The sequence below is a fragment of the Phocoena phocoena genome, chromosome 2, assembly GCF_963924675.1.
Source record: "Phocoena phocoena chromosome 2, mPhoPho1.1, whole genome shotgun sequence".
Taxonomy (NCBI): Eukaryota; Metazoa; Chordata; class Mammalia; order Artiodactyla; family Phocoenidae; genus Phocoena; species Phocoena phocoena.
The window spans coordinates 83760463-83823732 of NC_089220.1; the positions used below are offsets into that span (position 1 = coordinate 83760463).

The following is a 63270-nucleotide window of genomic DNA, read 5'->3' on the forward strand; positions in this document are numbered from 1 at the left end:
GAGCTTTGCCCCCAGCCTCTTCTGTCTTCCAGCTCTGGGGTTTGCATTGCTCCATAGGGTCCCCAGGGGTTTGGTTCAGAGGAGAGTGGGGCAGCCAGTCCTTGCACAGCTGCTGGTAGCCTGACCCCACTAGACCTTTGCACTCTGGAAGGGGGTGTCCCGGGAACATCCAAGCTGGAGATGGAGTAAGTGGCCAGAGTTACTGCAGGGGATGCGGGCCAGAGTTACTGCAGGGGATGCAGGCCAGAGTTACTGCAGGGGATGCGGGATGGGCTGCAGTGGGGGAGAAAGCAGGCCAGGGCAGGCTTCTCTCATTGCCTGCCTTATGTCCTGCAGCTTGGAGGTACTCCATGACACACACTCGGAGGAAGTCTCTTTCCATGCTGAGTTCGGGCCCCACGGGCCGCCAGGAGCCCCTGCAGATGGAAGGCAGCAGTATGGAGCAGGGGGCAGAGGGTGTGGAGCCAGGTCCTCCTGAGAGCCCAGGGCACCTCACAGGGCGCCGCAAGAACTACCCACTGCGGAAGCGCCCGTTAATTCCCGAGAAGCCCAAGGCCTGCAAAGTGCTGCTGACCCGCCTGGAGAATGTGGCTGGTCCACGGAGCGCAGATGAGGCTGATGAGCTGCCCCCCGACCTGCCCAAACCCCCTAGCCCGGCCCCATCCAGTGAGGACACTGGCCTCCCCCAGCCCCGCAAGCGGCGCCTGGCCTCCCTCAACGCTGAGGCCCTCAATAACCTGCTGCTGGAGCGGGAAGAGACCAGCAGCCTGATGGGCACCCGCCGCAGCCGAGGGGGAGACCCCCACCGCAGCCGGGACCGTGACCGGGCCACTGGAGGCTGGGCCTCCTCCAAGAAGCGGCCCCGGCTGGGGGACCTCGGAGGAAGTCGGGACCTGTCCCCAGAGCCAGCACCGGATGAAGGGGCCCGCCGAGATGGCGATCCAGCTCCCAAAAGACTGGCCAGCCTGAATGCAGCTGCCTTCCTAAAGCTGAGCCAGGAGCGGGAGCTACCCCTGCGGCCACCTCGTGCCCATCCAGAAGCAGATGGGCACTCCACTGAGCCACCAGCACTGAGGGCCCCGAGGCCAAAGTGGGCCAAGGTCAATGGCAAGAACTATCCCAAGGCCCGGCAGGGGGCTGGCTCTGGGGAGGCTGCAGGCCCACCCGGCTGGCAAGGACACCCCGAGGAGCCATGGCCATCTGCCACCCCTCGTGGGCCGTCCAGCCAGCCACCTTACCAGCCCCTGAGCGAGGCTCTAGAGAGCCCCTTGGGGCTGCGCCCTCACCTGCCCCTGCTGATGGGTGGGCAAGCAGCCTTGAAGCCGGAGCCCGGGCGCCCAGGCGAGGAGTCACCTGCCCCCAAGCAGGAACTGCACCAGCCCTCTTTCCCCGCACCCCAGCTCTCCCCGCTACCGATGCCTGGCAACCCCGCCGACTACAGTGGCCTGTGTGGTGGGCCTGAGCTCACCGCGCTAGGCAGCTTCTACCTGTACTGCAGCCAGGCCGGGCTGCGGTGTGGGGGCTACCCCTCCTGCTCCGTGCTCCCCGAGGACAAGCTGTCCCCAGTGGCTGCAGCTAACGCGGGGCTCCTCTTGGCCCCGAGCTCAGTGCCCGCCGCGGGCACCCACTTCCAGCACCCTCCATGGGGTTCTCGCTACTGCTCCAGTGAGGATACTGGAGTGAATGGCTACAGCATCTGTGAAATGTTGCCCCCGTCTCTTACCCACATCGGCACTACCTGTGGCGGCTGTCCCTACAAAATGCCTTTTGCAGCAGGTATGCCTTCCTGGAGGTGGGGTACACCAGGGAGTCTCTGAGAAGCAGTGTCCCAGGAGGGTGGGGTGCACTGGCGTCTGTCTACCGTGTGGGAGAGTCGGGGGTTTTGAGAAGGGAGGATTCCTCTAGTTTTGTGCCCCCAGCCTAGGAGATTCCCAGGAAAGAGACCCGTGTTTAGCTCTTAGCAGCCCTGCTCCGTACCCACTGTCTATGGAGGTTTCTCGGCATGGCAGTTAGGTAGCTTTGTGGTGGTGAAGTGGGCAGGGTGTGTCTCTCCTCCCTCTCCACTGGGATGCCCATTCTTAGACTCTGAGTAGCAAGTTAGATGCTGAAATTAGCACTTTTGCCAAGTTGTTCCCATGTCCTTCTGCCTTCCTCGAGGAAAACTAGAATTCCTTACTTCCCAGGAACCCAGACCATCTGCATGCCAACCGAGTTCAGCATTCACGGGAGGGGTGGTGGGTACTAGGCCCCGTAGGTGGTACCAGCTGCAATAGGACAGCTTCGTCCTGGCCATACAGGCCTTGAAAGAGAAGTAATGCTCAGACTTAGAATCACCTTGCTAGGTACAGACCGGGTGGGCGCACTCTGAGAACAGACAGGCTGCCGTCAGGGCCTGGACTTTGGTGTCTACCTTCTTGGCAAGATCCAGACACCTGAGAGTCTCGTGCCGTAGTTGATGAGACACCCCTAAGTGATCTCTCTTTCCCCAGACTCAAGGAGTGTCCTCACATGCCTCTCCAGGCTCCCTTCCTGGCTCCTGGGTGGAAGTGAGGTGACCAGAGCCATGCTAGCCAGCAGGTCTGCCCTGCTGCTGGTGAAGTGAGGGGCCAGGCCTTCTCAGGGCTCTCCCCTCCCCTGCACAGCCCTTCTTGAAGGGGTCCATAAAACAACTTTATAGACCGGTTGACTCTGGCCAGACTGGTTGTTTCAGGTTCTCCCATGAGTTGGAGCTCTAAGAAATGAGAACAAGCTTCTTTTTAGGCTCTTCTTTTTCTTCCGTACCACTCTCTAAGTTTAGTCACTTAAACTGTGGGACCCAAGACCCCTAGCCCCTTGCCCTGGGACACCAGTAAGCACCATGTGCCAGGCGCTTGTTCTTAGTGCTTTATATATGGGAGGCCATATGGCATGTTAATTGAGCACAGATTCTGGAGCCAGACTGAAATGTTCTCCCCACTTCTTCAGCCATGCGACTGTGGGACAAACCAATAACCACCCTGTGTCTCAGTTTCCTTAATTGTAAAATGGGGGTAAATGGTACCTACCTCATAGGGTTGTTGTAAGGATGTGAAGAATTAATACTTTGATAGGAAAACACCTAGGACACACTATATGATACTCACAACTACTACTTCTGTTGCAAGGCACGGAAAGGTAAAGTGACTTGCCTGAAGTCACACAGCTGGTAAGTGGCAGATCTGGGACTCATATCCTGGTCTCACTCCAGATCCCCTGCTCCTAAGTACGGTGGAAACCTTAGAGAAGGAAGATTAAGTCAGAGCTTAGAGATGCCATTCCCATTACTTTCTCTTCTCTCAGGCTAGAAGAGGAGATGGAGATGTCTGTGGGCCAGTCTCCAAGGTCAAGAAAAACCCTTGGCCAGTCACTGATCATCTCCCTTAACAGCCTCTGACCCCACCTGCCACCTCAGTGGCCTTTGGGTTCACACTTAGAATTAAAAGAAGCAGGCTCTGAAAGCAGAGGGGCCGGGGGGTTCCCTGCTTATCCTTAACCTGCCCTGACCTCCCTCTCTCCTTTTCCCAGAAGGCTGCAGGTCCCTGGGCCAGCTGGAATTTCCTCTCCCGGAAGCCGGCCACCCTGCCTCACCTGCCCACCCCCTCTTGGGATGCCCTGTGCCCAGCGTGCCACCTGCAGCAGAGCCTGTCCCCCATCTTCAGACACCCACCTCGGAGCCCCAGACGGTAGCTCGCGCGTGCCCTCAGAGCGCCAAGCCTCCTAGTGGCTCCAAGTCAGGTCTGCGCACAGGCTCTAGCTGTAGGCACACTGCGCGGAGCAAGGCTGCCCGCAGGCCCAGCCACCCCAAGCAGCCTCGTGTCCAGCGCCCACGCCCCCGCCGCCGCCGCCGCCGCCGCACTAACGGCTGGGTGCCCGTTGGGGCTGCCTGTGAGAAAGCCGTCTATGTCTTGGTGAGTGCCAGCTCTCAGCTGATGGGGAGAAGGGAGGGTGGCGGTTAGGGACATAGGACCTGCAGTGAGTTGGGTCCCAGGAACCCCTGGCTCTGGCCACTCTGAGAAGTGACAAGGGGTTCAAGCTCAGTTGTACCCCAGGAGCTGATCACACTGGCCCGGCCTGCTCCCCCAACTCGTACTGATCCTGTGCCCTGTGCCTTGGGGAGTCACGGAATGCACAGTCAATCACAGCTGGTGGCTGCCATCTCTGTCACCGACTCTTAGGGAAGCCTCCTGAAGTGTCTTCACCTCTCATCCCGGATTATAAAGTGGAGGACTTCCCTGGAGGCTTTTTGGACAAGTATGTATAGGGGAAATTGGGATAGGCAGAGAAAATTGGTGATACAGGAACATCTGGGATGATGAAAAGAATGTAGACTGAAATGTATCTAGCACGTCTTAGGTGCCAGAACCGAACTAAGCACTTTACATGCATTATCCGCTTTCATCATCACCACTGCCTCGTGAGGTACGCACACACCCCGTGGTCCTAGAACTACCCTCATTTCACAGACGAGGAAACAGGCTTAGCAGTAGATTAAGTCATTTGCCTGTGATAAGGCTTTGCTGCTTATACCATTGTGGTTTAAGAGTCAAACCCAGACTGCCCATTAGGAATCTTGAGGACCTACCCGGTGCTGGGGGCTTGGAGCACGAGAGCCGGCTGTCGTGGGTGTGGTGGTCAGAGTGCAGGCCCAGAAGTTTCGAGCCACTTTCTTACCCCTGTTCCCATTTCTCTTCCTTTCTCCAACGGTGAGGATTCCCTTTCCTGCCCCTGAAAGCCAGGCTCAGGGAGGAGGGGCCAGAGTGCAAACCACTTTGGCAGTCTCCCATCCTCAACGGTTTGACTGCCCTGAGGAGAGCACAGAGAGGATGTCACTCCCTCCGCATGCTGAGTGCGGCCCCACAAGCCTTGTTTGTGTCATTGGTTTGTTGCTCAGGATGAACCAGAACCAGCCATCCGAAAGAGCTACCAGGCGGTGGAGCGGCATGGAGAGACGATCCGAGTCCGGGACACTGTCCTGCTCAAGTCAGGCCCTCGAAAGACGTCCACACCTTATGTGGCCAAGATCTCTGCCCTCTGGGAGAACCCGGAATCAGGTACCCCTTGTCTAGAGTTCGACCTGGCACTAGTGTCCTGCGTCCTTGGCAGAGTCTGCCTTCCACTAAGCCAGCGTCTGTCTGGTGCTCAGGGCTGCAGACGGCCTTGTGCTTGGGTTGGATCAGCTCATTAACCTTTCCAGCCATCGGGGCCTGAGCACCTGTCACCCTGCCTCACCTGTCAGTGCCTTTTCCTCCTCCTTCCTCCATGCCTAACAGCATTCTAGGCCACTGAATTGCCAGACTTGGCCCAAGGCAGGGGATAGGGGTGGCCGGAGCCTGCAGAATTGGCCTAGGCTTTGAAGTTGGATGAGCCTCCAGGGCAGGTGGCCAGCCCGCCTGCCTATCTAAATAACTCTGGAGCTGCCAGCTCAAGCCCTGATTGCTTCTCTTTCCCCCCTAGGAGAGCTGATGATGAGCCTCTTGTGGTATTACAGACCAGAGCACTTACAGGGAGGCCGCAGTCCCAGCATGCACGAGGTGAGCTGCCTGGCGGGGGAGAGGCTGGGGCACTGAGAACGTGGTATGGGGGCGGGGGCAGCCTGGGCATTCAAGTCCCTGGACTCATTACCTTGGACACCAGAGAACCTGGGGAAAGGCCTGAGTTTTAGCCTCTTTTCCCAACACTGCCCCAATTCATGTTTTGAAGGGAATAGTAACCTTTGTCTTGAAAGGTGGGGCAGAAAGGGAGCCCCCAAGAGCAGGGGTGCCAGAATGGGCGCAAGTAGTTGTGTCTTCCTGGCGACAGGAAAGGGGAGGTGGAGCTGCACACCTTTACTGTCTGCAGCAGGAGAGGGAGGGGAGAAAAGACTCTACTGACACCCCTTGCTATCTACCAAGCTGTGTGTGGGTTGCTTCACCCCCGATCTTGGCTCCCTTTTACTTTTTTTCCCCTCTCTGGGACTTTTCATCTAAATGGGAGAATGCACACCAATTCCCCTCTCCTCCCCTGGGCTGGGGTGGGGGTCGGGAGACTGATGTCAGTCAGAGGCTGGAGCGGGTACTTGGCTGCTCCTGAGTAGGACAGGACCTGGGAGGAATGCCTTGGGCTGCTTGATGAGGAGCAGTTAGGCTGAAATTCCAGGGAAGCTCCCTAGTTTCCTGGGCACTAGCTGGAGTTGTCTATCTCAGGTCAGGAGTACCAGCAGAGTGGTTAATGTCTGCCTTGCTCCTGGAGCTAGGTGCTTCCCACCCTGGTAGCCAACCTCCTCCTCCCTCCCCTTGAGCCTTTGCAGAATGAAGTCTTTGCATCGAGACATCAGGACCAGAATAGTGTGGCCTGCATTGAAGAGAAGTGCTACGTGCTGACCTTTGCTGAGTACTGCAGGTGGGTGGTGCCCTGTACCTCTGGCTAGCCTCTCCCCTCAGACTTCCCAGGGCTATTTGGGCGCTGCCTGTGATCCCCAAGGGGATCTGACTCACTGGGCCTGACCTCCTAGAACTTTCTTCCCACAGTCTGCTTCCATCATGTAATTTTTATGGAAAAAAAGAAAAATGGTTCCCCCTCTGAGGCAGAGTGATTGGGGCAGAGTTGCAGAGTCGGGGATAGTTACAGTACTGCTCTCAGAAAAAATCAAGGAGAATTGACAGGTGATTGGGAGGGAGGCCCTGGTAGGTGTGGTTCCCCAGTGACAGAGAAGATGGTTGGCAGAGAGGGCATAGGCCCAGGACAGGGATGGAGGCAGCACCTGCCCTTGTGGAGGTGGGAGGGGGTGTCTCCGCCCTCTGGGCAGGGTGGGGAAGGAATTGGTCTTCCTGCTATGATAGCTGTGGTAAAGACAGCGAATGGTGTGTCACTGCAGATTCTGTGCCATGGCCAAGCGTCGAGGCGAGGGTCTCCCCAGCCGAAAGACAGCACTGGTGCCCCCCTCTGCGGACTACTCCACCCCGCCACACCGCACAGTGCCCGAGGACACGGACCCTGAGCTGGTGTTTCTTTGCCGCCATGTCTATGACTTCCGCCATGGCCGCATCCTCAAGAACCCACAGTAGCCCCCTCATGCCCACACTGGGGCTGCCCACGGGCAAGTGGGGCTCAGGGCAGAGGGCACTGCTTGAAGCACAGCACTTGGTTAAGGGGCCACAGGAGCCTGAGGTGGCTGGCCTGTGGTTCTCTTGTGGGGGGAGGGCAGGGGCCCCTATGGATTTGGGCCCCATGGGAGGGAAGGGGAGGCCAGGGTATACGAAAAGCATCAGAGCCCTCAGCTTGGCCCAGGGTACCTCTCTGTGGTCCCCTGGGCAGAGGCTCCTGAAGAAGCAGTCTTCCCTGAGGCTGAGCGAAGCCTCAGGGGCATGGCCCCTGGGGGGATTGGGGGAAGGTCCTTCAGGAACCAGGCCCTTCTTTATCCTCCCCTGGGCCCTTCAGGGGGGAGTGGGAGCCAGCTTTACCTCACCCACTGTGACCCGCTGCTTCCCCATTAGCCTGGGACCAGGCTCTCCCAGATTCTAGCACAGCTCCGAGCTCATTCCTTTGAGGCCTAGGGAGCCAAAGTCTGGCTTCCAGAGCATTGACTTTCTCTTCCTGAACTTGGGGCCTTTCTCTGGCATTCCTCCTTTGCCCCTGTAGTAGCCCCTGGTGCTGGGACAAGTTACCAGCCCTCACAGTCATGGGTGTGGCCCCCTTGTGGGAGTCAGCTTGCTGTCCACCTCCTGGTGAAGGCCACCCAGCAGGTCTGGCCTCCCAGAAATTAACTGATCAACATGGGGTTTGTCATGTCTGGGAGAGCAGAAGGGAGCTGGGAGGGGGTGGGGGCAGGGGGCAAGGAAAATTGCTACCTGATTTATTGAAGACTTTTCCTCTTGCCTTACACTTAGAGGTTTAGGAAACCTCTTGCAGAACTTCACACATGACTCTTCAAGCCACACCCACCTGAAATCAAACCAAAGGAGTGCTGTGGCTCCCCTTGCCCTGCCACCTCTTACCCTAGTCTTTTGTAGATTGCACTAATTTACATCCCAGTGAGAATCAACACTGTATCAGTCCACAGACCTGCTGAGCTGCAGCCACTCACTCTAGGAGCTAAGGACCTGCATTTTCAGTTTGTTCCTGTTGTCCAGGGGCCCTGTTCTCACCTCATGCTGCTCCCCAGAGTAGATTAGGAGACTCAGCCCCCTGCTATCCTTGCCAGAACTAGGCCCTGGCCCTGGCCCTGGGGCACTCGGTGTGGCGGCTGGAGCAGTCTGGTTCTTTCCTATTTGTACCAAAGAGGAGCCTGGTAGGGAGAGGGAGTGTGGCTTGGGCCCGGCGCTGGGCACATGCTTGTGAGTGATTCCACAGGCCACAACCCTGGGGACAGGAGCCAAGGAGGGCAGCACTGGGTCCCCCTCTCCTAGGGAGGGACAGACCGACCCTGCAGGCTGGCACTGGGAGAGGACAGTTGGGCGGGAGGTGGAAGTGAATCCTGAGGGCACTCCCAGCGATCCCCCAGCCCTGTGCTGTCCCTAAGCAGATGGCTGCTCCTGATTGGTCATTGGGCTTGGGTGAGGCCTGGACCATTCAGAGGTGAATTTACACTTGGGAAACCCAACCCCAAACCTGAAGGGAAGGAACTTGGGTCCCCTTGTATTGAATAAGCTGTTTGGAGGAAGGCATCATCAGTCCAGGAGGGCGGGGCAGTAAGAGAGGTTGGCAGAGTGGCCGTGGGGTGGGGCCGTGGCGGCTCTGGAGACCCGGCCTTGGAGCCTGCTCTTTCCCAGGGCGCTGGGCCCTTGCTGCCAAGGAGCCCAGCCTCACCCAGCAGATCAGGCCCCTCGTCTCCCAGGAGGCAGGGTCCACTGCCCACAACTTAAATGCTTTTGAAATCTCTTAGATGTGGAAATATTTTTTCGAACCTGAAAATGCAGCTGGTAGAATTTCAATGGAAGCATAATTCATGTAAAATATATTTTAGTTGATATTTTGTAAAATGCACTTTTTGTGTGTGTCGACCCTGGTTTCTCAGATCTGTATTTCAGTGTTTACAAGGGAGGGAGGACCTTTCCTCGCCTCCCTTTTGACAGAGATTAGAAGTACTTCTTTAAGAAAAAAAATAATAAATTTGAGAAATTGTATTGATTTAGAAAAGGACCATTTCCTGTGTGTCGTGTCATCTTTTTGTGTGTGGGTGCAGAGGGGCTCACCACTCTTAACCACTGCAGTGCAAGGGCTCACTGAGGTCAGTAAGCAAAGAGCACAGGAATGTGTGGGGAAACTGCGGGAGGAGAGGAGACAGAGGGAATGGGAACTTGGAGGTGACTTCGCATCGTGGTGGGCTGAGTGAAATCCTTCGGAACTGGTCTCCAAGTGGTTGCGCGGTGAGGATACCGCCTCATCTCCTTGGATCATGCCCCTGGAGAACTGGCCAGCAGAAACTGTTCGAGGGCCTTGGTATCTTGCCACTGGCACTCCTTGCTGAGGAATTGAAGGCTCCATCATGAGGCCGAGGGCTCAGACGGCCTGGATGCTTGGTTCAGTCAACCTGGCCCTAGCCCCAAAGCCTCAGTGTTGACTGTGTTCAAGGTGGGGTGGACCTAAGGCTCTCGGGGTTCCTAGGAGGCAGATACGCTGCCCAACCCGCTCCTGCATTTTGTAAGGACATCTGGGCAGCTGCACTTCCATAGAGCTTGTTAGTGGCACAGGCACCATTGTGGACATACTGCAGCACGGCCATCAGTGTGCTGTCCACAAGAGTCCCATGAGATGGGCAGTATCCCATCATTTTACAGACGAGAAACTGGTGTGGAGACAAGTACTTTGTCTAAGGACTCCCCCAGAGTAAGTGGCCATTCCTGTATTCAGACTGCCTCACTGTGACTGCTAACACAGAAGACTGCTCAGAGAAACGAGCACATGTGATGCAGTTACCAAAAACTTTCTCAAAGTTGTTTTTTCCTCTCCTAGTATAGAAGACGTATTTACCGTTTAAAAGAAAAGAAAAAGATAAAAGATTTCAGTAGAAATAATCCCATGACCAGAAATCTACCTTCAGTGCTATTGGAAGCAAGGAGCAGTTCGGTGAGGGCTAAACCCTGATGCAGACTTCTAAATCAGTGAATGGTGCATCCTGAGATGCACCCCAGCATTCGGACAGAGTAGGGAGCCTGTCCTGAGGAGCTGGAAGGCCACCAGGTTTCCCATTGCGCATGTGCTGTGCTCCCACTGCTAGGATTGGGCGGGCCATGCGTGAGTCTTTTAGCTTCATCTCATGCTTCAGGAGCCCTCATCCTCTCAATTCCTCTCATCAGTGGTAACTCCATTCTCGCTAAACTCAAAGCCTGTGGCATCTTCTCCGGTTCCATCACCCCCTCAGTACAGTGTGTTCTGGGGTCAGCTGCTTTCTCCCTCCGTGTTTGTGCTCCATTCATCTCTGAAGGATCGTGATTAGGAATTTAGGATTTAGAATCAGACGAACTCACACAAAGTCTCAGCTTCCCTGAGCCTGTTTCCTCAGCTGTGCAGCAGGGATGCGCATAGTACCTACCACCCCGGGTGACTGTGACCACTAAAGAAGGTAAAGAATACAACAGATGACACCTGCCTCAATAATGTGGACACTGTTTCATAGCCTCACGGGCTCCCCGCATGTAACAGGGTGAAGTCTGGACACTTAGCTAGGTGCCCAGTTCAGATCAGTAAAGGCTGGCTACTGACTTCCGAGGTATTCCCCATGTCTGTCTCTAGTCCATGTGGCCAGCCCGGTGCCCGTGAGCACGTCTGACTCCAGGCAAGGAGGCTGCTGCTCTGTGCCCCCAGTTCCTCACCCTTCAAAATGTGTGCTGACCACACTAGTGGTCATGTGGCAGCAACTAGTCACTGGCCCGTCACCAGAGTGTCCCACCTCTTCAGGCCTGGAAGAGGGAAGAGAGAGGAGAGAAGATTCCATTTCCAGACATTTCAGCATTCCCCAGTGGATAAACACTGTAACCACTAGGTACTGTCTTAAATCTAAGGGTCACCATAGAGCTGAGCCATTGTCAGTGCCTGACCGTCTAGTTCCTCTTTATTGGAGTGGCCAGGACACGGCGGGTAGGGGGAGCACACTGGGGACTCTGCTTACAGCAGTTAAGACCTCCAGAAATTTGGGACTCAAATCTGGGAGTCGGTGGAGAGCACTGCGGAAGCCCCTTGCCTCCAGACCCGCTGTTGGAGTAAGAGCTCGGCCGGGCCAGAGTGTGCGGCAGGGCGTTGCGTGCAGGTCCTCTCCTTACAGCTCCCTGAGGGCACGCGCTGCGCGGGAGAGGAAACCGCGGCCTGGGTCTTTCCTGCCTTCGGGGCCTCGGCAGCTTTTGAACCCGAAGCGCGGTGGACAAGAACGGCCCTGGCTCAGGCGCCCTCTCCAGGGTGGGGGTCCGCACGCGCCCTCCCAGCCCCCTCGCTGCAGGGGTGCCCGCCCCTCTCCACGCCCCCGGCCTGGGCCCGCCCCCGCGCCTGTGTCACGGCGGGGCCGGGGGCGGAGAGCGGCCGGGCGGGACATCCGGCCCAGGTCCCTCGCCGCGCCCGCCGGCTGCCCGCCGCCCGCTCCGGTGCCGCAGCCCGGGAGTCGGCTACCCCCGCGCGCCCCGGGGCCTCCCGCCAGCGCTCCGCTCCCCTAACCCCATCCCGGCTCCGCGGGCCCAAGCCCTCGGGCCCGCCCCCAGCCCGAGCCCGCCTCCCGGGCAGCCCTCGGATCGGCCGGGCCCGCGCAGGCCCCCGCCCCGGGAGCACGATGTTCCCCCGCCCGCTGACCCCGCTGGCGGCCCCAAATGGCGCCGAGCCCCTGGGCCGGGCGCTGAGGCGGGCCCCACTGGGCAGGGCCCGGGCCGGGCTGGGCGGGCCGCCCCTGCTGCTGCCGTCTATGCTGATGTTCGCGGTTATCGTGGCCTCCAGCGGGCTGCTGCTCATGATCGAGCGTGGCATCCTGGCCGAGATGAAGCCCCTTCCCCTGCACCCTCCCAACCGCGAGGACGCGGTCTGGCGTGGGACGGTCCCCAGGCCTGGGAGGCTGTCCCTGGATGCGGGGGACTCGGACTTACAGGTGAGGCAGGACGTCCGTAACCGGACCTTGCGAGCAGTGTGCGGACAACCAGGCATGCCCCGGGACCCCTGGGACTTGCCGGTGGGGCAGCGGCGCACCCTGCTGCGCCACATCCTCGTGAATGACCGCTACCGCTTCCTCTACTGCTACGTGCCCAAGGTGGCCTGCTCGAACTGGAAGCGGGTGCTGAAGGTGCTGGCGGGCGTCCTGGACAACGTGGACGTCCGCCTGAAGATGGACCACCGCAGCGACCTGGTGTTCCTGGCAGACCTAAGGCCTGATGAGATTCGCTACCGCCTGCAGCACTACTTCAAGTTCCTGTTTGTGCGGGACCCCTTGGAACGCCTTCTCTCTGCTTACCGCAACAAGTTCGGCGAGATCCGAGAGTACCAGCAGCGCTATGGGGCTGAGATAGTGAGGCGGTACAGGGCTGGAGCGGGGCCCAGCCCTGCGGGGGACGACGTCACCTTCCCCGAGTTCCTGAGATACCTGGTGGATGAGGACCCTGAGCGCATGAACGAGCATTGGATGCCCGTGTACCACCTGTGCCAGCCTTGTGCCGTGCACTACGACTTTGTGGGCTCCTATGAGAGACTGGAGGCAGATGCCAACCAGGTGCTGGAGTGGGTGCGGGCACCGCCCCATGTCCGATTCCCAGCTCGCCAGGCCTGGTACCGGCCGGCCAGCCCCGAAAGCCTGCACTACCACCTGTGCAGTGCCCCACGGGCCCTGCTGCAGGACGTGCTGCCTAAGTATATCCTGGACTTCTCCCTCTTTGCCTACCCACTGCCTAACGTCACCAGGGAGGCCTGTCATAAGTGACCATGGGTGTGGGCCAGCAGTTGTTGGGGACTGGTTTTGACAATGCCACCTTCTGTGTTGCCATACAGAGAAACCCTGGCTCTGGGGCCTGGGGCTTCTCCAGATGCCTAGGTGGGAAGAATTGCCCTTGGAAGTTCCTTGTCCAGGGTGGGTGCACACAGTGGTTCAGAGGCCAGGGTTGGACAGATGGCCTGGTGCTCTCCATAGGGGGATTTCTTGGGAGCCAGTGTGATCCTTCTTGCCCTGGCAGGGCTAGATACCAGTTTGCTAGTGTAGCAACACATCTCTTCTCGAGACTGGCTCCACGGCCCTGCCTGCAGGGGTTGTGCAGTCCACTTGAGCCACCTTAACTTAACCTGTAGCCAAACCCAGAGGAGGCACCAATCAGGAGATGACCACAGCCGGGGGCCCTGTGGCTCTGATCACCCGTTCATCCACTCCATTTGCCTCAGGACTGGAGTCAGCAGTCGTGCCTTTTTTAAATGACTTTTGTATCTTTCCGCTTCAGACTAAGAATTTCCTACACTTGCCGGGTTCTTTCCCTTTTTTCCAAGGAAAGGAAAACTGAAAGGGCCCTTACAGGACCTGGCCCTGCAGCATCCAAAGACCCCTGTGCCCAGCCTCTTCTTGGGACTCTGGGCACTCTCTCCCGTCCCCCAGGATTGTGACTGTGGCCTATGTATCTGGCTGCCACTTTTCTGATGCATTTATTTAAAATTTGTACTTTTTGATAGAACCTTTGAGAAGGCTTTGTTTTCCTAATAGCTGAATTTTTAATAAAGCCATTTTGTATACAAAGTCAACATCTCTGATTCTCCCTTTGAGCTCCTGTGTGTCCACCAAGACCCCCTGATGTCTCTTTCCCCAGGTCAGGAGAGGGAGCTTGAAGGTAGAGAAGGTAAGACAAGCTGTAACTTGCTAGGGCTAGTGCAGTGGGCCATCGTCATACCATGGAGCCTTTGGGAGCTTCCCATAAGCCATACCGGATCACTGACTCAGCTTCTGGGATGCCACCAAAGGGCAAGCCCCATTAGGAATGGCTCCAGGTCTAGAGCACATCTACACGATTATTCCCTGAAGCTAAGTAAGAGATATTCCTCCTCTTAGGCAGGAATACTTCTTGACTGAGGAGGCTCTCAGATGAAAAGGGGGATCATTGTGCGAACAAGGGGAGGTTATTCCTGGCATTGAGAATTATAAGGAAGGCAAGAAGGTTGAGTGAGGGGCGGTCTTTTGCTGACTTAGATTCAGAGGAAGTTGTGGGCAATGTGGGAGGAATACAGTCAGGGTCGTAGAGGACAGACCTCAGTGTGACCCGTTCCCCACTGCTCTCCAGAGATCCCAGACCCACTAGGAGATGGAGAATAGGAGGCTGTGCCAGCCATGCCCATGGGAGAGATTCAAGGTCAGAGCTGGCTTTTCTCTGTTAGTCCTATTTCATACATCCCCAGTGGGAACTGCTGTACTTCAGGGACCTGGGGCTGTGGTGAGAAGTGGTGCCCGAGGGGGTGAGGGACGGAGGCGGGAAGAGCCTCCTTGCCAATGTCACTTATACCTAGCCTTGCTATTGGCCTGACTTTGGAGGAGTAAACCAACCATATTCCCCAAATTTGGGGGAGGGGGCTCCTATAGTCACTCATGTTTCTCTGCCATGACTCACCAGGAGGCCTTAACTGATCCCCTGTACAGGACCTGATCCTCAGGTCCTGGGATTTCACATTTGGCCCTGGGGATTTCACCTCAGATAGCACCTACCATGCGCTGCTGTATCTATCCAGTTACTTGTCACTCTCTCCCACCAAGAATGTGAATTGTGGGAAGTTGAGACCGTGTCTGTCCTGTTCACGTGACATCCCCAGAACCTAGCCCAAGGGGCTGGCAGGAGGTCGATGACCCAGCAGAACCAAAGTGTACATCTTGCTGCATTAGAGACGGCACTGTGCTTGGAGTCTTCTGGACCGATCAAGTCCCACCTCTACTCCTCACCAGCTGCCTATCTCTCGGAGCCTCCATGTGCTCCTCTGTATTGTGGGAATAATAATGCCTATCTGATGTAGATCGCTGTGAGAATGAAGACAAAATGAGTTAAAGGGCCCATCCCAGCAGCTGGCTCAATAGGTGTTCTCTGAAATGCTAGTTGAACACCTGATCCCTCAGAGACCAGTGGGGACAAGGGAGAAGCCAGGACACTGCATCCACCCAGCACTGGAGAGTGGAGCTTCCTCTGGGCAGGGCTTCTCTGACCCATGATCCACTTCCTCTGCTAACCAGTCAGATCTTCTGTGAGCTTCTGGCCCCTCGGGAGCCTCCCACCCCCACCCTGCCCCCAGCTTCTTCCTCCTTTGCTGGGAACTGCCACTCCGGACCCATAGCGGCTACTCAGTCCCCCTTCCCAAAGCCCTGCAGCCTGGAGCCCAGCTGCTGTGTCTGCTTCATCTCCTTTCAACCTCACCACAGCCCGGTTCCACAGGTGTTATCCTGTTTTACAGACGTGGAAACTGGCACAGAGAGAGTTAAGTATCCTGCCCGAAGTCCCACCCAGGTCTGTGTGCCTCCCAATTACGGGAGCAGGTGCAACCCAGGTCCGTGTGCCTCCCAAATTATGGGGATGGGGGGTTGTGTGGAGAGTGACCGAGAGAGAGAGAGAGAGAGAGAGAGAGAGAGAGAGAGGGAGTGAGAAGAGAGAGAGAGAGGGAGATATTATGGAAGGTAAGGGGAGAGAGAAGAGGGGATGGGAAGGTTAAGGAAGATGAAGGGTGAGAAGGGTGAATGGGGGTGGATTTAGGGGTGTTTGCACACATTCTCCCTCTGCAGTTCTTTCATTCCTTCATTTGCAGCGAACCCAATTCAGCTCAGCTGACATTCACCAGTCCCTGCCCTGGAGGAGTGGGAGACCGATGAAGTGCTTGATGTGGTTAGCTTCTTGGCTACTTTCTGCCAGGCGGAAAAGGGTTCCAGGCCACAAAGCATCCTGACAGCCAGAACCAGACACCTGTGGTGTGGGCAGGAAGGTCTGAGGTAAGAGGGAGAGGGCCTCCTGAGGTGAACTGCAACCTACCGTCGTTCTTCTCCCTCGAATCAGCCCCTGAGGGACTTAATTTGTCATCTACCTCTCCTTTGAGGAAAATGGGCTTCTTAAAAGAAGCTGCCACGGAGGTGGCAGAGAGTTGCGCGGGTCCAGCTAGCCCTAGTGGGGCTTGCCTTCCACTGGGCACCCAGGCCAGAGCTGGGGGTGTGTGACAGCCCCTGGGTCACCAGGAGCGGGGCAAGGGCATTCTCGGGACTAGACGCCTGGGCTGTTTCTTCTTGGGATTCTCCCTTTCACTGGGTCTGCCCTCATCCCCAGGAGCCAAGCCCTACGCTACTGCCTGGTGACTCTGAAGAAGTCCCCAGACAACTGAGTCCTCCTGGGCAAGGGGGATGAGGCTAGCAGCTTAACTTCTCTCAGCTGAGAGTGATGAACAAGGAGAGGGGAGGAGCCCAGAGGGGCCCGGCCCTCCAGGTCTGGGTCCTGACTCCACCTCCAGGCTCCACTTCTGGTCCATCTTTCGAGGCGTCTGAAGCTACCACCCAGAGACCACCTCCCCTTAGGTTCTAAGGTCCTTTCCCCTCCCCTTCCCCCTCCTACCTCTGTCCCACACCCACCGCACGGACCCTCTGCAGGAAGCAACAAGGTCCAAATGGAGTCGCTGACCTGCCCTCTGGGCAAATACAGAGCCCTCACCTTTCCCAGAGGCTGAAAGGGGACCAAGCCTGTGGGCCCCCTCCCAGGATGGATCCAGTGCTTTTATTTATGGAACCAGTCCCTGCCTGCCTTCAAATGAGAGGAAAGACATTCTTTCTCTTCCTAAAGGGAAATAAGAATTAACGATAGGTACTCTGAATTGAGAGCACCTGTGCCAGCCGTGCTGTGAAGTACTTTACATGCATCATCCTCTTCCTTCTTACAACAGCCCAGCAAGGTAAGTAAAAGTATTCCCATTTTATAGATGAAGGAAGTAATCCTAAATGACTTGTCCAAAGAGGTGGTGGCATTGAGATGAAAATCCAGCTCCGTCGAATGCATCACCAATTATCCAGCTCATTGCATTTGCTGATAAGCATTGTGTTCATTTTCTCTAATTTTGGCGTCCTTCTCCAACCCTCTTTCCCAACAGTCCACAGACCTCTCCAGCTATTATAAAATTCCCCAGATTTGCCCACCCTGAGAATCTACTTTCCAGTAGATCCAGACCATGAATATAGTATTTGTTTCTTTTTTTTTTAATTTATTTATTTTTGGCTGTGTTGGGGCTTCATTGCTGTGCGTGGGCTTTCTCTAGTTGCGACGAGTGGGGACCAGTCTTCGTTATAGTGCGCGGGCTTCTTATTGCGGTGGCTTCTCTTATTGTGGAGCATGAGCTCTAGGTGCGTGGGCTTCAGTAGTTGTGGCACGCAGGCTCAGTAGTTGTGGCTCACGGGCTTAGTTGCTCCGTGGCATGTGGGATCTTCCTGGACCAGGGATCGAACCCGTGTCCCCTGCATTGGCAGGCGGATTCTCGACCACTGTGCCACCAGGGAAGCCCTAGACCATGAATATAGTAGATGTTCAGTCGGGTCTTCCAAGAAGCAGATGCCAAGGCAGAATTAGACGTGCAAGAGATTTACAGGAGAGGGGCTTCCCTGGTGGCGCAGTGGTTAAGACTGCAACGAAGACCCAACGCAGCCAAAAATAAAATAAAATAAAAGAGATTTATAGGAGAAAACAGCTGTGAAAGATAAAGGGGGAAGGGAGCAGGAATAGGCAGGAAGTGTCTCCTGACACTTGTGAAAGGAGAGCGGGAAGGAAGAATTGGGTGGGAAGAGTCTCAGATTACAGTTTGGCTCTAAAAATCTCAGCAAGGCTAGCGGCAAAGGTTGCCTATTGGAGGAGTCGTCCACTGGGCAGAAATGGGGGGACATGAGCATTGAAGCAGACTGAAAGGTGCAACGGCTGGGGACCATCCGCCAATAACACTTCTCACAGCAGGTTCTCTTGAAAGGAGATGTGAGCAGGGCACCTCCCCGGCTGCCTCACAGACCCAATTTGGCTACTCCAGCTTACGGGCACTGGTCCCATAGGTTCTGTTGACATAACGACCTTTTCAACAAACAGAAAACAGCTGTTGGCCTAGCAAGAGCCTCTAGATATCTGGGGGATCTTGAACTAAACTCTTCCCCATGGCCATTCCTTGGCTTTATAGCAGGACTGCTGACCCTGCTCTTTTTTTGGGCTTTGGAAGACATGTGCCATCATCATGCCCAAATGCCCATACTGTAATTTTCAGGATGTTTTCTTTGCAGTTTACCCAACTCACTGCAGGTTTTGATTATCTTTGGTTTGTGTCACTGTCATTAATTGGGTGGATATTGGTGATCACCTTAGCTTAGCTCCCATCTCTCATAGGCTCACATCCTTTCAGCTGAGAGCAGATTTACCCCAAAATTGAGTCTGGCTGCTGGAGCCCCAGACTTCCCAGGGGATACAGTCTAGGCTTCCTCCCAACATTATCATCCAGCTGGACTTAAATGCCAGAGGCAGCCTGAGAGGGAAGCAAAATTCCCCTAAAGGGAGCTTCTAGGGATCTTCATGCCCAGGAGTACCAGGTGTTCTGCAGAATCCCCCTACTGAGCTCTTCATACTGCCTGGTCCTGGACCCCTCTGCACAGAAGTCCCCACAGAAACAAAGAGAATCACAGCATTAGTCCTGATTGTGCCATTGTGAGGAGATAAGGAGAACCAAGGTCACGCCAGGTCTTCTTCTGCCCCTCAACCCTCCAGCAGGAAAGCTTTGCCAGCCTCAGCCTTTGGGTGGGGCTTGGGGGACAGAAAAACATGAGGGGCTTGAGGAGCTCAGGAAGGAGGAACCTGTTGTATTACTCCTACCACTGGCCCTGCAGTGCCCCCAGACCTGCTGGGCCACTACTTCAGTGACTGTTTGCAGATAGAGGGAGCCAGGTTTCAATCTCACAGCAGCCCAGGGAGCAGGAAGTCATCAAGTATCCACTGGATCATTTCTCCATCTGCAGCCCTGGCGAGTTGAGCTGCCCCTGAAACCCCCACCAGAGCCCCAGCAGAGTCCCAAGAGTCCAGGCACTGTGACCAGAGGGGCCATCAGAACAGAGGAGTCCATGGGAGCTGGGGTCCAGGCTGGCCCCTGAGTGCTGCTGAGGGCCACAGGCTCCCTGGAAGAAGGCCCACGAACAGTGGGTTTGGCTAGGCAGGGCTGGGGGGAATGGGGCAAGGCTTTCCGGTTGAGGAGCTAAGCCAAACTGGGCGCCAGCTGATCCCTGGAAGTCCAGGCATGCCTCCCTCACACACACACACCCCTCCCTGCCTCCCAGTGAGAGGAGCTGTAATGAGCCTCTTCTACAGAAACTGCTGGATTCAGTGGCAGGCTCATCCCCTGGAAGGTGGGGGGCGGGGTGCCTGGGTGCAAGTGTCCAGAGATAGAAAGAGACCTGCTCTGACAGATGAAACAGAAGACTGGCCTAACTAAAGCAGGAAAGCCAGGAGGGAAAAGCCAGCACCTGTGCAACTTTGGGGGAGGAGTCTTCGATTTTTATCCACTGAGACTGCCCTCAGCCCAAGCACATACAGATAACAAAATGAATAGATGGAGGACTGGGGGAACGATGGGCACAGAGGAGGAAGAGAGGAAGAGAACAAAGAAGGGGACTCAGAGTCACAGCTCAGATGCCTGGCCCTCCCTGAGGCTTTTCTCAGCCACTGGCCAGTTAGCCCCTTCCTCCTCTGAAATCCCATGGTCCCTAATACATACTTCTAGGAGAGCTTTCAACCCATGGTGATACTTATCTACCCCTGCCCTATAGGCCGGGAGTTTCCCAAAGACAAGGGCCAGACTTTGTTTCTCTTTGTATTTGTAGCACATAGTAGGTGCTCAATAAAGGTTGAATAAGTGGAAAGTCAGATGATTAGATGGATGAATACATGGATGTATGAATGGATGGATGGATGGATAGATGTGTGAGTGTGTGTGTGTGTGTACATACATGAATGGGAGGATGAATGGCTAAATGGATAAGTAGTTGGATGGATGGATGGGTGGATGGATGGATGAGGAAGTACATGGATGGATAGATGGGCAGCAAGGGGAATAGAGGAAGAAGAACTTCTGTAGGAAGAGACATCAAGAATCACAGTGAACATCTATCTGGTGGTTAGCATATTGCTTCGTAAAAGGAGAAGCCTGGAAGGAAGGAGAGATGTTCCACTAAGGAAACAATAGCACAGGTTTGGGAGATGGAGGAAGCAGCTGAGGCAGGGCTGGGTCCTGGGCTTGCTGAGATATAGGAGGGAAGGGGTGCCATGCAGGCTGGCAGGAACATAGGTGAGAGACAGATGTCATGAAAAGTAAAACCAAGAGAGGAGCCTGGGAGTCAAAGCGTGACCATGTGAATTCCCCAAAGGGAGGAACTTTCAACAGTCAAATGGCTTCCCTAAAGCAGAGGTGAAAGGGGGCCGTGTTCATTTGTTCCTAACCCATTCAGGCTTCCGGAGGAGGTGGGTCACAGCCTCCAATGATTATTTGGGAGGGAGTCCCTTAAGGACACAGAGTGACCCGATTCCTACATTCCAGACTGTGCCACGTGCCTCTGATGATCTGGAGCAAGTCCCCTCTCTCTCTGCTTCCTCACTTGTTACCTTCTCTACTTTGTGGAGTTATGGGGACTTGCAGACCACACGAGGAACGGAGTTCGACATGGCATAAAACTGCACAGACAGAAGGCTGGGGAGCGGCAGTGAGTTGAGAGCTCAGTAGTCCTAGATTCAGATGCTTGTTCTCTTGCTCAGACACTTACTAGCTGGGCCAAGCAAACAAGCCTCTGAGCCTTTTCCCCCACAATTGAAATGAGCAAAATAACATCTGTCCTGAAGAGTTGTGAGGTTTCAAAATAAGTCACAGAACATGCCTGGCATTCAATTAATGGAAGCTAATATTACATACACGGGATTAATCAGGGCTGCTGTGTGCAACTGGATGGCCAGTGCCTGGACACGGGCTGGGTCTCCCAGAGGAAGGAGCACCTCTTTCGCGTTGTCACAAAGGTACCATCTGCTCTCCAAGTTCCTCACCTGGGAGGCTGCAACCATCAAGCCTGGGATTAAAAGTGTCCTTTCCAGCTCTAATCTCTTACCTTCCACAGAGAAGTCTCAAGGCCAGGCTGTGAACACGGCCGATGGCCTGGGCTGGGCCAGCCAGGATGTCCTCCTCCCAGAGGTGAGAGGAGGAGCTCTCGCTCTGTGTCAGGGACACCGTCATCACCCCTTGAGGGGCAGGCAGAGCAGGAAGGCCCCAGCACACGGAGTCCTGCCACCATCCCGTGCCAGAGCCTGTCATTCCATTTTCTATAGTCATTCTTTTGGTTTATGAAATCATCCCTTTGTAGATGCAAAGGTCAAACAATCATAGTTGATTAACTATTTCCTTGTGAAGAGATGTCTGTATACCTCTTCTCCTATCTTTTATTTTGAAAATGTTCAAGCCTACATGGAAGTTGTAAAAAATAGTACAGTTAGCACCCATAGACCTAGATTCATCATTTCACATTTTGCCACATTTGCTTTATCTCTCTGTGTATATAAGTTTTGCTGAATCATTTCAGGATAGACTACAGACATCGTAATACTTCACTCTCAAAATATTTCAGCATGTATCTCCTAAGGAAAAGGGCATTCTGCTCTGTAACCCAGTACCACAATCAAACCTAAGCCGTTTTACATTAATACAACAGTATTAAATCCATATTCAAACTTTCACAATTGTCTGGATAATGTCTTTTGACTTTTTCTTTTTTGAACCAAATCAAGGATCATGCCCTGTGTTTAGCTGTCATGACTTCTTAGTCTGCTTTCATCTAAAACAGTCTCCCACCTTTCTTCCCCCTCTTCGGTCTTTCATGCCATTGACATTTTGAAGCATTCGAATCGGTCGTTTGGAGAATGTCCCTCAATTTGGATTTTCGGATGGTCTCCTCCTGGTTAGATTCAGGTTGGCCTGCATGCTTGATGCTTCTAGTGGCTCTCTGATGGATTTTACGGCTCCATTTTACAGAAACGGAGGCTGAGGCTCAGAGAGGGCTGTCACGACACAGCTACTGAGAGGCTGAGCCGGGGTTGACGCAGAGAGCTTGGTTCTCAGTCCGTGCTCGTTCTCCACATTGCAGGGAGCAGCTGGGAAGTCTTATCCCTTGGGTTCTTATGATGGATTTGTTTACCAGTCCCTTTTAGCACCTTGACCATGAATGGAGAGCAGATTTTGACAGGAAGTCAGAATAGTACGGGAAGAAGAGGGACACCCCAGGGGAGGGGCGCCTTCAACATACTGTGGTGAATGCTAGCCTTCATAGCCTGGCTGGAACCCCCAAAAGCCCCTTTAAGCTGTTTTAGAAATTTGACTTTTTCTGCCCCCTTCTAGACCTCCAGGGGAAGTGATGGGGCACATCATAACACACACATACCACATGCCACCGACTACCAAGGGTGTAACAGTCTTCTGGGTACCATCATCAGTGAATTCTTTCCTGTTGCCTAGCAATCCTAGGGCATTTCAGCCCTTCCCAGCCAGAGGGTGTGTAGAGAGGGCAACCACGTGACTGGTTGGGTGTCTCTTGCTCAGGAGGTCTCCTGGCCCTACTTCCTCTTGACCAGTTGCCTAACGACTAAGGTGGTCCTTGTGCTCTGTGTGGTTACTCCCTTCCTCATAGGAGATTAGCAGAACCTCTTTAGGGCCTTTCCTGCTGTCTTGGAAGCCACACAAGTGCACTATAGAATGTGGGGCCCCTCCCAGGGAGGAGTTCGTGAGAGCTAAGGGGAGGATACACATCTCACCCTGCAGCGAATCTTTGAAGAGAAGAGGGTGAAAGGAGAAGATCCAGGTAAGAACATCATGCCAGGACAGTCCAGCTTCTCATGGTATGGTGCCACAGGGGTTCAGAGGTCTGCTGGCTTTGGGTCCTGGCCAGTTGCTCTGTGAAGGGAGAGAGATGGATAATCCATGTACCTGGGCAGCTCCTTAATCATCTAAGCCTGCAGTGAATCTTGAATATGTGTGCATAATTTTAACCATTTTATTTGGGTAAGATTTAGAGCAAGGGTCCTTGGGACCCCTTAGAGGTCTGTGGACAGAATTCAAGAACTTGAGGGAAAGTTACATCTTTATTTTCTCTAACTTCTTCTGAGATATATAAAATACTATAAATTCATAGTTTTATGAAATATTAGTAAAATTGGTGACTTTGTCATTTATAGAAATCACATATATATATTTATTTATTTATTTTATTTATTTATTTTTTTTCTGTACACGGGCCTCTCACTGTAGTGGCCTCTCCTGCTGCGGAGCACAGGCTCCGGACGCGCAGGCTCAGCGGTCATGGCTCACGGGCCCAGCCGCTCCACGGCATGTGGGATCTTCCCAGACCGGGGCACGAACCCGTGTCCCCTGCATCGGCAGGCGGACTCTCAACCACTGCACCACCAGGGAAGCCCACAGATATTTTTAATACCACTTTTTTTTTTAACTTTCCAAGAGGTCTCACTTTATTTTAGTTTTTAAACATCTTTATTGGAGTATAATTGCTTAACAATGGTGCGTTAGTTTCTGCTTTATAACAAAGTGAATCAGCTATACATATACATATGTTCCCATATCTCTTCCCTCTTGCGTCTCCCTCCCACCCTCCCTATCCCACTCCTCTAGGTGGTCACAAAACACAAAGCTGATCTCCCTGTGCTATGCGGTTGCTTCCCACTAGCTATCTATTTTACATTTGGTAATGTATATAGCACTTTTTTTTTTTTTTGCTGTACACGGGCCCCTCACTGTTGTTACCTCTCCCGTTGCAGAGCACAGGCTCCGGACATGCAGGCCCAGCAGCCATGGCTCACGGGCCCAGCTGCTCTGCGGCATGTGGGATCTTCCCGGACCGGGGCACGAACCCGTGTCCCCTGCATCGGCAGGCGGACTCTCAACCACTGCGCCACCAAGGAAGCCCTATAGCACTTTTTAATACCACTTTACAGTTATTGAAGATATCACAAACTATCAATTACATTTATCACTACCTAGAAATTATGAGTTACCAGATCTGCCACTAGATCCTGTGAATAATATATTCATAAAGAAGCATATATCAATACCACATTTTCATTTTTAATATGTTGATAACCAAATTTCAATATAATTGGTTTCCTTTGTAATCCTATCATTTTTTATGCAAAATATTATTCTGAGGCTTCACCAGACCACCAAAGGGAACTGTGGCACAAAAAAGTTAAGAGCCTCAGGTTTAGGCTTTGGAAGTTTTTGTCAAAATATTTAAGACACAAGGATGTATTCTGGGACATCTTCTAATTTTGAATGTTCAGCTTTGATGCTAACCTACATGAATTATCGTATAACATTCCTGATGGTTTGAATGACTGCCTTATAATCCGGTACTGCCATGTCATCTCAGCTTCCAAGTTTGCGTTTACAGCAGAGGTGACGCAAGCAGCTCCACCAGAACTGTTCCCTGGTGATAGTACAAAAAAAAAAAAAAAAAGAAAAAAGAAAACAAATGGTGTGGAAGTTGGTAGAAGGAAGTAAGGTGAACTCAAAGAACCTGCGTCCTGCGGTCGGCACCATAGTCAGGTGGGCAGAATTCAGTGTAGCAACACAATATCATTTATCACATAAAATTAATGACTTTAATTTGAATGGTTTTTAGTTGTGATTTTGTTTGAACTTGCAATTTTGTTTTGTTTTTTACAGCAGTATAATAAGTATTAGCATAAGTCTCCGCAGCTTCAGGTTTTGTACTTACTTGAGTAACAAGTGGACACCAGAGAGCTGGGCAATTTTTCTTCTCCTTTAAGGGGGGTATGTTCCTCAAGGGTGGGAAATGCTGGGCTCCGGCACTTACTGATAACTCTTCATGTTTCCCTCTCTAGCTTACCCCTTTTTCTTTTGAAGAGTAACTGAGTTAGGGTCTCAAGCATTAGAGTGACTCTATTTGAAAGGCTTCCCGGATACAGGATTAAACAGCAAATTACCTAGTAATTTCTAGAAATGTCAAGTGTATGATTCCTTGATTTGTCCAAAGTCACTTTCCCATATTGTGAGAACTGAAGTGTGTGGGTGGTGTTATTCCAGTGAGCGCTTTGGACAGTTTGACTTTCCCAACATATGGCTTCCTCGTGATGTAAGCACTAATCATGGGTGGCAGTTGGGGGTGCCCTCCTGTCATGGAGTCAAGGGGGTAGGCCGGGCTGAGCATCTGGTATACATGAAATATTCCTCCTTTCCCAATCTACTTTGGAAGGCATTTAAATCATGTTTTCTATAGTGCCATAGTTTAAAAATTATATATAATATATATGTATATATATACTACAGATAAAAGTGTGTGTGTGTATATATATATATATGTGTGTATATATATGTGTGTGTGTATATATATATATATATATATATATATACTTTTTTTTTTCCCTGTAGTAAGACCTAAAAATTTGAAAACCTACAGTGTCAAAGGGTTCAACTTTAAGGTCTGTCTCAAAGGAGTCAAAAATGGTGATTAACTTTGACCCTTTTGAGGATTAAATATCAGGCAATTTACCAGTGTTGGCATTTTAAAATGGTGTGTAGCCCTTGTTGGACTCTTGAGTCCCATTCATTCTAGCAGTCTCATTCCCAGAACTAAAGGCTTCCTCTCTAAGAGTCCCAGCTGCTCACATTGCCTTTCCACTGCTGCGGGGGCTTTTCCAGTTGTCCTGGTGACCCTCCTCTGCTTCCAGGCCGCACACCAGTCTGTAGAGTGGCTCTTGGCCCCAGCTCTGCCCCTCCTCAGGGCAGCTTCCTCCCCACCCCAGCAGTGTGTACCTTGGGCTGTCGTGTCCATACTTGCAAATACAGCTCCCCGTACTGCCCTGCCTGACTCCCTGAGGTCAGGATGGTTTCTCTTCCACCATTCTGGCTCTTGAAGTACCCAGAAAACTCAGTTTTACATTCCTTTTCTAGAAGAAACTTGGAAAATAAGTCTCCCGGGGCCTGGCTGGAGGATACTGCTTGAGGAATATTACTCAGAGCAGCATCTGAGGAGGTTCCTAGACAAGGCGTTTTTTTTTTTGTTTGTGTGTGGGTAAAAAACACATAACATAAACTTACCCTCTTATTTTTTAGGTGTACAATACAATCTTGTCAAATAAATGCACATTGTTGTAAAGTAGATCTCTACAGCTTTTTCATCTTGCATGACTGAAACTATGCTGATCAAACTACTCCCTGTTTCCCTTCCCCCCAGCCCCTGGTAAGCACCATTCTACTTTCTGTTTCTATGAATTTGACTACTTTAGATAACTCATATAAGTGGAATCATGCAGCATTTGTGTTTTTGTGGTTGGCTTATTTACGTAACATAATATCCTCAAGGTAGGTCTGTGTTGTAGCATATGCCAGGATTTCCTTCTTTTGTAAGGTGGAATAATATTCCATTGTATGCATATACCATATTTTGTTTATCCATTCATCTATTGGTGGACATTTAGGTTGCTTCCACATTTGGATTATTGTGAATAATACTGAAATGGATGTGGGTGTACAAATAGCTCTTCAAGATTCTGGGGGGGGTTGTTGATTTTTAAAAAAATATTTACTTATTTATTTATTTGGCTGCGTCAGGTCTTAGTTGTGGCATGCAGAATCTTTAGTTGCGGTGTGTGAACTCTTAATTGTGGCATGTGGGATCTAGTTCCCTGACCAGGGGTGGAACCCAGGCCCCCTGCATTGGGAGCATGGAGTCTTAGCCACTGGACCACCAGAGAAGTCCCAAGATTCTGTTTTAAATTATTTTGGATATATACCTAGAAGTGGGATTGCTGATCATGTGGTAGTTCTATTTTTATTCTTTTGTGGAACCTCCATACTGTTTCCTAGAGCAGCTGCACCATTTTACAATCCCAACAACAGTGTGCAAGCATTCCAGTATTTCCACGTCCTTGCCAACACTTGTTATTTTCTGTTTGTTTGTGTGTTTCCTTTTTCATAGTGGCCATCCTAATGGATGTGAGATGATATCTCGTAGTGGTTTTGACTTGCTTTCTCTGATGATTAGTGATGTTGAGCATCTTTTCATGTGCTTGTTGACCATTTGTATATCATCTTTGAAGAAACATCTATTCAAGTCCTTTCCCCATTTTAAAGGGTCATTTGTTTTTTTGTTTGTTTGTTTGTTTGTTGAGTTGTATGAGTTCTTTATATATTCTGGATGTTAACCCTTTATCAGATATATGCTTGGCAAATATTTTCTCACATTCTGTAAGTTGCCTTTTTACTCTACTGATTGTTTCCTTTGCTGCCTGCACAGAAGTTTTTAAGTTTGCTGTAGTCCCATTTGTCTATTTTTGCTTTTGTTTTTGTTGCATAATGGGACAACAAAGTTTTGTACAATGATTGCTAATGCAATCATTGCTAATGAGACTGCTATAGACTGAATGTTTGTACTCCCCTCAAAATTCATGTGTTGAAGCACTAATCCCCAATGTAATAGTATTAGGAAGTGGGGCCTTTGGGAGGTAATTAGGTTTAGATGAGGTCATGAGGGTGGAGCCCCCCATGATGGGATGGAGACCAGAGTTTTCTCTCTCTCTCTGCCATGTGAGTACACAGTGAGATGGTGGCCATCTGCAAACCAGGAAAAGGGCCCTCAGCAGATACCAAATCTGCCAGCACTTGGACTTCCCAGGCTCCAGAACTGTGAGGAATGAAAGTTTGTTGTTTAAGCCTGTGGTCTATTGTTTTCTGTTACAGTAGCCTGAACTAAGACAGAGACTCTTACCAGTTAAAACACAAGTCAAATAACAGGATCTTATGCTTTATTTTTCATAGACTTCCTGGAAACCACCACCTAAGTTGCAAACTTGAAGGTAATGTTGACTTGGAGCAGCAAAGCAAATTTGCTCATCTCGTGCTGGCTCCCGTCTCTGCCCATCTCTTTGACTAGAGTGGCTATGACTTTGTTCCCATTCCCCACTAACTCCTGAGCCTCTACTTTTCTCAGGAATCTAGAGGTATTTGACCATTCAGACTGTGCTCTCATCAGCATCACTGCTCAGGAAAGCTTCCATTCATGCCCCTGTCACCAGTGGGCACCTGTGCTGGCATTTCCCCAGGGGAATACAAGTTGCATTCAGGTGGTAACAGGCCTCCTGAAAAGTTTTGGTGGTCAAATATGTTGGGGAAATCCAGCGTTACACAGAATTTAAAAGATTACTACAGGGCTCTTTTTCCTGATATGTTAATGTGTCCCTTGTAGATCTGAGTGGAAGGTGGAGACAGGGGAATATGCACTGCTCTTCCAAACTTATTTGACTATAGAATCCCTTTTTTCACAGGTCTGGGGTTCCTCTGAATCCATTTTGGGAAAGACAAGTCTCCAGGAGGTTCAGACCAGCTCTTAAATCAGCTTTGCAATTTTGACTCTCTCCTGCAGATAAACACGTGTACTAAATGTTTCCATCTACTTCTAATTTCCAGAAGTAGTAGAAATGAGTAGATATAATTCAGGTAGAAAGATGCGTCCATGAGTGTTTATTTCTCTTTGAACTGTACATATATTTTATGTATGCTTTTTTATATATATATTTTGTCAAAAATTATTTTTCTCTTGCTTTAATTCTAAGTATCATAGCTTTTACAATCCACATACCACTATTTGGTATTCTGTGTGAACTCTAGAAATGGAGAAATGAGCTTCCTGAAGTTTTAAATTGTAGTAAGCAAATTTAAAAATTGGTCATGGGAATTCCCTGGCAGTCCAATGGTTAGGACTAGGCATGTTCACTGTCAAGGGACTAGGTTCAATCCCTGGCTGGGGAACTAAGATCCCACAAGCCACACAGCATGGCCAAAAAAAATGGTCATGACAGGTTTATTCTTTTCTCAGTTATCTACTATTTTAAACCTGTTTTTTTCCAAGGATACTTAAAGAGACTGTGAGGCTTGGAACACATGTAAATATCACTCAGCTGAACTGTGTGCCACAGAGTAAAAAACTTCACGCTCTATCCTTATAAGCCTGTGTTCTTTCCAGGATATCTAGCATAGTGGTAAGAGCACAGGGTTGGAAATCCAGGAGATCTGTATTCAAATCCCCACTTCATTACTTGTCTGTATGACATTGGGTAAATTGCTTTAGTTCTCGAAGCCTGAGTTTCTGGATCTGTAGACTATGGTTTGTTTGGAGATTTACATGGTATAATACATGTAATGCTCTGTAAATTGCAACCTTTCGTATAATACCAGCACCATTACTAGGTCTGGCCTTGTGAACTAGCAGGCAGAATGAATGACTTATTGATTTTAGGGGCAGCAAAAAGTCTTCCTACCCTCTACTTTTGTGATGGGTAATTTTGTGTGTCATCTTGCCTGGGCCACACTGTGCCCAGCTATTTGGTCAAACATTATTCTGGGTGTTTGGGGATGAGACTAACAGTTAAATTGGTAGACTAATTAAAGCAGATTACATTCCCTAATGTGGGTGTGCCACATCCAATCAGTTGAAGGTCTGAATGAAAAAATGGCCAACCCTCCTGAGAGTAAGGGGGAGCTCCTCCTGCCTGACTACCTTAAGCTGGGACATTGGTCTTTTCCTGCCTTTGGACTCAAACGGAAACATCAGCTTTTCTTGAGACTTGAGCCTGCTGGCTTTGGACTGGAACTTACACCATCATCTCCCCTAGGTCTTCAGCTTGCCAACTGCAGATCTTAGGACTTCTCAGCTTTCATAATTGCCTGAGCCAATTCCTTATAATAAATACACACACACACACACAGACACACACACACACACACACACACACACACACACACACATTCTATTAGTTGTATTTCTTTGGAGAACCATACTAATACAATTTTGATGGATATTCTTAAATTTTCACAATTAAGACAATAAAAATGACTAGAAAAACATCAACCTAAGGACTGGTGTGAGCATTAAATAAAGGGTTACTCATAGAACTAAGACTGAGTGAGGGTTAAAACAGAAAATATAGGGCACAAAGGCCATATGCTCATACAGTGTAGCTACAGAAAACTGTAAAAATGGGAGAATGGGGAGAACATATGTGAAAACTGAGTTTTAACTGTTCTTAGTAATTACATTGATAGTGGTGGTATTAATGTTACTCTGAGACTATTGTGTGTGTGAAGTGAGATAAAGTAGATTATTATATTTTTTTTTAATTAATTAATTAATTTTTTGCTGTGCTGGTCTTCATTGCTGCACATGGGCTTTCTCTAGTTGCAGTAAGCTGGGGCTACTCTTCGTTGTGGTGCGTGGGCTTCTCACTGCAATGGCTTTTCTTGTTGTGGAGCATGGGCTCTAGGCAAGCGGGCTTCAGTAGTTGTGGCATGCGGGCTCAGTAGTTGTGGCTGGCGGGCTCAGTAGTTGTGCTTCGCGGGCTCTAGAGCGCAGGCTCAGTAGTTGTGGTGCATGGGCTTAGTTGCTCCGCGGCATGTGGGATCTTCCTGGACCAGGGCTCGAACCCATGTCCCCTGCATTGGCAGGCAGATTCTTAACCACTGTGCCACCAGGGAAGTCCTAAAGTAGATTATTAATTATGTGATATTCTAATTTTATCCTGCCCTGTGTCCTTGTGAACCAGGCTTCTTGGAGTGGAAGAAAGGAGATACAGATGTGATACAGAAAAGGTTAAGTGAAAACCCCGTCCTGTATTCTTTTCACGAGCATGGTTACCTTCCCTTGTGCCCACAGCCTTTATGCACTCACACCCCTCATGACATGGACTCCAGGTGATTGAGATTCCCTCTTGCCTAGGAACAGCCCTTCCTTTTCCTTCCCTAGTCTCCACCCCCAGTAGCCATGTTTGTAACACAGGAAAATGCCCATCTCCTGGAAGTGTTTGGACACCTTTTACCAACCACGTGGATGATGAAGTGGAGAAAGTAGATCTGATGAAAGAAAAGCAAGAAGCTTCCCATAGAGAAGGGCTGCCCTGATCCCTGATAACTTTCTTGTCCCTGGTTTCACCACTTTCCTGAGGTCTGTCTGCATTTCTGTCCTTGGGCTCTGTGTATCCTTATACTAAATTTCCCTTTTCTGCCTAAGCTTACTTGAGAACTTGTTCTCATCTGTCAATTTGGAAAGGGTCTAGCTAATTCTTACTAAAGTATACATGACTAATAAAACCCCCTAAGATTAAAGAAACAAAAAACAGAGGAGTTCCCTGGTGGCCTAGTGGTTAGGATTCTGGGCTTTCACTGCTTGACCCAGGTTCAATCGCTGGTCAGGGAACTGAGATCCTGCAAGCTGTGTGGCCAAAAAACAAAAACAAAAGCAAATAAAAAAAAAACCCCTTTAGTCCTGAATTTGAATTGGAAGTATCAGTAGGAACTCATGAGATAGTTTATATCTGTCTATTGATTGATCTATCAATTGATCTATCCATCCTAGCTCTGTCAACTGAAGAGGCCTAGAAACAGTGACCAACCTAGGAGCAATGAGCATCTATAGTACCCAGACTGTAGTCTTGAAATACCATTTTCTACTAAAAGAAACTACAGTTTCTTGGAGAGATGTTTGATTCCAGGTCTGGGGTAAGAGGTATACAAGATCAGCCTGGACATCTTGTTTTATTGGATAGCAAGGAAGTGATCAAAGTCTACTTCAGTCATGTCAAAAGACTCAGGAGCCAACTTAAAAAGCCTCACACCAGCCAAAGATGGGACAATTTTAACTTCAAAAAGGATAATAATTGTAACTGATTAAAACTTAGCTGCGTTCAAACTTGAGTTCATATTGCTGTGAACTTAGGGACTCCCCTGGCAGTCCAATGGTTGAGGCTTCGCCTTCCAATGCAGGGGGATCCCTGGTCGGGGAGCTAGGATCCCACATGCCTCGCGGCCAAAGAGAAGCAGTGTTGTAGCAAATTCAATAAAGACTTTAAAAATGGTCCACATCAAAAAAACCTTTAAAAAAATAAATTTAAAAAAAGTCATCTTCAGAAAATGATAGTTGTTCTTTTCAAAACTGGTAAATAAAAAGAAAGAATAAAGCATTTATTTTGCCTTTCTATTGACTTTTACCACTGGGTAACCAAGTATTAGCGGAAGGGAAGCATTTTTAAAATAAAAGTACCCCAATTAATAAATAAAAAATAAGTGAAAGAATATCACCATTTCGCTATCCCCAATGAATTAATGGATCTAGGCACTCAGCATCAACAGCCACGAACATCACAAAACCTGAGATAACCAGCGGCCAATTTGCAGGAAATACAGAAGACAGAGGAACATCTTGAACTGTGGCTTAAGGAGCTGGAAGGATCTAGGAAGCAAAACCCTAAACCACCAACAAAAGTGGCTGACATTTATTAGGTGCTACTACATGCCAGGCATTGGCCTGACTTTCCATGTACGATTTCACTTCATCTTCATAACACCCCCAGGAAACAGGTACAGTTATCATGCCTAATTTGCAGATAAGGAAAGTGAGGCACAGAGAGGTTTAGTAACTTGCTCGAGGTCACATGGCTAGCAAATACGTGAGCTGGAATTTATACTCTGGCCATCTGGCTCCAGGACCTACTCCCTTAAACACTAGGTTATATTGCCTCTCAGAAAAAAGTGTTTTTTGAAAGAAATAAAAGTTTTAAGTTAATAATGGTAAGTCCGTGTATACACTGACACAAACACTTACGATCCTAAATGTTATTTAAGAAGATATATGCAAATGCTAAAACCATAATATTAAACTAGGGATAGAAGAGTTCAGTGGGGTCCTTCCCCTAAATCTGGTTTGATCCCCACCAACTATTACTTTGATTCTCTCAGAAAGTGAAGGTAGTGGACAGGATTGATTCTTCTGAGCATACCCGAAAATGGTGTCCTGCAACAAATTTTAAGGTCCTGTGTTGACATGGCAGTTGTCAGGAGTGATGAAAAGATGTTGGAGGCGTCCTTGTGAAAGAAGTGCCTGAGGCTTGCAGAGAAGGCAGCCAAAGTGTGGTATCTTTCTGATGTGCTCACTATCCGACAACCCACCGCCCTGCTCCCAAGAGTACAAAGAACCCACTCCCATCTCTCACAGTTTCTCTCTCTCTCCGCCTCCCTCCCAGTCAGACCCAGCCCTGAACCAAAGCCAAAATGGGGATCCTGTCTGCCTGCCCCCGGAGGACACCTCGGCCCTTGCCCTACTGCCTGGGTCTTTCTCCCACGCTCCTTCCTTCAGGCTTGACCAGATTTCTGGAAGCACCATTTACACCTGAGGGTGAATTAAAATCTCTGAACTATCTCTTGCAGAGCCATAAGCATTTACATTCTATCTCTAGCTCCTGTTAGAGGGATTCCTGACTTACAGGTGGGGGAGTTTTGTGCTTGCAGTCCGTCATCGTTCCCACCCTCCCCCACCGAGGGTCCTTGCCAGGCATTCTAAAATCACCCCTGACAGGAGGTCACCTTCTCTCCCTGGTAATAAGGAGACCCCGGGGTCCTCTGGTGCTGCCCACGTTGGTGTCCTGCCTCAGCCCACCTGCTTCATTCCCTTCCTCCCGAAGACATGGAGACATAAGTATTTATTAAAGTGAATTTGAGCGCAAAAGAGAGATTTTGGCAGCTTTGGCATCTTTCTTAAACCCAACGAGGAGCTCAGGCATGAGGAGAGACAAGCACCAGATGTCTGAACATAGATAACTGTCACCATCAGATAACTGTTTCTGAAAACCCTTCCTTTTAATTTATGCACAGTCTATGAATAAGTACATTTCAAATGTGCCCGAAGCCATTTTTAAGTGAGTACCAACGCTCTCAGTGTATGGCGTCTCTGCCGTCAGTATGATGTGCCGTCAAGATACTTACCTTAATGAACACTGATTTGAAAGTTTCAAACATTCTCCCTTCTCCTGACATGTATTTCAACTTTTCAGGATCCAATTCTTTCCAGGTAAAAAGGATAAAATAGAAAGGGGAGTATCCGCCTCTAAAATGGGCGCTTTGGGTGTCAGAAATTAGAGTTAAGAGATTTGAGGCGTTTGCACACAGATTTTTTAAAAGTGCTGATTCCTATTCAGAACCAAGTGAGTGTTGTCAGTGTCTTCAAATGGGTCAAAATGTCTGAAGTACTGCGGTCAAAAATGACTGAAATAATCCTCTGTCTTTGACTTTGGGCATCAAAGCTGTGGGTGTTAGTAAATGTTTCAGTCTCCAAAAATCTGGTCCCACACTCTCGCCTTCGCAGTTCGCATTTGTCAGAGTTGAATGAATGCCACATGCCTGTGTTGCCATGGCAGACCCTCCCCCTTGGCTTTAAGGTGGCCTCAGTGCCATTTGAAGTGTCACAGGCAATGGTGTTGAGACCTGGGTGCTGATGCATGCTGTGAGTCAGGAATCCTGATGCACACATCCATCACCGTGATTAGTCTCTTTTCCTGTCACTTCCTGTTCCTAGTAGATCAATGGGCTAAAAATGTCCCTATATCAGTAATTGTTTACAAAACCATCTGCACGTACAGATCATGCTGTTTAGGTTTACAGGTGCATACCCAAAGTGAAGAACATTTGTCTTGTTGCTGCCATGATATATGTAGCAATCCCACCAGAGTCGATGCTCCACAGATTCATTAAGCAGGGGGGGGGGGGGCGCCAATTCTGTTAGTATGTGATTTCCCATGGACAAATGATGACTCTCTTTCCACTGAAATATGGTACCTTCTTCAGTGAATCCTAATGCACAGATTTCAACGTCACAACTGCACGCTCTAACAGAATAATCAAGCTTCTAGAAAGAGTTGTTTACATCTGTTGTCTCCATTTCCGAACTTCCTATTTATTCCTAAACTCCAGCGCCCATAACTCCATAGAAACATCTTTCCCCAAGATCACCAATGACCTCTGACTCACTAGATCCAGTGGGCATCTTCAGGCTCCATTCTTGACCTCCCAGGAGTATTCAACCCTGTGGACCACACTCTTTCCTGAAACACACTCCTCCCTTAGATTTCTGGACAACCCCCTCTACTGGTGTCCCTCCTCACTCTCTGACCCTACTGCTCTGGCTGCTTTGTGGACTTATCTTCATTCAGTCATTGCATGTTGAGGCTCTTCAAGACCTTTCCTGGGCCCCTTTCTCTCTTGCTTTCTCCCCCAGCCATGCATTCATGCCCAGTGTTTCAAGTACCATGTATGTCAATGAGCTCACACACAGATCTCTAGCCCAGGTCTCGCCCTCTAAGTTACAGAGTTACATGTCCAGCTGGTAATTAACATCACTACTTGGATGTCTCAAAGGTACTTCCAACTCAACATGTCCAAAACTCATGGTTTTTCCCTAAGAAAAAGAAGAAGGAGGCAGAAAAGAGAAGCAAAGGGAAAAGAAGAGAAGAGAAAGAGAGAAGGGGGAGAGAAGAGGAACACACCTCCCAAGTCTGGATATTTTTTGAGCTTTATCATTATGTTCTCACAACCTGACAACCTGGAGGTCAGTCATGGGCATTAAAAATGCAATGATCTCTCGTGACAAGCTCCCAATACATTGACATCATTGGGTGAGATCCCAGCACCCCTGATCCACCCTCTTCAGGTCAGCTGAAGCTGCCCCCGCTGTGCTTGCCTCTCCCACCCTACTACATTCTGTAGCTGCCATTTCCTTATTGCTCCAGCCACCCGGTGACAAAAAGAAGCCAGGGCCACCACCCTGGCCCTCATGACATTCAACTGCTGCTGCCATCAAGGCAGGGGTGGGAGGATGTTTCCTCCACTGTCACCACGCTCAGCTTTCTCAAGTCTGGGCAAACCCTGAACCGTCTGGCCTGTGAGTGGGACACCAGCTACTGCCCTGGGATGGTGTGTACAAGTGGCCTAACCCTCTCATACCTGCCCACCCAGTTTGCTTCTTTCAGAAGTTTGGGGCAGCATTTTTCTCTTTCTTATTTAGGAGAGTTGATTTTGTGTTTTGTTTTGTTTTGTTTGGCCACGCTGTGTGGCTTGCAGGATTTTAGTTCTCGGACCAGGGATCGAACCCCAGCCCCCTGCAGTGGAAGTGTGGAGTTCTAACCACTGAATCACCAGGGAATTCCGTAGGAGAGATGATTTTGGAACCTCTGGAGTCCAACCTTGAACCCCCAAATCCCTCTGCCATTTCCGCAGGATACACAGCGGGCCTTTGTATAAAAGAGGTTCTTGGGCTTCCCTGGTGGCGCAGTGGTTGGGAGTCCACCTGCCAATGCAGGGGACACGGGTTCGTGCCCCGGTCTGGGAGGATCCCATATGCCGCGGAGCGGCTGGGCCCGTGAGCCGTGGCCGCTGAGCCTGCACATCCGGAGCCTGTGCTCCGCAACGGGAGAGGCCACAGCAGTGAGAGGCCCGCGTACCGCAAAACAAAAACAAAAATAACTATATATATATATAAGAGGTTCTTGATAGCCAGCTCCATTATCCTAGACCTAAGATGACCCCCGCATAATCCTTGCTACACTTTCCCCTCTGCCAAGATACCTCCCCCATCCCCTCAGGCTCTCACATAGTCTAAGCCTCCTCAGCTCAGTCCTTACTTTCTCAGGGCAGCCTCCTCTGACCTGCAGACCAGATCAGATCTCTCTGCGGTTTGCTCCCTCTCCTCCAGCTCTTACTACAGTTTGTAATTCTATATTTGATTTCTATCTACATCCCCCTCTAGAAGATAAGTTCATTGAAGGCAGTAATTCTGTCTTTTTTGCCCACCATCGCATCCCCAGCGCCCTGCATGACACCTGGTCTGTGGTAGGGGCTCAATAAATATCTGTTGAATGAGTGAATGAACTAAGATTCACTTCATTATGTGTCAATCTTTTGAGAGCCTGTCTTCAGTAAAACCATTGCTCTGTGACAGCAAAGAAAGCACTTTGTGGGGCAGTCACTAACCAGCGTGCATTGCATGTGTGAGTGCCACCATATTACTACTTGTGGGTTCAATACTCCAACCCCATATTTTATTAAAGTATTTCGTTCAAGGTGGTAAAAAACACTCTGTTACTGGCTTGCGGGAAGTTCAACCTGGCTCTGGGGGAAGGGGTCATGTTACGACACTGCAGATAAGTGGGGATACTGGTGCCAGGCAGGGAGGAGGCTGTGAGAACGCCCTAGCTCCTGCCTAGAGACATTCTATCTCCTCCCTTCAGCTGTGCAGATTGCAAAGGGCATGAAGAGGGGTGGAACAGTCCCAGAACCAAGTGACAGGTATTCCTACAATGCCCGCCGTTGTGAGGGGGCGCTTTGGAGGGGTCTCAGAATGAGACTCCGTGGCTGCCTTTCAACATTTCCGGATTTACTTTGTGGTTTGTCAAGTCATCACACCCTGTGCTGTTGGAAGATGACAATATGTTTGACCAAAAAAGTGACAACAAAGCAGCTGTGATGTATTGGGATGAGTCTGGTCTTGGAGTCAGAACCAACAATCGGTTCCCTGGTTCCTGGTAAAAGGCACACATGGAGAATGAACCCTGGGTGAATGGAGATGAGGCTCCTGGGAAGCAGTGTGGGAAGGTGGGAGGAGCACTGGGCTTGTTGTCAAGGTGATAACCATTAACTTCCAGGGAGCACTTGCTATGGGTGGGTGCTATGCTGAGGACCTTGCAGGCATTATCTCATTTAATCCCACAATTGCCTATGAGGGTTCTTATTATCACCAGGTTTTGATTAATGAAATCACATGTTGAAAGAAATGTGCCTGAGGTAACACAGCTAAGAAAATGTCAGAGCCAGGATTTGAAGCCAGAGTACGGTTTGACTTCACACTGGCCCACTTAACCTTGAGATACGCTGCCCATCAGAAAGTGAATCTTCCCTTATGGCTGGGTGTCTTGGGGTAATTACTTCACTTCTGTAAAAGTTTTATTATCTGTAAAATGTGAATAATAATACCTATGGTGGAGGGTTTCTGTGAAGATTAAACAAGACAATGAACTCTTCAGAACTGTGCTAATACAGCAGCGACTAGCCACATGGGGCTACTAACACTTGGAATGTGGCTGGTCTGAACTGAGATGTGCTGCTAGTGTAACATATACACTGGATTTTGAATACTTTGTCTGAAAAAAAGAATGCAAAATATCTCATTAATAATTTTGCATGTGGAATATATGTGGAAATGACCAGTTAAATAAGATCTAACACTAAAATTAATTTCACCTGTTTCTATTACTTTTTTAATGTGGCTGCTAAAAAAATTAAAATTACATATGTGACTCACATTATATTTCTACTGGACAGAACTGCTCTAGAGCAGCGGTCCCCAACCTTTTTGGCACCAGGGACTGGTTTCGTGGAAGACAATTTTTCCACGGATTGGGAGGCGGGCATGGGGGGAATGGTTCAGGTGGTAATGCGAGCAATGGGGAGCGGCAGATGAAGCTTCGCTCCTGCTGTGAGGCCTGGTTCCTAACAGGCCTCGGACTGGTACCAGTCCCCAAGGGTTGGGGATCCCTGCTCTAGAGCACTATAAAGATGAGTGATTATTGTTATGGTAATTTCACACAGAACTCTATTCCATTTCCCCTAGACACCTAGACAGAGTCTGACTTAGAATGAGTTCTCCTCTTTCTTACAAACGTGAGTTCTAATGAATTTTAAAAATTGTAGGTTTTAATCTTTTGAATCCAATCTTTCTGATGTGTGTTTTATTGTTGTTTTTCAAGTCAACAAGGTCTTCCAAGTGGAGGGATGTCTCTACGTCTGAGCCATATACACTTAAAGTATATAGATGACAATTTAAAACATTCTGCCCCAGATTTTTTATTCAGGTAACTGGAGAGTAAGCTGCATCTCACAAGAGCTGCTTTTTCCTTACACATGATAGAAATGATCCCTTTATTCTTCCATTACTTATCAAACGTTCCCTATCCCGATTCATAATAATGTCTGAATCATTACAACTGTTTCAAACCACTGTCTATGAAAGTATATCATTTTAATGCATGCCTAAATTTCATCTTGTTCCTTTTGATCAATCTAGATAACTTTTTGATCTTGATTCTTTCATTGAACATCATGCTATCCCTTTCAGCTTTGCGTCTGTCTGCAAATTTCTTTTTAGACCCTGTATTGTTCATTGAGGTCACTAAATGAGAACATGGCTAAAGACAGAACAGTCAACTAAATTATAATCTCCATAAGGACAGAGGGACCAAACTTACATAGCCGAAATAGAGGAGTGATCTACATTCCATACTGGAGTTACATTACAAAAAAAACGCAACTTATAATGAAAGGATTTTTGTTTTATTTAGGGTAACACTAGCTGCTGTAACACATAAATCCCAACATCTCGGAGGTTTAACACAACAGAAGTTTATTTCTTCCTCATAAAACAGTCTGGTGTTAACGTTCCTGCTCAGTGGGTACCTGTCTTTCCTCTGGTGATTCCTTCCCTCACGTGGCTCTGCCATCTCCCAGGGCCTTGTCACTCCCTGCAGCCAATCAGCAAAGAAAGAACTTGGAGAAGGCACCCACATTTCTTAAACCTGGCCTGAAAATGGTATAAAATGACTTCTGTTCATATTCTACCAATGCAAATTTAGCACGTGGTCCCTCCCATAAGGGGAGCTGGAAATACAGATCCAGGATGGGAAGCCCCTTTCTAGAAATATATTACACTATGAAAGAGGAGCATGAAGTCTGGTCTATAGCTCTCTATCTCTGCTATCTTCTAAATGGTAATTATTTCCATAAGGCTGCAAAAATGCATGCAAAATAATCTAGATGTATTTTCAGACTTCACAAATCTTTACCCATTATCACTGCCCCCAAAACACATTAAATAACACTTAAAATGCATGGCATAAAATAATAGAAATAATAAAAGACTGTGTAATCATTTATGTTTTATAGGGATACTACACTATCGCATCAAAGGCAATGGTCATAAAACTGTACCCCTAGGATGGAAAGAGTTGGCTATAGAGAGTGGCAAGATGACCAACCTTCACCTCTATTCACTCCATTGTGGGGGGCAGATACAGAGAGAGGGCAAGATAAATCAATGTGAGGGAGGCAGCGGTCTGGTCTCCTTCTCGTGGCCCTTCAAGTTGATAAAGAAGAAGTGAAATGTCAACTGTTTTCTTTTTTTAATTTTAGTAACAAAAATCACATGGTTACTCATGTTTGTTCTCTTTTGGCCAAAGTTTCTGGATGACTTGCCAGCTAAATACCTTAGAAAGATGCCTTAATACCTAAATGATCATATACATATGTGAAAAATAATGTGAAACTTTGAAGGGTAAACATGAACAATGCCTCTCAATCTCTTTATATTCCCCACAGGACCTGGCAGTGCCTTGCCACGGCAGGCCCCTGCTAAGTAGATATTGATTTTTGATGGATTAAGGTGGATCCAGAGTTTGTTATGACTGTGCCTTACCTGAGTATTCTGTTCTAAAATATTTATTTTAATACTTTTGTATATATTATAGGCATCAATCCCCTTCATGGACACTCTTTCTTTGATGTGAAAATGTACCCTATTTTTTTTTTTTTTTTTTTTTTTTTTTTTTTTTTTTTATGCGTTACGCGGGCCTCTCACTGTTGTGGCCTCTCCCGTTGCGGAGGACAGGCTCCGGACGCGCAGGCTCAGCGGCCATGGCTCACGGGCCCAGCCGCTCCGCGGCATGTGGGATCCTCCCAGACCGGGGCACGAACCCGTGTCCCCTGCATCGGCAGGCGGACTCTCAACCACTGCGCCACCAGGGAAGCCCTGTACCCTATTTTTTAACTAAAAAAATTTTTTTTATTTTTATTTTTTTGGCCAGGCTGCGTGGCTTGTGGGATCTTAGTTCCCCAACCAGGGACTGAATCTGGGCCCTCGGCAGTGAAAGCGCACAGTCCTAACCACTGGACCACCAGGGAATTCCCTTTTTACTTATTTTTTAAATTTAATTTATTATTATTTTTTTGAAAATGTACCCTAAATTAAGGTCTTCTCATTGTCTTTAGTTTTGAATCTGCTCTCCAGCTCTGAATGTGACAGTTAAGGTACTAAATTTCTGTTCTATATATGACTAGACTATAATAAATAAAAATGTCTAAAAATATCTGAATACAGACATTTTCTATTTTAAATAGTAGTCACTTTTGATCATATCATTCTTATTTATCTAATGTACTAACGTGGGGCAGGGGAGGGGATCAATTTTATGTAATAAATGCCTTGTTGTAAATAGTCTTATAAAAATATAATATGTTGAGCTGTTTTAATAAGCTCCTGTCCTAAAGTGGGAAAATATTTTTATCTATAACTAAATTCCAGCAGCCACACACACCAAAAAGGTTGATATATTTAACCACATTGAAAAGAAAATATCCCCACATGGCAAAAATACTATAAGCAAAGTCATAAAACAATGTAAAATTTGGGGAAAGTTTTGCAACTTGCATTGTTAAAAGCGAGTTTTCCTCTTATACAAAGAACTCTCAGAAATAAAACAAAAACAAAACCCCACTAATAACCCAATAGAAACATGAGCAAAGAATATAAAAGACCACACAGAGAAAAGAAATACAGTGGGCCTTAAATGTATGATAAGATGTTCAATCTCATTCATCAAATAAGGGTAAATTAAAACTACACTGAAAACATATTTCACTAAGACTTTTAAACTTATGATAACACACGCTGTAGGTGAGGGTGTGGAGAAAATTAGGAGGATAATGTGGGACAACCTCTGCAGAGAGCAGCTTGACAATCTCTCTCAAAACTGAAAATGCATTTAACTTTCCACCCAGCAATTCTACTTCTAGGAATTTACCTTAGAGATATAACTTATGTGCATAGTGACATGTATACTAGGTTATTCATTGCATTATTGTTTGTAATAGCAAAAATGTTGGAAACAACTTAAATGTTCATAGATAAGAGGACTGGATAATTAATTTATGGCTCATTCATAGAGTGAAACACTCTCATATTATGAAAAAAATTTTTTTTAATGAGGAAGCTCTCTGTGAGCTGATATAGAAAGATCCTCAACCTATATATTAAGGGGGAAAAGCAAGATGCAGACCAGTGTGAGCTGTATGCTACACTGTGTAAAAGAGAGATTATTCCTATGTGCTTATTGGCACATAAAGAAACTCAGACTAATAACAATGGAGGAGAACAGATGGGAACCGGTGGCTAAGAGATGCCATAGAAGGGAGACTTTTGTGAAAATGTTTCAAATTTCTCCTGATGTTTTAGCCTTGTTAATGTATTGTCTATGCAATAAGTTAAATTTTTAGAAGTAACGAGATCTCAGTGAACTTTTAATTCAACTTTGGTGGGATGATGATGGTGTAAGGAAAATGTGAATTTTCATGACTAGTGACATAACTGTGTGGTACAGACCGTCTTGTATGGCTCACTGATTGCTTCTTCTGCTCAAATCTTGTCTCCCCAGTGAAACCCACGGCACTCGCCTCTTCTGGAGCCTCTGCAGGGTCTAACCTAGGCATCCGTCCAGGGTCTGAGGACAACTTGTCCATTGATTAGGCCTCTGACTTTCATCTTTTTTCATCATGAGCACCTGTTATGCGTTTCCACTTCTTCCTTTCAAGTAAATCAAAATATTAGAGTGAAAGGACAAGTGAGGTAGAAAGTTGCCAGGTAAATTTGGCCTCCTCAGTGTGTATCTTCAGGTTAAAAATAAGGGCAGTCTCCATCTCACTGATGAAAATGTGTTTGCTTTCTGTTCAATTACCTATTGTATGTTGGATGGTATTTTCTGGTTCAAATGGCTGTCTATATCAAATGCCAACATTTAAAAATCTATTTCCTCGCTATAATAAAAAATCTATTTCCTCCGCTCCTGTTTCAATGTCGACAACTCTATTGTTAGAATCTGCAAGTTGGTGTCTTTCCAGCCAAAAGATAATTCAGATGAGATGTTTGATTTTACGATATAAATGTGATCTCACTCCTCCGTGTGAGCTGCTTCCTGAAAAATCACTTAGTAGAGCAAAGAGAAAAAGACATGAAGAGTCCAGCAAGTGCTGTGCTGACCGCTGGGTTTGGCGGTGGCAGAGGCAGCCAAGTCTGAAATACTCCCGCCACGGGCGGAGGGGGCTCCCGGATCCCCTCCAAGAGGTGGAAACCCGCCCTCTACCTTTGGTGGAGGGAGTGGGTCCCGCCCTCAGGATCCGCAGAGAATCGTCTTAGGCAAAGCGTCCTAGCCTCGTGCGTCTCCGGAGTCCGGGTGTAAAGGGCAGCTTACAGCCCTGCCCGCCCGCTGCTTCCTGGTGGGGAAGTCTGGGCGAGCAGTAGCGAGCCAGGGGGGCAGAGAAGTATGGTGAGAAGGATGTCATCTGCCACCCTCCAGGCTGGATCCTCAGGGCTCAGCCTGGACAACCCAGTCCCCTGGCCGCACATGGCCCCTCCGCCAGGGCAGAAAGAGGGCGCTCAGGGCTGGATCCCCAGGTTTTAGCACCCTCTTCCCTCCCACTTCACAACCTTTTCTTTTCCCAGCCCCAGGGTTCCCTTTTTCTAATTCATTTCCCACTAGAGAAACTCTAGAACACATATGCTCGGGCAAGCTATTTGGGGTCAATTAATTAATCTGGCTGGGACTCAGTTTCCTGTTTTTTTATAGTAATATCAAACTTTACAACCTTTAGAAAACTATTGGGTAGTTTCCTATAAAGTTAAATATACACTTACTCTATTCAACTCCTAAGTATTTACCCAAGAGAAACTAAAATCTGCGTTCACTGAAACACTTGTCTATAAATGTTCATAGCAGCTTAATTCACAATAGCCAAAGACTAGAAACAACTCGAATGTCCATCAGCGAGTAAACTGGAAACACATTGTAATGTATTCATGCAATAGAATACTACTCAGCAATAAAAGGAACAACTACTGATACATGGTTCAGCATGAGCGAATCTCAAAAGGATTATACTAAATAAGCCAGACTCTATGATTCCATTTATAGGAAGTTTCTAGAAAAAGCAAAGTGGATCTATGGTCTAAGGAATCAGAACAGTGGTTTCTTTGGATGGTAAAGACTGAGAAGGGCAGAGGGAACTTTCTGGAGTGATGGAAATGTTCTATAGCTTGATTGAGGTGAAGGTTACATGAGTATATACATTAGTCAAAAGTCATATAATTGTACTTTAAATTTTGTGTGTTGTATTTTACGTAAATTAAACTTCAAGTTAAAAATATCTTTGGAAAAATAATAGGACCTATCTTACAGGGTTGTAATTATTAAATGAGTGAATATGTAAAGTGTTTAGAGCAATATCTGGTACATGGATATTACCATATAAGTATTTATATAGTATTTATAGTAGTATATACATGTAGCATTTATATATAGTATTAATAATTAATCTGATATCTGTGGCATTGTGGGAAAGACATTTTATTTTAAAGTACTATATGTCAGAATTTTTTTTACTTTATTAATATATTTTATTTAACCCAATATATCCAAAACATTTTCATTTCAATATGTAATCAACATCAACTTATTAATGAGCTATTTACATTCTTTTTTCATAAGTCTTCAAAATTCTGTGTGTATTTTGCCGTCACATCTCAATTTGGATACTAAATTTTCATCACAAATACTTAATCTGTATTTAGATTTTATAAAAGGTACAGTTGAAAAAGTAGATTCACATATCTAAGTTGCTCCAAAGATGCTTAAAATTTCTCCAAGAGTTGTATCAAGTATCAGTTTTTAACTGTAAATTAAATACAATAAAATGAAATTTAAAATGTGGTTCCTCAGTCACACTAGCCATGTTTCAAGGGCTCGACAGACAAATGTGGATAGTGGCTACTGTATAGGACATCATGTTCATTCAGGTATTCATCCTTAGCACCAGAAGAGACTGTTAAACTTGGAGGCAACAGAATTTTCTATAAAGGAATTCACACTGGAGGAGGTGGAATCACTTTACCACCGTCCCAACCTTGTAGGGAGTTGTGAGGATTAAATGGGGCTGTGTATCTCAGCTACATTTGTATTTGAGTAATAATAATATAAATACAGATAGTTAAGTCACCCAGTTTAACTTTCTGATGTAATTTCTATATCTGAGAAATGTTGCTTCAAGTCCACATATCAAAGAACCACAGAATGATGCAAGGGACATCACACATGCAACAATTCCATGACAAATACTCATAGATGCACCAAAAGACATCACATCAGATGTGGCTATTTAAACTGCCCCTCTAAGAGGCTGCTTGTGACAGGAGAAGGAGCTTGACGGCCTTGGTTTGAAGGCTGGTTCAGCTTTTTTAAAAATAAATTTATTTATTTATTTATTTTTGGCTGTGCTGGGTCTTTGTGGCTGCACTTGGGCTTTTCTCTAATTGCGGTGAGCAAGGGCTACTCTTCGTTGTGGCGCGCGGGCTTCTCATTGTGGTGGCTTCTCTTTGTTGCGGAGCATGGGCTCTAGGCGCGTGGTCTCAGTAGTTGTGGCTCGCGGGGTCTAGAGCGCAGGGTCTGTAGTTGTGGCGCACAGGTTTAGCTGCTCCGTGGCATGTGGGATCTTCCCGGACCAGGGCTCGAACCCGTATCCCCTGCGTTGGCAGGCGGATTCTTAACCACTGTGCCACCAGGGAAGCCCCCCCACCTACATCTTGATCACAGGTTGAGCAGAGTTGAGAATAAACTATTGTCTTCATTTTTAAGTACACACTGTGCTTGAGAAAGTAGTAATCAATCAACAACTGGAACCAAGTCTTCTTACCTATCAATCTCCACTGCCTTACAGAGTTTCTGTCATATTTCTGTCAAATTTGAGTAGACACTCAAATTTGTGTAGACCAGATGAATGAATTTCTTAAGCATCTACTATGAAGGCACTGTGCTTGATGTCGTAGGCATGGAGGGGAGATGTAAAGACGTTTTAGAGCCTTTTTTTGGTCCTCAGAACTAGGTGGGGAGAGCTGACAAATTTATATGTAGACATACCTAACAAAACGAGGCAGCATAAGAAAAGAGCCAGATGAGTGGAAGTGACAACGTGCTTTAGGAGTTGAAAGACCATTGAGCTCCCTCTGGGGTCTGGTTTTGTACCAAAGGAGAACAGTATCTGCAGATGGGCTGGATGCAGAAAGGAGGAGAGGGCATTCTGCCACAAAGAGCAGGATGGTGCTTGACACCGCGGATAGGAGCTCTGCCACTTACTGGTTGTATGTTTCTGGGTGAGTAACCTGTGTGTGCCTCAGCTTCCTGCTCTGTAAAGCAGGAGTAGTACCTCTTACCTTATAGGGTTGTTATGAGCATTAAATGAGTTACTATGTATAAAGCACTTAGAACAGTGCCTGGCACGGCGTCAGTACTGTGTGTTAGCTATTCTTAATATTATTCTTCCTAACAGAATTTTAAAATTCAGTAAGAAATTATTCAAAATGAAAATCAGTGAGGGAAATAAAAACCTGAATTTTAACACAAGGTCTTAGGAGAATATGACTTAACCTAAGTTTACATCATAGCATTAACACTGATTTTGAGAGTCCCATGGTATCAGATGAAGATACTGCTGCTGAAATCATGGACAGTATGTGAATAGAACTTCATGGTTACATTTTATTTTTTAATTTGCAAAGTATTTTCACTTACATTATCTCAAATATTGCATCAGCGTGCCCCCAGATCCTTCAGAAATCAGTGTGGCATCTAAGGTCAGGTCAGCTTCCCTCTGAGGGTTCAGAAAATAATATACATTTTACTCTTTTCTTTTCCCAATTGAGCCTTAAACTGCCCCAAACACAAAAGATGAAGATGCACAGATTTCTGAGCTGTGTCTCCTGCATTGGCAGCCAGATTCTTAACCACTGTGCCACCAGGGAAGTCCTGGTTCAGCTTTTATTACATGTGCTATTGAGGAAGTTATTTAATCTTCCTAAGCCTCAGTTTCCTTATCTGTAGAATGGGAACAACCCCATGTGGATTTTTGGAACAACTGGATGAGAGAAGACATGTGTTTCAGAAATAAAAACTGTTGCTGATCTCTGCAGAGCGTGATTGCTGGTGATGAGAGGGTCTTGGTTGAGCAGGTTGTCTGGTGTGGTTGAAAGCATGTGTTCCCATGAGCAGTTAAGGAAAGCATTACCCAGCTATTCTCTGCCGGAGGAAGGGGGAGAGTTGCAGAAGCCCAGAGGAAGATCTTGGAGGGAGTGCCTGGGGTTGGGCAAGATTCAGAGGCCTCTCAAGAAAGGGTGGATGAGGAACAGCCAAAAAGGCAACTAAGGGAAGAGATGTCTAACGGAATGAAATGCTGCACCCTGTGCTGTATGTATAAAATTCCCTCTTTGCTTGGTCTCCCCTGTAAGCCGTCAAAAAAAACCCTACAAGATTTACTAAAGCTCTTGTGTAAGTGGATTTTTTTGGAGAGGGGTGAGAGGAATTGCTAAGTCCTGCTTCAAGAGTGACACAGGGAGGAAAGATAGGCTGCAAACATCCAAATCTGGGTTACCCATGCGCCTTGCACAGTCCTGGGTTCAGGTAACGCGCTTAAAAAAACGACACATTTTATACCGTGTTACGCGTGTGTACACGCCTGGCGGAAGAACCTGCCTCACTCCGCGCTGTGGGCTCGGGTTAGTGCTCCAACACAAATGTTTCTGTAACAATCAGGGTGTCTTTGCACCTCCAGGTGGGCGCGCAGGCGGTGGGGATGTGGCTACAGCAGGCACCGGTTCTGCCTCGCCAGTGGACCAGCAAAACCCCTCTTTGGAGTACAAATTACTCCCTCCTACATAGCTTCAGGCTGGTGGGAGGCGCTGGGCAGGGAGCACCGAGCAACCTCCCAGCTGTCGCGCCCCGCCGCGGCCTGGTGTGACTCCCGTGCGCCGCGCAGATCCAGGTCCCCCTCCGGGATCTGGCCACAGGGGCCCATAACCCGGGCGGGTGACAGGACCCTGTGAGCTCCGCGAGCTTTCCGCGCTGCGGCCCCTTACTCGTGACTCTGGCCTCACGCCCGCCAGCCGCCCAGACTCCCCACCACGAGAGCCGGAGAGTGAGCCGGGACACGTTCCACGGCCCCGCGCGCTCTTCCCCGGGGCCGGGCCAGGGTCAAGTTTTCCGCTCTGTCCGCTCGCAGCGCCGCCTTCTGGCGCTGAGCCGGCGGGAACGTGCCTGAGGCTCCAAAGCGGATCTCGCACTGCCTGTTCCGTCGCCACCGACTAGGCGGAGACTGGGCGCCCGCTTGGACCCGGAGGCCGCGAGGGGCGGGGCCGCCGGCTGGGTGGCCGCCCGGGGCCGCCCCTGGGGCCTGCGCTCTGCCAGGTCGGAACAGAATGTTTTAGACCCGAGTTTTAAGACGACGCTCCGATGTTGCTTGGATTGGACAGCAGTGTGTTAAATAGGGTCAACAGCTTCAGTGAGCTCAGCTGGTGACGAGAGCCAAGCCTTCTTCCGAGCAGGTCTCAGAGCAGCCCTCCAACCCACCGAGGAGATCAGGAGTTCTTGACCTCTCCCCATGTCCGCACCCCACCCTCGTCTGCCCTGCCCCTCTGTCCCGCAGACCTCTATTTGGGGGCTAATCATGAACTCTCCTGGCTCTGACACCCTCACCTGTTGAGTGTCCATCTGTACGGACCTGGGGTTTGCCCTCTTGGTCTTTGTCCTCCTGCCCTGCCCTCCTCCTCCCTCCCATCACCTTGTCTTCCCCAGTGACCCAGTCTCCCCTAGATCTTTCCTCAGCCCCACCCCTGACCCTCATCACAGCTCAAGCTCACTCAGAAGCTTTAGCAATAACCCTAGCAGGTAGTCAACTCCCATCCCCATTCTCATCACTGTTTCCCAGTCTTCACAACTCTGTGGCTATTTCTGGCTCCCTATTCCCCCACCTCACTAACCTCCATCCTTAACATGTGCCCCAAACCATGCCCTCCCCCAGCTGTCATCAAGGTTCTGACTCAGGCCTCCGCCACACCTCCCTTGAATCTGGAATCAGTGTCCCAGTTCAGCACAGGAACTTCTGACCCAGCCTGATGGAATTTGTGTGACCCACTGGTGTCCCCAGGTGAGCCTCCAGCTCCTGTCCTGGCCTGGGCCCCATTCGCAGCTGTGTCCTCACTTGTGCTCACAGAACTATCAGTGGCATCTGGAGGTCTGGCTGAATCCATTCTTCTTGTCCAGCAGGCCTGCTGGGGTCCACAGAGCAGATTCAGGTTCCTGCTTTTTTTGTCCAAAGGTTTGAAGCCCTGTTTCTTTTTTCATTTTTTAAAATTTTATTGAAGTATAGTTGATTTACAATGTTGTGTTAATTTCTGCGGTACAGCAAAGTGACTCAGTTATACATATATATATAGTCTTTTTCGCATTCTTTTCCATTATGGTTTATCACAGGGTATTGAATATAGTTTCCTTGCTATACAGTAGGACCTTGTTGTTTATCCATCCTATACATACTAGTTTGCATCTGCTAATCCCAAACTCTCAGTCCTTCCCTCCCCCAGCCTCTGTTCCCCTTAGCAACCACTAGTCTGTTCTCTATGTCTGTGAGTCTGTTTTTGTTTTGTAGATATGTTCATTTGTGTCGTATTTTGGATTCCACATATAAGTGATATCATATGGTATTTGTCTTTCTCTTCCTGACTTACTTCACTTCGTATGACAATCTCTAGGTCCATCCATGTTCCTGCAAATGGCATTATTTTATTCTTTTTTTTACAGCTGAGTAATATTCCATTGTATATACATATACCACATCTTCTTTATCCATTCATCTGTTGAGGGACATTTAGGTTGTTTCCATGTCTTGGCTATTGTAAATCATGCTACTATGAACATAGGGGTGCATGTATCTTTTCAAATTATAGTTTTGTCTGGGACTATGCCCAGGAGTGGGATTGCTGGATCATATGGCAAATCTATTTTTAGTTTTTTGAGGAATCTCCATACTGTTTTCCATAATGGCTGCACCAATTTTCATTCCCAAAAGCAGTTAAGAGGGTTACCTTTTCTCCACACCCTCTCCAACATTTATTATTTGTAGACTTTTTAATAACAGCAACTCTGACTGATGTGAGGTGGTACCTCATTGTAGTTTTGATCTGCATTTCTCTAATAATTTGTGATGTGAGCATCTTTTCATGTACCTATTGGCCATCTGTATGTCTTCTCTGGAGAAATGTCTATTTAGGTCTTCTGCCCATTTTTAGATTGGGTTGTTTTTCTGTTATTGAGTTATATGAGCTGTTTGTATATTTTGGAAGTTAAGCCTTTGTCGGTCGCATCATTTGCAAATATTTTCTCCTAGTCCATAGGTTGTCTTTTCGTTTTGTTTATGGTTTCCTTTGCTGTAGAAGCTTGTAAGTTTCATTAGGTCCCATTTGTTTATTTTTGCTTTTATTTCTATTGCCTTGGGAGATTGACTTAAGAAAACATCGGTATGATTTATGTCAGAGAATGTTCTGCCTTTGTTCTCTTATAGGAGTTTTATGGTGTCATGTCTTATATTTAAGTCTTTAAGCCATTCTGAATTTATTTTTGTGTATAGTGTGAAGGTGTGTTCTAACACATTGATTTACATGTGGCTGTTCAACTTTTCCAACACCACTTTCTGAAGAGGCTTTCTTTTCCCCATTGTATATTCTTGCCTCCTTTGTCCAAGATTCATAGTCCATAGGTGTGTGGGTTTATTTCTGAGCTCTCTATTCTGTTCCATTGAGCCATATGTCTGTTTTTGTGCCAATACCATGCTGTTTTGATTACTGTAGCTTTGTAGTATTGTCTGAAGTGTGAGAGGGTTATGCCTCCTGCTTTGTTCTTTTTTATAAGGATTGCTTTGGCAATTCTGGGTCTTTTTTGAGTCCATATAAATTTTAGAATTATTCGTTCTAGTTCTGTGAAAAATGTCATGGGTAATTTAATAGGGATCGCATTAAATTGCTTTGGGTAGTATGGCCATTTTAACAATATTAATTTTTCCAATCCAAGAGCATGGGATAACTTCCCATTTCTTTGAATCATCTTCAATTTCCTTTATTAATGTTTTGTAGTTCTCAGCATATAAGTCTTTCTCCTCCTTGGTGAGGTTTATTCCTAAGTATTTTATTTTTTTCCTGTGATTTTAAAAGGGATTGTTTGCATTCCCTTTCTGATATTTCATTGCTAGTGTAAAGAAATGCAACAGATTTCTGTATGTTAATCTTGTATCCTGCTACCTTGCTGAATTCATTTATCAGTTCTAGTAGTTTTTATGTATAGTCTTTAAAGTTTTCTATGTATAGTATCATGTCATCTGTATATAATGACAATCTGGAGCCCTGTTTCTTAATCTCACCTGCCATTGAGGGTCCTGCATCCTCCAAGGACGTCCTGGGATGATGGAAGTGGAGGAGAGCTTGCCTACCCTCCCAGCACAGCCAGGGATGCTCTTTGGTCAGCTAAACATTCCCACCAAGAATTGGTAAAGGAAGCGAGGGCTGGTTTGATCCAGAGTCTCAACTGCCTGTTTCCTGAAGTTGATGATGACAACATATCCACTTTCTGAGCACCTACTGAGTGTATTAAGGGAAGATAATCACACTCTCCCCTGGCTTAGCTAAATCCTACCCCTTCCATCAAGGCCCAAGCTCCATGGGGCTGAGGGCTTAATTAAGAGCCTGCCTTTGTAACTTGCCATGATTTTCTCACTCTGTCCTTGCTTTCTTGAGAAAGAGCCAATAATGTTAACTCTGTCCCTTTGGTCAGCTCTGGAGCATCCCATCACACCTTAGGCTAGACAGCCAGTGGCATGCCAAGAGAGGCTGGACTTCGCTTTCCAGAGACACTCAGGATGTGTACCGTGGATGAGTGCCCAAGAAGATGTGTGTGTGCAGGTCTCTCATGCCCCATGAGGCCTCCACAGAGCTCTTCTTGCTCGTGACTGAGGACACAGTGTGTCCTGCCTCTGTATGAAGGCAGGAGTCCGTTCTTTCAGGGATACACACTAAAATAGTGCTTCTCACATTTTAGGATATTTTTTCTACCAGGAAAAACATTGGAGAAGGGGCCAACAGGAAGTGGCTAACTTTTCACTTTTCCAGGAAGTTCATTGATAATAATTACCATCTACCATCACTATCATTTCATTCATAAACAAACTCTTTTTAATTCTAAAATTATGGTAAGGACATCATTGAAGGATTATTAATAGATTTTGCTTGTTTTTACTTTTTGCTTTGAAATGATTTCAAACTTAGAGACAGAAAAGTTGCAAGAGTAGTACAATAAACTCTTCACTCAGATTTGCCAATTACTAAAAATTTTGCTGTATTTGGTTTGTCATTTTCCACACACACACACACACACACACACGCACGCATGTGCGCAGAGAGAAAATAGTCTAGATACATACATTTCTCATCTAAACTGTTTGAGAGTAAATTGTAGATATGGCATCTCTTAACCCTGAAATACCACAATACTATTATCAAAATCAGGAAATTTAACATCTTTGGTACAATACTATTATCTAGTCTACATACCTTCTTCAAATTTTGCCAATTGTCCCAATAATGTCTCCTCCCCCATCCTCCTCCTCCTCCTCTCCCTCCTTCTCCTTCTCCTCCTTTCCTCTCTTCTTCCTCTCTTCCTCCTCTCCTCCTCCTCCTCTTTCTCATCCTTTCTTTCCTCTTCCCTCTCCTCCTCCTCCTCCTCCTTCTTCTTCTAAGAGCTATTGTTTTCTCTGGTCCAGGATCCAGCCCAGGATCACATGTTGCACTTAGTTGTCATGTATCTTCAGTCTCCTTCAAACTGGAACAGCTCCTCAGCCTTTCTTTGTCTTTCATGACATTGATTTTTTTTTTTTTTAAGTACTGGCTAGTTTTTATGTAGAATGTCCCTCAGTTGGAATTTGTCTGATGTTTCCTCATGAGTATATTCAAGTAATGCATTTCTGCCAAGAATACCACAGCAATAATGTGTCCTTTCTCAGTATATCACAGCAAGAAGCACATGACATTGGTTTGTCCTATGTTGAGAGATGTTAACTTTGATCACACAGTTAGAATGGTGGTGACTATGTTTCTCTACTGTTATGTTACTGTTTTTCCCTTTGGAATTGGTAAGTAATTTATAAGGTGAAGTAACAAGTCTTTTAAATGAAATATGATTGGCTTTTTGGAAAACTCAGAGTCCTTATTTTCCTCATTTGCACTTGTCTAGTGAAAATATCTTCAAGATCATCAGTGATCCATACACTGGCTCTTGAAAATCACTGCACAAGGATGCAAGCAAGTCATTCATCTATCTAACAAATACTTGAGTACTATATATGCCAGGCACCTCAGAGGAAAGGATGGAATACAATCAGGACCAATAAATAATGCAGTCAACTATAGTCCACCTCTTTTGTGGGCTCTGGACCTAACTTCCAATTTGCGGAAAACACAGTGGGCAGAGTGTTGAACAACAGTTCTGTTGAACAACAGTTGGAGGAAACAGTCACTAAATTCAGAATGTGGAACATTCTGTAAGAAAGCTGACCTGTGGTCTTCAAAAGGACAAGGTCATGGAAAAAGTAGTGACTAATCTAGATTAAATGATATAACAATTCATGAACTTTGAATCTGATTTTTTTAAGATATAAAATAAATAAATAAAAAGATATAATTGGGGACAATTGGGGAAATTTTCTTGTAGACTTAGATGATGTTGTGGAATTATTGTTAGATGTGATAGTGGCTTTGTAGTTATATAAGGAAATGCCCTTATTTTAGGAGATGCATGCTAAATAATGCTAATTTAGGGGTGAAGTGGCATGATGTTTGCAATTTATTTTCAAAAAATGTATTCATATATAGCGAGAAAGCAAAATGGTAAATTGTTAAAGCTTGGTAGAGAGTGTAAGGGTGCTCATAGTACTATTTTTTCAACTTTTCTGTGGTTTTGCAATTTTGAAAATAAAATTTGAAGGAAAACTATATAGGTGTGATTTTGATTAATAAAAATAAAACTCCCCTTTAAACATTGCTGAACTTATAGTAGGTATTTTTTTTATCATTGTAAGTTTTCTCTACCAATTTTTCTTCACTATGGTATGAGGAGAAGGTCCTCAATCTTTTTATATTTAAAAAGGCTCCTAATTCAGCCTTTCTGGAAAGTATCTGGGTGATATAAGAAACTCCTTACAATATATGTGGATAATATCAAGACAAAAATATATATGGGTTGTTTTGCTTGCTTGTTAAATTAATTGGGCATATTCAGTGCTCATTAGGTCCTGGCTCTGTTTCCAAGTAAGAAAAGGCAATAAACATTAAAATCAAAAAAAGAAAGAAAGAAACACCTTACAAACTTCATATCACCTTTGACTTGGAAATTTAACCAAGAAAATAATGTATTGCTGTAAAGGTTCAACAATAAAGATGTTCACCCCAGTATAACAATATGTCAGTGTAAAACTGGGTATAATTTAAATGCTCAACAATAAGAAGTTGGTCAAATAAACTATGGCCCAGTCAGCCAAAGAAAGGAATATAATGCAGCCATCAAAAATGTTGTGGGGGTCAGCCATGTGTTGACAATAGTTGAGGCTGGGTAATTTGTATATAGGAGCCAATTATACTAGGCTCTCTACCTTCATACATTTTTGGAATTTTCCTTAATTAAAAAAAAAAGAATGTTGCAGAACAATGTTGAACAAGTGAGTGGAAAGATATTTGTACAATATATTTAGTTTATGAAAAAAAACCTGTATATACTATATAATCCCATTTTTGCTTAAAAAAAAAAACTTAGAAGAAAAACTGGAAAAATATACACCCAAGTGGCCTTACCTTGCTTACCTCCGGGGATTGGGTTTACAGGTAATTTTTATTATTTTCTTATTTCCTCTTTCTAAAATTTATAAGGCAAACATGAATTACTTTTATACTAAGAAAGCAATAAAAATGAAATTTGAAGGAATGTTGCTGAGTTACCAAATGTGTTCCTTTGAGGAGTCTAAAGGAGCCCCACTGAGGGTCTCTGGGGCCTTATCCAGAGGTAGGACCATCCCCGGCCACAAGGTGGCAGTGCTGCTTGCTGAGGCCGCCCTCCTTGGGTTGAGCACCCTGCCGTACCCCATAAACTGTCCTTCGCCCTTGGCTCCCCTCTTACCCTGAAAACCCAGGGGCACCCCCTGGAAGAAGAAAGACGACCTGGTGTGCACCTAGGTTAGGGATGCAAATGGTGCGGGGGAGGGGAGTGGAGATGGCTAATCAGGAAATGTTCCTTTCCTTGGGGAAACTGGTAAGCCTTCCTCACTAGAGCTTGTCTAGTTGTCTCTAGATGTGGCAGTGACTGCCAGATTGAGCGTGTGTGTGTGTGTGTGTGTGTGTGTGTGTGTGTGTGTGTGTGTGTGTGTGTAACTGTGTGTTTAATAATATGTTCTGCATGTTTTACTGATTGTGTCATTTTCCTTGTTTGTGTGTGTTTTAATGTTTAGAACCTGTTTTTTATTTCAGAACAACGTGGATAGAATCTTGACAAAAACACATTTATTTAGTACCCAATTCCATGCATATTTCTTCTGCTTCAGTCCACACATTGTTCATCATGTTGGAAATCTATCCTATACCTGCCTCTGAAGCAGGATCATTGTACTATACTGATAAAAATTTCAGCAAATAACAACCAATATCCAATGTATTGAGTAATGGTATCATTTTGCATTATGCTCTGTGAGCTTATCATAAAAGTACTTTATCTATAAAACAACAATGTAACTATATTTATAAAATCGTTTCCCAATTAAGAAAATATTTAATAATTTATAGAATTTGACATTTGCTCAGTGTTTTCTAAATACAACACAGTTGTTTAAAGTGTAAAATTTAATGTTTTTTAGTATATTCACAGAGTTCTGCAACCATCACCACAATCAATTTTAGGATATTTTTATCATCCTTGAAAGAAACTCTGTATGCATTAGTAGTCATTCCCCATTTCCCCCCAATTCCCTCCCTAAACAAGCACCAATCTGCTGTCTCTACATATTTACCTGTTCTGGACATTTCACACAGATGGAATTATGCAATATATGGTCTTTTGTGACTGATTTGGCATAATGTTTTCAAAGTTCATGTATGTTGTCACATGTATCAGTAATAAAGTCCTTTTTATTGCTAAATAATATTCCATTGTATGGAGTTTTACTTATCTTCATCAGCTGATGGATATTTGGGTTGTTTCCACTTTTTGGTTATTATAAATAAAGCTGTTATGAACATTATTCATGTACATGTTTTTGTATGGATATATGTTTTCATTTCTCCTGAGTATATACCCTGGTAACTCTGTGTTTAACTTTTGAGGAACCAGCAGGATGTTTCCCAGTAGCAATGTATGTGGGTTCCAGTTTCTCCACATCCTAGACAATGATTGTTGTTATCTGTCTTTTTGGTCATAGTCATCCTGGTAGGTATGAAGTGGTATCTCATTATGTTTTTGTTTTTAATAAATTTTATCTATTTTTTTTTTTTTTGGCTGCGTTGGGTCTTTTCTTGCTGTGCACGGGCTTTCTCTAGTTGCAGCAAGCAGGGGCCACTCTACCTCACAGTGCGGGGTCTTCTCATTGCGGTGGCTTCTATTGTTGCGGAGCACAAGCTCTAGGCATGCAGTCTTCAGTAGTTGTGGCTCGCAGGCTCTAGAGTGCAGGCTCAGTAGTTGTGGCACACTGGCTTAGTTGCTCCATGGCATGTCAGATCTTCCCGGACCAGGGCTCGAACCCATGTCTCCTGCATTGGCAGGCAGATTCTTAACCACTGCGCCACTAGGGAAGTCCCTCTCTTGTGGTTTTGATTTGCATTTCCCTGATGGCTAGTGGCCATTTGCATATCTTCTTTGGAGAAATGTCTATTCAGACCCTTTGCTCATTTTTTAGTTGGATTACTTGTAATTTTATTATTGTAAGAGTTCTTTATATATGTTGGATACCAGCACCTTATCAGACATCAGATTTGCAAATATTTTTGCAAATACTTTATCTGATTTGCAAATATTTTATCTCATTCTGTGGGTTGTCTTTTTTTCTTTCCTGATGGTGTTTATTCTCTGAAGCACAAAAGTTTTTAATTTTGATGAAGTTCAGTTTATCTATTTTTTCTTCTGTCACTTGTGACCCCAAGGTCACAAGGATTTATGCCTACATTTTCTTCCTATATTTCTTCTAAGAAATATATGGTGTTTTGATTTGAGGTAGGAGGCCAACTTTGGATATCCAGTTGTTCCAGCACCATTTGCTGAAAAGACTGTTCGTTCCCCCATTGAATTGTCTTGGCACCCTTGTTGAAAATCAGTTGATTATAAATTTAAAGGTTTATCTCTAGACTCTCGATTATATCCTATTGCTCTATACCTATCCTTAGACCAGCACCACACTGTCTTGATTATTGTGAATTTGTATTAAGTTTTGAAATTGGGAACAGTGAGTCTTTCAGCTTTGCTCTTTTTCAAGATTGTTGTGGCAACTCTGGGTCCCTGGAATTTCCATATGAATCTTGAGGGAGCTTGTGAATTTCTACAAAAAATCCAGCTAGGGTTTTGAGGTGGATTATGTTGAATCTGTAGATCAATTTTAAGAGCACCGGCATCTTAACCGTATTGTCTTCTGATCCATGAACATAGGATGTCTATTAATTAGGTGCACATCTGATTTTTTATTTTATTTTTACTAGGCAGGAAGCTAAAATACCAGAAGGGTCTGGTTCACACTCATCTGGGTACCTCGAATAAAGCCTACTAAGCAGGTGGGTTTCATTCAGCACAGCTTGAGGATAACACTCCCTCCCTTTGCAGTACAGACAGTTGCTCAGAATAACTTGGAGTTGTTGCCACAAATGGCTGGTTTTGTACTGTAAGAAAGTTTGGGAAAGTTTTCTCTGGACTTAATTTCCTTACCTGTAGAAAGGTAATAACTATGATTACCTCAATCACTTTAGTAAAAATTTGCTAAATGAAAAAAAAGTTTAATTATAAAAAATCAATAGAAAAAAGATTTGAACAGACATTTCATTAAAGAAGATATACAAATGGCCAATAAACAAATGAAATATGCTCAGTGTCATTAGCCAACATGCAAATTGAGACCATGTTGAGATAAATACCCACCAGAATGGCTAAAATTTAAAAGACTGACAAAGCCTTATACTGGTGAGAATACAGAACAATTGGGACTCTCATTTACTGCTGGTGGGAGTGTTAAATGGTACAACCACTTTGGAGAAGATTGGCTGTTTTTTGTAAAGTTAACATACATAACAGTATGTGGTATTTATCCAAGAGAAATGAAAATATACATCTATAGAAAGATTTGTACATGAATATTAAGAGCAGTTTTATTCACAATAACCAAAAATCAGAAACAACCCAAGATCCATTGACAGGAGAATGGATAAATAAATCGTGGTATATCCAATACAATTAAAGACAAGTCAGTAATTTAAGAGAACAAATTACTGATACACACAACACGCACGAATCTTAAAAATATTATGCTGAATGTAAGACGCCAAACACGATGATTTCATTTGTATGAAATTCTAGAGCAGACTAAACTAAGCTATAGTGACAGCAGATGAGTTGTTTCCTGGTGACAATGCGGGTTGGAGGAATGACTGCAAAGAGGCTTAAGGAAACTTTCTGAGGTGATGGAAGTGCTCTGTCTTCATTGGAGGCGTGGTTATATGAGTTTATAGCTTTGGAAAAACTCGATCGAGCTGCTTTTAGTGTACTTGATGTACGTTAGAATTAGTATACTTAAAAGGATACATTCGTGATAAAATAAAATTAATATACTTAAAATGGATATACTTTATTATATGTTGATTTGAAAACAAGTCCACACTCCAGAGCTGGCTATTACAAGTGCTCCAACTATCTTTCTATCTTATCTGTATCAGGTGCTTCGCTAATTATCAGAATGAATGTTAGAAACGGGTTTTCCTTGGTGAAAATACTTATTGATGAATAAATTAATAAATTCCTCCCTCAGTATTGTTGCGAGGATCAAATGAGATAACATGTGCAAGTACCGCTTTGATGGACTTTACAAGCAAGTCTTGGCTTACGAGTCAGAAATCCCCCAGGCTTCCAGCGTCCCCACAACCCTGACCTAAATGCCTGAGAGGTCCCTCTGGCTGTCCCCTCGCAGGGTCTTGGCTTGCTTAGAGTCACCTCCAGGTCACCCGCCCACGATGTCTGGCCCCACCCAGTGCCCAGGCCCCTGGGGGTTCATACTCTGGTGTCTCTCCTTAGGTATAAATAAAACAGTGTCCTGAATAATTGCACATCTCATCCTTGGCTTTTTTCTTCCTGACCCTGCGAGTTACTTTGAGTAGTGGTTGGAAGTGGTTGGGCTTTACTGTTCTTTCCCACTGAGAGAGCAGGAGTAAAGACCCTTCCAACAACGACTCCTCTGAGCAGCCTGGTGTACACGTGGGCTGCCCACTGCAGCCTCACCTCCCACAATGTGGGCTCTGTAGACCAGATCCTGGGAAAGTTAAAGCTGCTCACACCCCAGGGGTAAACACAGTTGACAGTGCTCACTGTGCTTCCAGAACTTTTTTTAGGCACATGAAAATATATGGGCTTGTTAATAAGTGTGTGTTCATTTAAAAAAAAAAACAGACTGGGATCATATTCTTTCAATTCAACAAGTATTTGTTGATTACCTTCTATATGCTAGGCACTTCTGAATCATTGAAAATAATTCTGCAGCTTGCAGTTTTTGCTTAAAAGTATAAAAATCTTTCCATGTCAATACATAATGATCTGTCATTATTTTTTCATTATTGTAAAACATTAGTGCACTTATCACTTTGATGTATTTTATGCTGTGATAAATATGGAGTTGATAGAGGTATGCATAGGTATTTCTATCACCAGCATTGGGTGGGATACAATGAGCAGATCACCTAAGATTAAGAAATTGGGCAATAGTATGGGTTATGGACTTAAGTCATAGGATCTTTCTCCCTAATGAGTTAAAGCATGTTTTTTAGTTTTGCTTTCTACTGTGGGTCTGTTAGATCAGTACAACCACTTATGATCTGCATCATTGTGATAGCTGATACTGAGGGAGTTTGTTGGGGTTGGAGGATGGCAAGTGGAGGCCAAGGTAGGACTAGAGAAGATGGGCCCTGAGCACTTGGGATATTGGAGGTCATGTAAAGAGCCATGGGACAATATTAGAATTTTATATTATTTTTTTCCGGTTTTAATGAGATTGACATATGACATGGTATTAGTTTAAGTGTACAACATAATGACTTGACATTTTATATATATATATATATAAATGATCACCACAATAAGTTTAGTTAACATCCATCACCTCAAAGAGTTATAATTTTTTTCTTGTGATGAGAATTATTAAGATCTACTCTCTCAGCAACTTCCAAATATGCAATTCAGTACTGTTAATATAGTCACCATGATGTACTTAACATCCCCAGAACTTATTTATCTTATAACTGGAGATTTGTACTTTTTGACAACCTTCACCCATTTTCCCCAACCCCGTCCTCTACCCCCTGGCCCTGGCAACCACCAATCTGTTCTCTGTTTCCATGAGTTGGGGTTTTTTTAGATTCAACATGTAAGTGAAAGGATACAGTATCTGTCTTTGTCTGACTTACTCCACTTGGCATAATGCCCTCAAGGCCTATCCATGTTGTTGCAAATGGCAGGATTTCCTTCCTTTTTTGTGGCTGAATAATATTCCAGTGTGTGTGTGTGTGTGTGTGTGTGTGTGTGTGTGTGTGTGTGTGTGTGTATACATGCCATATTTTCTTTATATATACCATATTTTCTTTGTCCTTTCATCCATCAATGGACACTAAGGTTGTTTCCATGTCTTGGCTACTGTAAATATTGCTGCAATGAACATGGGAGTATAGTTTTTTGGGGGGTTTTTTTGCGGTACGCGGGCCTCTCACTGTTGTGGCCTCTCCCGTTGCGGAGCACAGGCTCCGGATGCACAGGCTCAGCGGCCATGGCTCACAGGCCCAGCCGCCCCACGGCATGTGGGATCTTCCCAGACAGGGGCACAAACCCGTGTCCCCTGCATCAGCAGGCAGACTTTCAACCACTGCGCCACCAGGGAAGTCCATGGATATTAACTGAGTAGTTTATGACCTTCAGCACAGGGCACTTTTAGACTATAGATTAAGAGAGGTCAAGCTCTGGCCGCTTCTATGGGTGAGCTTCAGATTTGACTAACACTGGCTCAGGTTAGCTGTGCACTTTCACAAGTGAGGATTCTTTTCTCCCTTCCCATCACCCTCTAAGGTAAATGTCATTATCTCATTTATAGATGAAGAAACAGGTCCAGAGAGGCTGATGCTTCCAAATCACAAAGTTAATGAGTAACAGAGTCAGGGAGGAAGGGGCGTCTGAGGGTAACGGGAAGAATAGCAAGGGCAAGGCCAATAATAACCCTGGGGCTTGCGTGGGACTAGGCCTAGGTCTCAAGGCCAGACCAGAGGGTTGGGGCTGGGGGCCGGGAATGATGCTAAATTCCTTCCCAGACTACAGCATGTGGGATCTGTTCTGCCTGCGTCTGTCCCGGTTGGGCAGGAAGCAGAGGCTGCAAATATGGAGAGAGGAATGCCTTGGGTCTCGTAACTCACAAGGGCCGAGGGAGGAGTGGAGCGGACTGTTACCCTGGTGATGGCGGAGGTATCTACAAGTTGATTATATGTGTGCAGGCCTCGTCTACAAGCTACTGGGAAACCTCATCCTTCCTCCCAGCCGGCTGCTGCTCAGTCACTGCCCAGTGCCCTCTGTATAGACCTCATTCCTCCAAATAAAAGCAGCCCCTTAAGCGATCCTTGTAGAGCGGGGGCTCTAAGCCTGGGATTTTCAAGGACAGACTCTTATTTAACCACTTTGTTCCAGCACTTGTAGATCAGTCCTCAGAGCTCAGTGCTCTGAAGAAACATTTTCAGCAGATTCTGGGTGGGGCGCTAGCAGAGAGCCGAGTGCCTTTCCCTTGAGAGTCCATTCATTCCCCAGGGAAGCTCAGCTCCAGTGGACAAGCTTCCAGGATCGCAGAAACTTCTGTGGCCCTGCACATGCAGAGTTTCAGTCCTCAAATAGGAGGCTCCCCAGGGGTGGTGCCATCGCAGCCTCTGCCCACCACAACCTAGGGGAAGGCACAATATACCTCTCCCTCTGCCAGGTGTGTTAAGGGGGCCCTGCCCACTGGCAGCGTGACTGACCTGGTAGTTTGCTGGTGCTTTCAGATCTGAGAGGCCTGAGGACCGCAGAGAGGAGCCTTGCATCCTGAGCCTCGCGAGACTGTGGTCCAGGATCTCAGGAAGGTATAGTCTCTCAACTTTCTTATTTGTAAAAATAGTAGGAAATCATCCATCCTGTGCTGATGTAAGGGAATATTCTTTATTCTTAGGAAATTCTATATATGCGTGGGGAGGGGGTGGCACGGAGATAGCAAAGATGCAAATAATTGGTGAATCTGAGTAAAACATATTTGGAAATTCCTTGTATTGCACAACTCTTCTGTAAGTTTGAAATGGTATCGAAATTAAGTGGTGACACGGGGCTTCCCTGGTGGTGAAGTGGTTAGGAATCCACCTGCCAATGCAGGGGACACAGGTTCGAGCCCTGGTCCAGGAGGATCCCACATGCCACGGAGCAACTAAGCCCGTGCGCCACAACTACTGAGCCTGCGCTCTAGAGCCCGCAAGCCACAACCACTGAGCCCACGTGCCACAACTACTGAAGCCCACGCGCCTAGAGCCCGTGCTCTGCAACAAAAGAAGCCACCGCAATGAGAAGCCTGTGCACCGCAATAAAGAGTAGCCCTCATTCTGCAACTAGACAAAGCCCGCATGCAGCAACGAAGACCCAACACAGCCATAAATAAATAAACAAAAATTAGTGACAAAGAAGTAGTAGAATTACAAAAATCAAAGGAGTATATTTAGGTAAATTAATTCTCATTCCCACCTGACTAGCCCAAGAATAGACTTAATTTTTGTGTAAATTTTGAATTATTTTTACCCAGTTGTAATCATGGCAAATTTTATAGTCTTTTCTTACTGAACGTCGGTCATAAACTGTTTTACATGGTACACATTCCTCGTAACTACCACTTATGATATTCCATTATATGTCATAATTTCTACTCTTCTGTTGATGGACACTCACGAGGAAGAAGTGGATTGATATTAGTTCGTCGTGAACTTGGTACCAGGTGCTATCCACCACAGGCTATGCATTACCTTTTTTAAAAATTTTATTGAAGTATAGTTGATTTACAATGTTGTGTTAATTTGCTGTACAGCAAAGTGACATGTATATGTTATACATATATATATTCTTTTTCATATTTTTTCCCATTATGGTTTATCACAGGATATTGAATATAGTTCCCTGTGCTATA

The 63270-nt window shown here is 46.6% G+C and overlaps 2 protein-coding genes across 4 annotated transcripts; both read left to right on the forward strand.

Moving 5' to 3' along the window:
* Window positions 1-350: 350 nt before the first annotated feature.
* On the forward strand, window positions 351-7061 carry BAHD1 (bromo adjacent homology domain containing 1). 3 transcript variants are annotated; one of them, XM_065872609.1, is made up of 6 exons: window positions 351-1776; window positions 3544-3926; window positions 4910-5069; window positions 5473-5549; window positions 6296-6396; window positions 6872-7061. In XM_065872609.1, the coding sequence occupies exons 1-6, from the start codon at window positions 351-353 to the stop codon at window positions 7059-7061; spliced, it is 2337 nt and encodes a 778-aa protein (XP_065728681.1). The 3 variants fall into 3 exon arrangements, with proteins under 3 accessions (XP_065728681.1, XP_065728683.1, XP_065728682.1); XM_065872611.1 differs by having other exon boundaries at window positions 6305-6396; XM_065872610.1 differs by having other exon boundaries at window positions 3547-3926.
* Window positions 7062-11735: 4674 nt separating this feature from the next.
* On the forward strand, window positions 11736-13681 carry CHST14 (carbohydrate sulfotransferase 14). The gene has a single exon (XM_065872505.1). It carries the CDS (start codon window positions 11753-11755, stop codon window positions 12881-12883), a length of 1131 nt encoding a protein of 376 aa, XP_065728577.1. The 5' UTR covers window positions 11736-11752; the 3' UTR covers window positions 12884-13681.
* Window positions 13682-63270: the final 49589 nt, after the last annotated feature.

What these genes read in the sequence shown, in the direction of transcription:
- BAHD1 (XM_065872609.1), top strand. Translation starts at nt 351, where the DNA reads ATGACACACACTCGGAGGAAGTCTCTTTCCATGCTGAGTTCGGGCCCC. An exon ending in CAAAATGCCTTTTGCAGCAG is followed by an intron (nt 1,777 to 3,543) that starts GTATGCCTTCCT and finishes TCCTTTTCCCAG; the next exon opens with AAGGCTGCAGGTCCCTGGGC. An exon ending in CTGGGAGAACCCGGAATCAG is followed by an intron (nt 5,070 to 5,472) that starts GTACCCCTTGTC and finishes TTTCCCCCCTAG; the next exon opens with GAGAGCTGATGATGAGCCTC.
- CHST14 (XM_065872505.1), top strand. Translation starts at nt 11,753, where the DNA reads ATGTTCCCCCGCCCGCTGACCCCGCTGGCGGCCCCAAATGGCGCCGAG.